The sequence below is a fragment of the Aegilops tauschii genome, chromosome 5 (genome assembly GCF_002575655.3).
Source record: "Aegilops tauschii subsp. strangulata cultivar AL8/78 chromosome 5, Aet v6.0, whole genome shotgun sequence".
In the NCBI taxonomy this organism is placed as follows: Eukaryota; Viridiplantae; Streptophyta; class Magnoliopsida; order Poales; family Poaceae; genus Aegilops; species Aegilops tauschii.
Genome location: NC_053039.3, coordinates 584,153,328 through 584,225,416, shown reverse-complemented (window position 1 = coordinate 584,225,416; position 72,089 = coordinate 584,153,328). Strand labels below are relative to the sequence as shown.

At 46.6% G+C, this 72,089-nt stretch overlaps 1 protein-coding gene across 1 annotated transcript; it reads right to left on the bottom strand.

The window, feature by feature from the left end:
- Positions 1–45,860: 45,860 nt before the first annotated feature.
- LOC109750195 (ABC transporter G family member 48) lies at positions 45,861–53,032 on the bottom strand. Its single transcript, XM_020309151.4, has 19 exons — positions 52,238–53,032; positions 51,661–51,743; positions 51,444–51,528; positions 51,057–51,347; positions 50,893–50,983; positions 49,874–50,774; positions 49,630–49,790; positions 49,442–49,545; positions 49,171–49,336; positions 48,946–49,014; positions 48,707–48,816; positions 48,283–48,615; positions 47,884–48,174; positions 47,643–47,726; positions 47,424–47,557; positions 47,068–47,295; positions 46,797–46,968; positions 46,442–46,696; positions 45,861–46,360 (listed from the first exon to the last, which is right to left on the bottom strand). The coding sequence occupies exons 1-19, from the start codon at positions 52,769–52,771 to the stop codon at positions 46,091–46,093; spliced, it is 4,362 nt and encodes a 1,453-aa protein (XP_020164740.1). The 5' UTR covers positions 52,772–53,032; the 3' UTR covers positions 45,861–46,090.
- Between the last annotated feature and the right edge of the window lie 19,057 nt (positions 53,033–72,089).

Here is a 72,089-nt window from a genome sequence, read left to right as displayed (position 1 = left end):
GCTTGTGGGCCAAATTCAGCCCGTTGTTACAGTCAGCCCGTTTGTGGTCCATTAATACGTTGGGCCGTTTTCATAGCGTCATCAAATACGGCCTATTAACGATGGCCCATTATGGTCAGCCCATGAACGGACGATTCCAACTCTAGCCCGTTTACGGCCATAATGCGGTCTGTTTGGCCCATGTTTGGCCAATCGATAATACGACCCGTATAAGGCCCATTGATGATACGGCCCGCGGAAGGCCCATTGTTTCTATGGCCCGTAGAAGGCCCATTGTTTCCACGGCCCGTAGAAGGCCCACTGTTTCTACGGCCAGTAGGAGGCCCAGTGTCACTACAGTAAATATTAGCCCATGGTTATTGTGGCCTAGTTTTAAAAAATAGGTTATTGCAGCCACTAGCTAACCGCGGAAAAAGAACTGCAATGACTACAAGCAAACAAATAAACAAGACAACAAGGAAATAAATAAGCAATCAACTAACGTTAGGCTATCACGGCTATTACACATATTACATCTACTGGGCATCAAAGTTCGCCACCAGTGCAAATATAGGGAACAAAGCAGCATATCATATACACTGGTTGTCAAAGTTGGCGACCAGCGCAAATAAACGCCGCAGCAAAACAAATCCAGAACTGAAACCACTTCAGAAGATCTCAAGAAACAATATCCTGGGTACCCATAATGCTGGCAAGATGCTTAGCAAGCTTATTAACTTTCTCTTGTTTGGCGCTTAAATCCTCCAGCGCTTGCTGTTGCACCAGAAAATATGCATCTGAATTCTGCAGGGACTTCCTTAGTTCTTCAGCTTCCTGTCGTAGCACATCTGATCGATGTCTTTCAACTTGAAGTTGAGACTCAAGAAGATGAACTGATTCAGGCAGCGAGTTCGTAGAGCTTGTGCCAGCAGTAGTGGCCAGTAACTCGAACACTACATCAAGACAGGACTTTTGGGTTCCCTCACTGTCGTCAAGATAGTTTTTATCAGCTTTCTTGGAGACCAACAGGGATGTCTCACTATCTTGAACCTTATCTGCATTACTTCCTTTACCATTGGATAACGCGGTACTGTTCTCCAATATTTTGTCCGCATTCTAAAAGAGAAACAAGCAGACACATCACATGTTTACCATGTTGTATATGAAACTCATTTTGGTAAATGAGTTCAGTAGTAAAGTGGATAGGATAACAACATGAAACAAACATATATCTATGTACCATGGTCATTTTATGGTCTATATCATTCTAGTTTTTGTTGCCAAATCAAGATAGAGACACAGTTCAAATAATATGTGTTCAAGACAAAGCAGAATAGACAGAATATAAGTGTGGGTAACTATAGAGCAATAACAACACTTGTAATGTGCATGACATGAGAACATAACTGTTTATTCAATTGAAACTGAAATCAACATAGAGCAGGTTACAACAGCAAACCAGTTAAAGAAACAGGTTTAAAACATACCTGTTGCGCATTGGAGTTTCAATTCCATCCTTCAAATTTGAAAATAGTTGGTATGAGTAAATACAGTAATGCAAGAGCAAAGGAGTATGAACCATAGCTACAGAACCTGACCTGAGAACAAATCTTCTTCTCCTTTAAGCGTTGAGTTGGGATTCGGAGTGGTGGTCCTCGTGCTTTGGGCACTGCAGTTCCCTTACTAACTGCTCATGTTTGGGTGCTCTGTGGTGGAGACGGTGCTGTGTCAACTGGAACTGGGTTACTATCTGCCGGGGTTGGGGTTAGAAGGGGTGTAGCTGGTTCTCTGTCCAACTGGGTAGGGATACAATCTGCGAGAGTCTGGGTTATGTGTGGTGGATCTGGTCCTTGGGCAAGTACAACCGTGGTTCTGTCTGCATCAACTGGTGGCACTATCTTTTCTGAAGACCGTGTTGTTACTCCCTTAGATACTGCCATCACGCTCTCCAATTCAAATGGCTGATAAACAAGAAAAGTAATTGAAAGTATAGACATTGTATGATAGACAGGTGCAATGGATAGTGGGGAATAAAAGAGGGCATGAAATAATTCATATTTATGTTGTCTAACCAAACAGGATAGCATGACACAATTTCACATATATGATGGCTAACTAAACAGGATAGCATGACACAATTTCACATTATGATGGCTAACTAAAAAAGATGGAAAGACATAGTTCAAAATATGAGACTATGTAAACAGGATGACATGACATAACTATATAATGTGTTTATTAAATAGATTGGCATGCCCTAATTCACATACATTCACGGATAGAATGCCATAATTCAAAATATGATGACTGTAAACACTAAACAGGATGAGATGATATAACTATATGATGTCTTTATTAAATGGGTTGCCATGCCATAATTCAGATAGATGATGTGTATGTACTATGTAAACATGATGGCATGATATAATTCAAATATATGATTTATATAGTAAGCAAGTAAGCAGATGGCAATCCATATATGATGTAAAAACTAAGCAATGCAAGACAACATGCATGACATGGGTAATATAACCCTGCCAAGTTTGAGCATAGACCTCAGGGGGGAAATAGGACTGGTCATCAGTCTCTGAATCCTCCCCTGAGGAGCTCTCTGTAACCAGCAAGATGTCTGCTTCAGCAGGTAGCATTGTCTGCTCTGAATACCTTGTTTTCACTCCAGATACTTCCATCACTGCTTCAAATGGCTGATGCACAATATACAAACGTTGTCGACAAATGGAACACGTAATACAAAAAAATGATAGCATGATATAATTCACATACATGATGATTGGCTAAAGAGCATGGCATTGCATAATTCACATATATAATGCCTTTGCAACAAGATAGCATTGTATAATTCACATATATAATATCTTGCAACAAGATGGCAATGCATAATTCACATATATGGTAATTAGACACTGAACAGGTGGCATTCACACAAAGCATGTCTAAACTAATCAAATGACATAGCAATGCGAGACACCATACGCACGATATGAGCAACATAACCCTGCCAAGTTAGAGCATACACCTCGGGGGGGGGGGGGGAATAGGACTGGTCATCTGTCTCTGAATCCTCCTCTGAGGAGCTATCCGTAACCAGCGAGATATGCGCTTCGTCAGATAGCATAGTCTGCTCTGAAGACCTTGTTTTCACTCCAGAATTTGCCATCACCGTGTCAAATGGCTGATGCACACGAAGAGCAGTTGAATGTACTAACATTGTTGACAAATGTAATATGTAACGGAAAAAAGGATGGCCTGATATAATTTACATATAAGATGACTGGCTAAGCAGGATGGCATTGCAAAATTCACATATATGATGCCTGGCTAAACAAGATGGCGTTGCATAATTCACATAAACGATGAATAAACTAAACAGATGGCATTCGCACAAAGGATGTCTAAACTAAGCAGATGACATATTTGATGTATAAAGTAAGCAATGCAAGACACCATATGCATGATATAACCAACATCAGCATGCCAAGTTAGAGCGAAGACCTCAGGGGGTAAATAGGAGTTGTCTTCTCCTTCTGAATCCCCCTCAGAACAGATATCTTCCTCTCGATTACAATCCGAAATGCGTGGAGGGGGGCTGCCTTTGCGCCTACCATGGAGCGACGTCTGCATGAAATTTTGCTCTACATGTTCAGTTCCATTGTTTACAATAACTGTCATGCATAGGAATAAAACATAGTGAGATTATGTAAGGAGTGCATGCAAAAATCCAGAGTGATGGTAGCAACCTGTGGATAGACCCAAAACCAATAATAGCAGGCAGATAATGGCTTTAGTTAAAAATACAGATAATGGCTTCTTTACTGTTTGTTTCCCACCCAACATGAAACTCATAGTAGACACCGGAGATTAACCAGATAATAGATAGATACTATTGATAGCGGCCCCGATATGTACCCCACAACCATTTAAAAACTCAAGTTTGACCATTAGTTTGCAGCTGACCCAGAGTCTAATCGGTGAACAGGATGATAAAGTAGCATGTATTATATTAAGCGATGCATAACATAAGCAGACACGAACGAGTGCGAGCTCTCTTGCGGACCCATGTAGTCCTCGAGGTCATCTGCTCGGTTGATGATGATAATGCAGTTTTCATGGCTGCCAGCGGCGGGGATGAAGATCTGAGGCGGCGAAAGACAGTCTCGAGGCTGGACCCTTCTGTAAGAGAAGTAATTCTGTAAGGGCTCGTTTGAATTGGAGGATTCCAACAATGCAGGGATAGGAAATAGACAGGAATAGGATAGGAATGCACGTGCAAAATAGAGAATTTAAAAACACAGGATTTCTGCCAATCTGGGTGTTTGATTCACAACAATTGGAAGATCACAGGATGCAAAGAAGCATGGTGAGATTAAGTCAAACCACAAGAAAATGTACGGTTATAATGCTATTATGCTACTATCTCTTAGTCTTGTGCTTCATGAATAGGAATTTGAAAAGGAGGACAAGTGAAAATTAAAATTCCTACGTTTTTTCTTTCAAGGAGACACTAAAGGAACAAATCCGTGTGCTCAGTGGACAATATATATAACATGTAGAGTAAAAAAGAGATGCAACAAGTGTACAACCTCTTTGGCGAAGCCATGTTGATCTCAGCGTGATTGGGTTGGCCGGTGAGGATGCTCCGGCTGACTTTGCTGTCGGAGGAGGGGAAGAAGATCTTAGGCGTCTGGAGATGGAGCCCGAGGTACTGCTCCACTGTGATGGAGGGTTTCATCGTTGGAGCAGCTCCGGTGAGTTGTACGACGCCGAGGCTGAAGCAGGACAAGAGAGACAACGAACAACGTTAACCTGAGTGGAATTCTAATAGCATCTCCAATACATGACATAAAATACATAACCACAAAGTGCTAGATGTAAAATACATCAGTCGCTCATCTCTGAACTTAACGGTCGAAACTGAACTTAACTGTCGAAACTGAACTTAACTGTCGCAACTGAATTTTGCTGTCGAAACTGAATTTTGCTGTCGAAACTGAACGCACTAGCAAGGTGAGGCTACACGTCGGTCGACTGACTTTTTCATCTCTAGTTAGTCGATTTTGCAGCCGTTGGATACGAAATCAAGGGCCTGCGGTTCATCTTCAACCTCCACCCCCTGAGCCGCCAGCCACCACCGGCCAAACAGCAGCCCCCCGCCGCCCGCGGCCGGTGGTGCGCAGCCCCGCCCGCCCCGAAAACACTCCCCACCGCCGGTCCGCCGCCGCCCCGGCCATCCCTCTAGGCCCCCCCGTGCCGAGCTTTTTCTCCGGCGATCCCCACGCCACCGCCCCGCCACCGTCAGAGACCACCGTCCCCATCCCGAACTCTAAGATAGATAGTGGGGTACCTCTCCGGCGAGCCCCCCTCCCCGCTGCGGCTGGTTCTTCCTTCACCCCGGCGAGCCCCCCCCCCACACCCTGAAAATCGACTGACCCAAAAGTCGATTCAGTCGACTGAAGTTTAGCTAAATCGGAGCAGCATCGCAAGCAAGACCAAGAGCGAGAGCATCAGCACGAGCAAGAGCAATAGCAAGAGCAGACAAGGCAGGGGACCGAGAGCAAGAGCAGAGCAGCAGCGCGAGCGAGAGCTAAAGCAGCAGCAGCTCCTACAGATGTGGACGTCGCTGCCGAGGGAGCGACGCCGTGGAGGAAGTGGCCGGCGACGCCACGGTGGATGGAGCCGCGCTGTGTCAGCTCGAGACCGAGCGTCGGCAGCACCGTGAGATCGAATCAAGAAGAAAATGCGGCGATTAGTGTACAACCTCTTTGGTGGCGCCGATTAGGCCGCAGCTTCATCCGAGGAAACGGTGATGATGATGCTCTTCCGGTGGTGCAGGTGAAGACGGCGGTGTGGGAATGGAGGTGGCGTGAAAGACGAGGGGAACGTCGGGGCAGCTCCTTGGAGGTGGAGGATGGGGTGGCTGAACCGGCAGGACGATGAGATCGACGACGGATCCTCATCCGGTACGGTGGATGAGGGATGTCGAGGTGTTGCTGTGGATGACATCGTCGGGGAAGAGGCTCCGGCTGGGTGGCGGACGGAGCAGGGTGTGGGGTTTCATCGCGGGTTTTCGCAGCCTCGGTGTACGAATGGGTGGGCGGATGGGATGGCAGTGGGGAACCATGGCTTAGAGACGCGCTTGTCCGAAATGTGGGGTAAGTTACGAAAGTACCCCCACCGATTTGAGGCGGTTCTTTCGGTTTAGGGGTACCATGGGCATTTCGCGTGTCGGGATTTCACAGGAGGTGGGAGTTTTCACGCGCGTTGTAATTTCGGAATAGCAAGGCACGGGTTGAGATGGAGGGAGTTGTCGGAGCACAACGAGACAAAGATATATCTTAAATATTTCGGGCTAATAAGGCGCGGGTTGAAATTTCCGGACAAGCCTAACGTGTACTGTACCAAATCAATGCGCACTACAAAGTCATTCAAAACTTTGAATTCATGTTATGTTCAATTAAAATATTTCGCTACGTGTATAATGCATGCAACCTACTACTCAAATGAATGTTTTAGTGCATTCCAAACGTATATACTACCGCTTCAATATGAACTATGTTTGAATTCGTTTCTCTATTTGAATAAGATCTACAGTAATGATTGTTGTGAAGTCAAAGCATTTGAATTCGTTTCTCTCTTTTAATAAGATCTACAATCATCATTATTGTCAAGTTAAACCATCATTTGTGTATTATCTTCACAGCACACCACATGATTAGTCTCGAGTTACATATGAACTATGTGTACTATATGAACTCGAACTAGATTTTTTGAATCCACTTTATTTTGATTTCAAATCACATTACATTTCTAGCTCTAGCTAGATCTTCATAATCTAAACCATGTCTCATATGTATAATGTGTTTATCACATTATGTATGGTGCCCCGCCCCCTACGCCTACAAGTATTTAGATGTGAGTTGCAAACACCACACATTACCACAAATTCAAATAAAATGTGAGAATGTTCGATATATAGTATTGTTTAGATTGTTCGATATTTAGCTGTAAGCTGCAAACGCCACACATTATCACAAATTCAAATAAAATGTGAGATTGTTTGATGTATAGTATGGTTTAGATTGTTCGGCATTTAGCTGTGAGTTGCAAACGCCATGCATTATCACATTATGGTATAACATGTGCACAGCACGTGTATCACCGCTATATTCACGCATGCAATGTTTAAAACACTATGATCTCCTATTCAAATATATGAATCCGCTTTCATATCAAATTATGATCTTTGTTAGTCTCTTACACCCACACAATCCTCTAACCTTTGTAGCTACCACTAACTTTCTCTCGTGCATGCACACGCCCTCCTCGCCCTCCCCCTCCCTCGACATTCTATCCACCGGGCACATTCATTTTTTTCTTTAGGTCGTTCTCCCAGAGTCTCCACAACTCCTTTCCGACACACACCAATCGATAAACTTCTCCAGCGATGCCTGCCTACAACATACACACACACCTTCAATCTCCTCCTTTATGTGTCCTTGCCTCGTGTCTCTCGTACGATCAGACACACGTGTAAACTCTCGCCCCTCTTTTCATCGATCTCACAACCGCACACTCCTCCCCCTATCTAGCTAGTAGTTGGGCCTCTCGCACCATCTCCTAGCTCCATTCTCTTTGTCTATCCGTCTCGCTGGGCCTTATTTGCCTCTAACAAATGGACGTACACCGACCGATCTCTCGCTATACATATAGCTAGCTAGGTCCTTATAACTCGTTTTTACCCACACGTCAATCGATCTACCTCATTAGTTGTGTCTCTCCCTTCCTCCGACAAACAACAATTGATCTACCGATCTAGTTAGGTTTGCTTACCAAACACATGGTTCCCCTTCATCATCCATCGATGCGTCCCGACAGATCTATCACGCACAGGCACACACAGAAACACATCCCCACTCTTATTGATAACATTGCAGTTCCACCCTCAGTTTGTCTAGTAGGCCTCTCCCACCATCTTCGAGAAGCAACTCCATCACCAATCCAGCACTCTACCCCTCTCCCTCCCTCTCCCTCCCTCCCTCTCTCCTCTCTCTCTCTCTGTCCCATCATATTTCCCGTCCTTCAGTTATGTATGGATGTCGACCGATCTCCCTCAAGACATAGTTGGGTCTCTCCTTCTCAACACATATACGGGTCGTTCTACCTCTATAGTTAGGCCTCTGCCTACCCCTCCCCCCACCCCCTCCCCCCCAGACACACCGATACATCGAGCGCTCTAGTCATGTCTCCCTGCCACACACAAACTTAACGTGTGCCCTCTAACGTTCTGGTAGGCCAGTCGCCCTATATCTTTGACTTGTACACACACAATTTCGATGGCTCTCTTCATCGATCTCGCACCCACCCACTTGATCCTCTCTTCGACTCTATCGATAGCTATGACCCCTCCCTCTCTTCTCGTGGATTGCCCGACCCTCTATGTATGATATGGATAGGCCTCCATTTCACACACATTGCATGCAAAATTTTGTTTGAGATGTCATCGACACATATTCCCACAAATAATTCACGAAATAAACCCCCACCCCACCCCCACCACAAAACAAAAAACACTCACGAACGCGGTTTGTATCTCTCACACACACCCACGTAGGTGGGGGACGTGCACGAAGAGAAGAGGTGCATGCACGGCGCACGTACTCCCGTCTCTTTCCCAACCACACCCATGCGGGTACACGGTGGAGCTCATTTCTGTACAAAAAAGGCAGCCCACATGGTAATTTGGCACGTGTACTGGTTGTCCACTTGGTGGAGGGAGGATCGTCTACCACGGGTGAACAAACAACTTGCGACTTGACGTGTTATGTTAAAAAAAGAGGCAAACCATGTGGGGCCTACCTTAGAGGCAAGGCTATATACACTGGAGTACTTTTGATGTGTCCCGTCAACTCGCAGAACGAGGAGAAGCTTGCTTAGTATGCCGTCTCCCCCGCCCACGGGCGCGGTGGCTCGCAGGATGAGGTGAAGCTTGCTCCGCCTTACGCCCGCTCCCTCGCCCATGCGCGCGGTGGCTCGCAGGACGAGGAGAAAAATTTACTACTCCCTCCGTTTACTCCTCGTCCCTACTACCTTGGTTATAGAGATTATATCATATTGTTTGGAATATATATGTCCTTTAGTAGATTTCAATATGAACTACTAGTACATACTCCAAACACTGATGTATATAGACGTATTTTAGAGTGTAGATTCACTCATTTTGCTCCGTATGTAGCACTCTCCCTTGCCCCTTGACCCTCGCCCACGTGGTGGACGTGCAGGAATTCATTCGGTCTCATATAGCCAGAACAATATATACTGCACTACCATTATTGCTCGACTTCCCGAAGAGGCGAAGAGCCAATCACAAGGTTAATATTTTGGAGATGCCAAGCGCAAGGTTATAGGAGAACGAGTAGTAGGTGCCGCGTCATTTATAAATAAAGTTTTTTTCTTCAGTGGCACGTACGCAATATGATAGGTTCATATGGAGAGAAAAGGAAACCGCTCCACTATATACATAGTCAGGACGGGCCAGCCTACACGGTTGCTTGCTGGGGTTGCTCTCTTCACACTCTCTCGCACAAAGCGACTGTGACCACATCTCTAACATCCCGGAGGATCACGTCCGCTTGGGGAAGGGGTGGATGCTTAGTCTAGATGCGGTGGCCGTCGCCGACGGCGAAAACCCACTGTCGGCACGTCCCGATCAGGGGTCCCCGCCGTTCTCTCTCACAAAGCCGGTGAGGTTGCCTTCGTCCGTTGCTCACTACCGCGACATGGGCAGTTGCCGCCTCCCGCCGCCCTCCTCAAGGTTGAGCTACGTCCCTCAGGTACAACTCCCTTTACAGCCGGCTTGCACCACTGCTCCAGCTGCCCACATCACTCCCTGTGGATATTTCTCTACTTCTTTGCCCCGCACATACCTCTACTGGCTTCCACGTACTGTATTTGTGATGAGTTTATGTCTCATCAACTAGTCCTAGTAATCTTATTCTAATCACGCTTCTTCAATTTCTTTGGCACAGGGATGCTCATCTCGATTTTGGTGAAACTGCACAAAATGATCCGATGGTCAAAAGGTTGCAAACTTCATTTATTAGGAAGCTCGAACGTTGCCAGCAAATTGAAGCCTGGTCAGGGTTCACGGTTCAAGGGCTAGGGAATGCATGGATCGTTTTTTTCTTTAGCTGCCTCTGTTCCAAAATAAGTGTCAACTTTAGTAGTAGTACAACTTTATACTAAAGTTTGCACAAAGTTGAGACACTTATTTTGGAACGGAGGGAGTACATATTTGCTATGATCTGTCAATCATTGAGATGCAATAGCATGCATGTTAGTCTCCTTTGTATTTGATGAAATGTTGCAACGGGCAACCTTGGACGCAAGATACATGTAACAGAAGCTGGAAGCTTCATAGCATTGTACAAATGCATCTCGCTGATAAATTGTAGTACGTACTATACTAGTACTTCCTCCGTTCCTAAATATAAGTCTTTGTAGAGATTTCACCATGAACCACATGCGGATGTATATAGATGCATTTTAAGTGTAGATTCATTCATTTTGTTCCGTATGTAGTGGAATCTCTACAAAGACTTATCTACTAGTAATAGCTAGCCCCCACTACTAGGAATTCTCTATCCTCTCCTTGAGCCACATCATCAAAATTGATGTAGCCGATAGATGAAGTAAATCAGTCCATAATAGCCGTCCGATCTAGATGTTGAGAGGCTCCGCACTAAGCCACATGCAAGCATGCAGAAATGCCGTGGCACATGCATGTGAGTGGGTTTTAAATCACATCAACATGTCTGCATGCAAGCATGCAGCGGTAGCATGCATGTAAGTGAGCTTTTAAGTCCCATTAACATGTCAAAAAGAAAAATATAATCCCATTATGCAGTAGGAGTTGGCTGATCTTTTTTCCTTACGTGGGATGATCTAAATGATGATGGGAGTTTATTTAGTTTGGCTACCACATTTGTCATGCGGTTATAGAGTTTTTTTTTAGTTCTATGAAATCAATAATTTTGCGCAGAGAGATATACCGCTGTTCCGCGGCAACGCGCGGGGACTCATCTAGTAATATTTAGGAACGGAGGGAGTACTATGTAAAGAGTTAGGTGCCGCACGATGATAGTGTGAGGTGGGCGATGTAATCACTGAGTCTGCGTGTTTTCACTGCTCTTGCACGCCTCCGCTGTAAGAATGGAGAAAATTGTAATCTAGTAGTAGTACCTCCTTTAGCCAAAAGCGTGGGACATCCAGCAGTCCTACCACCTCAGTAATAAAGACCAATGAGCCGTCAAATCACATAGACCCAGCAGTAAGTTGGACGGACGAAGCAACCATCACTCTTGCGCCAGTGAGAGGTCGCGTCCGCTCTGCCCGGGCATGAATGCGGCACCAATTCTTTGGAGCGGCGCTGACCGTTTCGGGTGGGAAGCGTGCGCGGGCGATGGAGGGGCTTTGGGTGGGCCAGGCTGGTCAGGAGCGGGCATGGCAGCTGTCCGCATGTCCCTACCGGACACGCCCAGAAACGAGAGGATGCACCAACTCTCGCGGCTAAAATCGTACACTACACAACATCTCTCTGTAGGAGTAGGTCGATCTGTCGCTCTCTCTAACACACACATGCTGTTAAACACACACACACACACGCACACGCACGCACCTTGGTCCCGTTGCATTTTCTAACGTGACTTATTACACCTAGACGGAGGGAGTAGTAAGTATACGAGATACGGTGGCACACTGACTTAAGTCGGATACAAGTGCCCAAAATTTGTGGGCATGTTATAATAAGGATTCACTTAAAATAGTACGTGAGCGAACAGAGGGATCAATTGGACAGTGTTTCCAAGCAGTAGCGAGATGTGTGAGGTAAGATACACCACTGGCGCTTTTAATTTTTCTTATTAATTTGTTTGTTTCACCCTCTAACTAGTGGGACCCAACGTACTACATGGAGAGAGGTAAGGTTACTAAGGCTGCATTATTTCTGCACCACTGTGGATAGTCTTACCACCAAAGCCACATGACACGATTATGATTGAAATCCCAATGACTCCCACACACACAAAAAAACACGGCATGCTTGTCACACGAATGCAGGAATGTATAAAAGGTTATTTCCCTCTCGTTGAACATAACGGGAGGGTTGTGTAGCTGGTTAGCCTGTTCGCTCATCAAACTTGAGGTCTCGGGTTTGATAACTACACTTGGGCATAATTTGTGCCAGGAGGATTCTTTGACTGGTCAAAATGTTTTCTAGGGTTTGCACGCTTCACACTCTCTCTCTCCAGTATATATATACACACTGGAGCCTCAACGCTTGTAGTTGCTCTCTTCACACTCTCTCGCCCTCTCCCGCTGGTGCCTCAGTGCTTGTAGTTGCTCTCTTCACACTCTCTCGCCCTCTCCAGATCTAAACAAGACTTCGTTGGCCTCTCTCTCCCCTCACTGCTGCTCAAAGAGCCGACAGGATCCGTCCGCCGGGAAGGGAAGGAGGCTTAACGCTGTCGCCGTCGGCGAGGGACTACCGGCGCAGCTGTTCACTTTCCACCCAGCGGCGGCGCGGGAGGGCCTCCGACCCCTTCTTCTTCGCCGTCGTCTCGTCGCCCACCGAACCACGCCCCAAGAACCTTAAGGTATAATTTACTTACTCCACATGCATTGCTCTAGCTGCATGTATACCATGAATCTAGGACGTGGTTCAAAGAGGAAATGAAGGGGGAAAGTTGTATAGCATGAATCTAGGACCTGGTTCAAAGAGGAAAGGAATGGGGGAAAGTAGTGGGGAAAGTTGTATCGCATAAATCTAGGACGTGGTTCAAAGAGGAAAGGAAGGGGCGAAAGTACTAGTTCAAAAAGGAAAGGAAGGGACAAGGCTGTAGAGTTTGAGCAGGACTAGATTTGCTGTGCTCACATAGGAAAAGGTGTCTAAAGATAACAAAACTGGGACCAACACAAATATGCTCCTTGGTTGTTTGTTCTTTGTTGCAACAGACTGTGCATGACCACAGTACATCGGTAGATGCACATGGTGCTGGTGCATCCACTATCCCGTGCAACTCATTAGCTGTTGTTAATCTAAGCCCGTGTTTGGTTAAAAACTCCCTAGTCCCTACCTGCTTGGTTCCAGGGACTAAACATGGACTGGAGGTTATTAAATGACATGCTAAAAGACCATGTTACCCCTAGTAATGAACTAATAGAGACAAGGTGCGATGCGTGGCAGGGGCAACTGTTGGAAAAAGTCCCAAAAGGACTCCCTCGGGGTCTTCTTTCTTTAGTCCCAAATGCCCACTTTTAGTCCCTAAAAGTCCCTCCTGATTGGTTTAGATGGGACTGACACGGAGTTTTTTTAGTCCCTACACCAAAATGTCCCTGTAAACAAACACCCTCTAATAATGCCACTGGAAAATTGATGCAATGCCACAGTTAAAAGCAAATTACATGTTTAACGAATTTTATTGTTAATATAATCTCTATGTTAATATTAATCAATGCCACCGTTTGAGAAATGCTACTGTCTTGCTTTCTTTCCCATTTAGATAAGGTAGATGCTTCTTTTTGTTGGCTTCTGTGTCATCCACCGTTATTGACCACTAATTGTTTCCTTTGCACCTCTGTGTAAATAGGGTTATCTACTTCACCTCGTTGCCATTGTGACCTTTTGTTGCACTGCACAAAACACTTTTGTTTTAAGAGTGTTTTGTGCAGTTCAACCAAAATGTCACACGGACAACGTTGCTTGATTGCTTGATCTTAGTGGAACTGCACAAGAGGAGATCTTACTTCCTATCCGTTATGGTGAATTTGGTTCAGATCTTCTTCTTGTGAGTTGTTTGAATTCCACATCATGAGAGGTCAGTACTAGCCTTCTTTCACATGATTCTGCAGTGTGCTTTCATATGTTGTGCTACTTGTATGATAATGTTGCTTGATTTTAGTAACTGCACAAATGGAGACAAGACTTCCAATCTGTATGTGCACCTTAATATCCCATTGAGGTAAGATAAGGATATTTCACAACTGCTGGCCCGTATTTTGCCACTTTCATCAGAAAATTAAGTTTAGTACTATACTTGTGCTCCCTAATTGACATGCCAAATCTTACATTGAAGGCGAATCTTGTCTGTTATTGAACCAAGTGATGAAGGGGAAGAACAAGCGAAAGAAAAACAAAAATCAACTCCCGGTGCTGTAATGAAGCACTGGAACTATGATGACACAAGTAATGATATAGTTTTGCATCTCAATTTATTGCATGGCTGGAACGAGCAATTGTTTTGCCACTGATTTGATGCCACTCTTAATGTAATATGTAATTATCTCTACTTGTGCAAACAGGGGATCTTCTTTGAAGATACCATATATTTTAGTGGAACTGTACAAGATGATGTTGGAAACATTAAACTAATCGAGGAGTATATAGTAAGCATGGCCACCACCGTAGATAGCAACAGATGGTTCCGGAGAAGTGCTTCATCTGTATCCTCTACACAATAAGCCTCCTGACAAAGGTTGGTACTCGCCCACTGATTTCATCCATATGATTGAGCTTTTTCATCTCTATTGGTGTTGTGCTACTGTTTAGATACTGTCATGAAAAAGTGGTATTGTCCTTGAGAAGTGCTTCATCTGTGCTGTTTTAAATATTTCCTTTCGTTTTTTTCGAGCAAACAGGGATGCTAGCATTTAGTAGTCCTCTTGTCTTTGCACAACAAGATCATCTTCCTCTGAAGAAGAATATGGAGTACGTGAAGTGACTAGTTCCGATTATGCCAGGATGAAGAAGCGTTGTCTATCTTCTCATCAGAAGGAGTAGTTGAAGGATGGTTACATTACTCCCCACAAGACCAAACTAACTTCAGCTCAGAAGGACTGACAAATCTCCATTTTTTTGCAGTGATGCACGAGTACAATGTTGTTCTAGGATTCTTTCTGGTGAGTTCCATTTTTCTAAAAGTGTTCTCTACATGGACCATGTATGTGCCTGTTGAAACTGTCAATTCATAGTATAGTTTTCTTTATACTAATCACTTTTTTGTATTTGTGCAAACAGGGGTGCTCAGCTTGATTTCAATGGGAACTGCACAAAATGTTCATGAATACATCGAATCATTCATTTCCACCACAAGAAAGGAGGTGCCAATAAGTTCAAGGCGTTGCAACATATAAGGGCGAAATCATACAAGCTACGCGCGAATTTGGTTGATTTTGGTGGAACTGCACAAAAAGAACAGCTGGTTTATTTAGCACGAGGTGCCATGTCAATGTCCGAACTGATGGCAAACCCTGCCCATTCCACAATCGTAGGCATTTGATATTTTGATATGGGACAACCTTGTCAAATTTTGCTCATTGATTTTAGCAAGACATGCGTTTGATATTTTCGAATGGGACGCCCTTTGCTGTCAGCAGCGTCGATCAATTTTTTCTTTATTCTTTAGTTGTGAAGTAAATATTGCCTCTGACATGTGAGCCGCTGAGATGCATAATCATCGATTGTTTTGAATGTTCTCTACGAATTGCCAGGCCTGTGTGTTTGATTGCAATGTACAGAAACGCTAAAAAGCTGCTCAAACTCTTTGTACTCCTTCTGTTCCTTTTTACTTCGCACATTGTGAAAGTGCATACTTTTTTGTATAAGATTGGTCAAAGTAGAGATACTTTGACTGCAGACAAAACTTGTATGCAGAGTAGAAAGGACTGGAGGGAGTACATGTGAAACTGCTGCAAACGAGGTGATCACCCTGGGAATAATGCTAGTACGTATTGTTTTGCATGTTCATCCAATGCCAGTGATACAGGAATTCGAACTAATCGAAATAAATTCATTCATACACGGTCAGATTTCATATAAACATGCCGGATTTCATTACATTTCATACATTCTTCAACTAAAAAGGGGTGCGCTGGAGGTATAATTAATTAACCGAAGCTACCCACCTGTGTTCCGCTGAGCCGAACAGAAGCTTCAGTGACTTAACTGCAGGTGCAGTTGCGTAACTGACATGTGGCCTGTTGGGCCCACGTGTCAGTCAGCCAACTGCACCAGCAGTTAAGTAGAAGCAGCGTTCTTCTCCAGCGCAGCTCTCCGACTCCACGTCGCCGCCAAGAAGCTAACCGGCCGTCAATAGTCAACCCGCCTAGCTTGGCTTCAACCGGAGGGTAGCAGCGGTGGCCTTACTTGGACCCGAGCGGCGGCGACCTACCGTGTTCTACTCTTCCTTGTTTTCTAATTGGCGCAGCCTCGTTGGCAGCGGGGCGGGGCCTCGGCGGAGCCGGCAATGTCCTCTGTCTCATTGCCGGCGGGCGGCGCCTCAGCGGAGTGGTGGAAATCCTCCCCCATGTTGCCGGCAGGGTGGGGCCTCGGCTGAGCCGGCGATGTCCTCTGCCTCATTGTTGGCAGGGCGGGGCCTCGGCGAAGCCGGCGGTGTCCTCTGCCTCGTTGTTGGCGCTGCGGGGCCTCGGCGGAGCAGGGCCTCATCGACGCCAGCGGAGCGGGGACTCGTCGGAGCCGGCATTGTCCTCTGCCCCTGTCCTCGGTCTCGCCAAATAGCGCCTCGCCCGCTTCATCGCCCTCTTTGCTAGCCTCTTTGTAGGCGGCCGCAGCCTCCGCCACCCGCATGCGGTACCGCCAGCGCTCGAGGCGGTACTTGCGGGCGGAGCGGTACGAGTCGAGCAGCGCCTCCTGCTCCGCCCGCTCCGCGGCGATCTGCTCCTCCGTCTGCAGGTGCTCCTAGAGGAGTTGGTGGTTGTAGGCGGCGTCGGCCTGCGCCTTCCGGAACTGCTTCTCACGCATCTGCCTCACCATGTCCATATATTGGGCACGGGCCTCGCCGATGGTCATGGTGCAATGCACCGGCGAGGATGGCGCGGAGGAGGGGGTTGGCGCCGGATCATCGACTACCATGTTCTCCATTGGGACGTCGTCGTCCTCCGGCTGCCTGCCGGCCAGCCGGTCGGCAGCAATGGCTGCCATCTCCTTGTGGTCCGTCGTCCGCCCGTCCCGAAGAGCGCTGGAGCACGAGGAAGCCATGGTGGGCACTAGTGGTGTGGACAGGAGAAAGGGAACGGATGCGGATGACTGCGGCTATGGCCGGCGCAGCAGTTTATATAGCAATGGTGGGTGGGCGGAGGGACGGACGTGTGGCGCCGGAGTAGCCGCCTCGGCAACCGTGTATCATTAATGTGGGCGGCAGATGGCCGGACGGACGGCACTTGTGTCGTTTGAAGGCGGAGCAATCACCTGCACCGGGAAGCGGGGCGGGCGGCGGTGACTGTTTCGGGCGAAAAGCGCGCGCGGGCGAGGAGATGACTTTACTTGGAGAGGATGACAATGGGGACCCACCAGGTCCATAGCCTCACGTACGCAAGTGCCTCCTTATTATATATATAACTATAATTTATTTTGCTTCATCCTGGTTTCCTGACATCACGGTCCAACACCATTGTCAACCTATGTAGTAGTCAATAAACGAGAGAAATTGCACAAGAAGCGGCCGACAGCTGGACCAAGCAGCTCGAGCAGTATTTGTGTTTTTGAGGTGTGAGCACTGCAGAGTTTTTCGATGTTTAGCCCAGATATTAATTTTTCTCCTCTGAACAACAACGAAAACATCGCTGCAGGTATTAACTGGGCGGGCTGTGGCCCGTCTAGCCCAGGCCAGATATCCAGCCCAGATATTAATTTTTTTCAAGCTGAAAATGGCTAGCCCAGCTATACTTTTTTTTAGGAATACCCAGGCAAGGTCAAGTTATTATTCTCCGCCCCGCTGGGCTGCAAATCTTTCCTAGGAGGGATGCATTAGGCTTAACAAGAAAATGGGCTTTAAGAAATAATAAATGGGATGTAATTATAAAAACTGGGCAGTAACTATAAAAAAATGCACCAAACACGTGATTACTTTATAAAATATTATTTTTGGATATTAAAAATTTTAATTTCATTAATTGTTGCGAGCACAATGTTTCATTGGATTTTTACGTAATATAAATTTATATTGAAATTGTATTTAATCTGACTAGCAATTTCGGGATAAAAATATTTCGGATCCCATCAAAATGTGGGAAATTTTATTGAATTCTGTTTTGAACGGTTGGTTGAAATGGGCTGTACTTTTAACAAACTGTAAATGGGCTGTAGTAAATTCCATTAGAATTCAAAAATGGGCTACACATTCTTACAAATCTCAAATGGGCTATAAGTTCTCTGCCACACACTTCTGGCCTTACTAAGTTGACGCGTCCCCTAAAAAAACAGAGTTGACACGTATGCAAGGCTTTGTCAACTTATAGTCAACACACGGTTCTAGCAGCAGTGGCCATTGGATGTCCATCCAATGGATGCCGTGCTTCTTCTTCAATCTCAGATATTCTAGCTTCATCCGCCCAAAAAATGATTCCTCCCCCTGACATCTGGGGCGCACCGTTTTGGAAGCTGACCTGTGGGCCTACTAAGTTGACGTACCAAGGGCTTTGTCAACTTAGTCAATATAAACGATTCTAGCTGCAGTGACCGTACGATGTCCATCCAACGGCCGTCGTGCTTCTTCAACCTCTGGTCTTCTTGCTCCAGCCGCCCAAAGCAGCACCGGTCGTGCCGCCTACTCCTGCCTCCCGTGGCCGGCTGTGCTGCCGCGGAGGCCTCACCGCCCCCTACTACTCCCACCGCTGGCCAGGCCATCCCTCCACTCACCCACACCCCCTGTTATTCTGCGGCGACGGTAGCCTCACACAGCAGCCGAACCAGTGAACCCTCGTACTCCTCTCCATGCGGGCTTCCACTACTGCATCCTCCCCGGCTCCGCGTCGTCCCCTTCCTAGGCCTCGTCGTCGTCCAGACCACCGCCCTGGTGCTCTCGGCGCGGTGTGGTCAACGTGGTCAACGACCGACTTCCATTGGAAGAGTACTGTACATGGAGAGGCTGATAGCTGGGTCCAGGCGGCCGCAAGGAAGTGCCTCCTTATTACGCGCAAAATAATTATTCCTCCACCTGACAGCAGGGACCCATCGGACGGGCCACCTTATTTCGCGAAAAAACGTTTCCCCCCTGACTGCTGGGACCCACCGGAAGGGCCAGCGTATTTCACGAAAAAAACGTTCCCCCCGCTGTCAGCTCGGACCCACCAGAAGTGCCTCCTTATTACGCACAAAAAATGAATACTCCCCCTGCTAGCTGAGACCCACCATGGTGGGAGGCTGACTTGTGGGCCTACTAAGTTGACTGGGACGGGGGCCTTTGTCAACTTTAGTCAACATGAACGATTCTACCTCCAGTGACCGTACGATGTCCATCCAACGGCCGTAGTGCTTCTTCAACCTCTGGTCTTCTTGCTCTAGCCGCCCAAAGCAGCGACGGTCGTGCCGCATGCTCCTGCCTCCCGTGGCCGGCTGTGCTGCCGCGGAGGCCTCACCGCCCCTACTATTCCCACCGCTGGCCAGGCCCTGCGGCGACGGCAGCCTCACACCGCAGCCGAACCAGTGAACCCTCGTACTCCTCTCCGCGAGGGCTTCCACTGCCGCGTCTTCCCCGGCTCCCCGTCGTCCCCTTCCTAGGCCTCGCCGTCGTCCACCGCCCTGGTGCTCTCGGCGCGGCGTGGTCAACGTGTTCAAGGAACGACTTCCATCGGACGTGGACTGTACATGGAGAGGCTGATAGCTGGGTCCATGGCCGCAGCAAGGAAGTGCCTCCTTATTACGCGGAAAATAATGATTCCTCCACCTGACAGCTGGGACCCACCGGACGGGCCACTGTATTTTGTGAAAAAAAACGTTTCCCCCTGACTGCTGGGACCCACCAGCTACATCTTCGCACGCAAGGAAGTGTGTCCGGGCAAAAAAAAACGATTCGCCCCCCTGACTGTTGGGACCCACCAGCTACATCTTCGCAGGCAAGGAAGTGCCTGACAGTCAGGACCCACCTGGTCGAAGCGTACGTAGCGTTGTCATTCTGGTCGCGAACATGTACGTACATATATACTGGTGGATGTAGAGGCGCGCATGTGTCGTAGTAGAGGCGCGTACGTGTCGTAGTAGAGGCGCGCATGTAGCATGTACAGCGGCCAGGGTGCAAGAAAGAAAATACGGCCACGTATGTGTACATACGGGCGGGGTCTCGAACGCCTACTCGCGCATACGTACGGCTAGGGCTCGTGTACATGGCTAGGTCGGAACGGAGAAACAGCGTCATCGTCGTGTTCATGGGGAGGCAACGGAATGCGTCGTGTTCATGTGGAGGCAACGAAATGCGTCGTGTTCATCGGGAGGCAACAGAACGCATGGGAGCCAACCGGCTGGGTCGGAACGGAATGCGTGGTCGTGTTCATCGGGAGGGCTTGGACGGAACAGGCGATGGAAACGAGGCCTGGCGTACCGCACAACGGAGGAAACGGACCTCCTACGTTCGGAACGGGGTCCTGTTGATCGGGAGGGGTCTGGCCTACCGCAAAACGGAGGAAACGGACCTCCTACAGTCGAAACGGGGGTCCTGTTGATCAGGAGGGGTGTGGCGTACCACAAAACGGACGAAACGGACCTCCTACGGTCGAAACGGGGGTCCTGTTGATCGGGAGGGGTGTGGCGTATCGCAAAACGGACGAAACAGACCTCCTATGGTCGAAACGGGGGTCCTGTTCATCAGGAGGGGTGTGGCGTACCGCAAAACGGGACTCCACGGGATACTGTTCATCTCCACCGTCGACCTCCTCCAGCCTCCACGGGCTCCTGTTCATCCATCCTCCACCGCGCGCTACTCCACCGGCTACTGTTCAACCACCCCTCCACGGGCACCCCTCCACGTCTACTGTTCATCCAGCCCTCCACACCACGGGGTCCTGTTCAACCACCCCTCCACGGGCACCCCTCCACCGTCTACTGTTCGTCTAGCCCTCCACCACACCACGGGGTCCTATTCATCCAGAGGCAACGCCACCGCTCACTGTTCATCCACCCCCCCCCCCGCAACACCCACTGTTCATCCAATCGATCGGCTTCAGTTAGCAGCAGTAGCGAAGGAATCGCTCGATCGGGTTCAGTTAACAGCCATCGATCGATCGCTCGGGTTCAGTAACCCGTAGCCTGCAGTGCAATCGCTCGGGTTCAGTTAGAGCCAACGCCTCGCACACACGCGCATACGTGTACGAGAGAAACGCGCATCGCTTGGCCCCGGACCTCCCACCGTAACCGGGAACTCCCCGAAATTTTCCTCCCCCTCGCTTCTACCACGGTTTTTTCTGTCATGGACGGCCCAAAGAATGTCATGCAGCTGCGTCTCCGGCCCGCCCAGGACGAAAAGCCCATTTTCTGTCATGATTTTTTGTCATAGAAGTAGGAGCCCACCACATCTATGATGATACCGGGTTTTGTCACAATTATCGTCATAGAAGTGTCATATGTATGACAGAAACATTTTTCGTTCGGCCCAAAATGTCACGGATGTGTCTTTTTTTGTAGTGTGGAGAGCTTGGCGAGGATGGCCCTCGGTAGGGCGCGTGGCCGAGGGAGGAGCGGCGCGGTCAGTCGAAGTCGGAGTCGGCATCCTGCCGCTCGACTCCCTCGTCGTCGCTGCCGCTGTCCTCCTCGTCACTCCCACTCGAGGAGGAACCTTCATCGTCGGAGGAGCTCTCTACGTAGCACTTCAGGCGAGTTCCAAGGTCTCCGAAGACCTTGACGGAGAGCAGGCCGCCCTCCATTAAGTTGAAGTAGAGGACGAGCCCCACCGTCAGGCTATGGATGCAAGCGAATGTCTTCCATCCGCAACGGAGATACATAATGTGAGGAGCGGGGAAGTCGATGTCGACCCGCGTGCCGCCGGTCCCGTAGCCCCTGATGTGCAATCTGAGGGTCTGGGGCAGATCGAGCTCCATCTCCTGAGCGAAGGGGGTGGGGAGACGGAGACGACGACGCGGTGGCCGGCGCAGCCTGGTGAAGAACTCGCGGGGCTGGTCCCCGACGTGACCTTCCATCACGGGGGCACCGCTGGCGGGGGCACGGCCGCCGCGCCATCTCGTCCCCCTCTCCCCCGACTGCCGCAGCGACCTCGGCCATGCCCCTCCCCCTTCCTCTCGTGGCCGGCTCCGCCGCCGCAGGCTCGTGGGAAGGGGGAACATGCTGATGAGCAGCGACCCTCACCGCCACCGTCGAAGGCTCAGCACCTCCTCTCGCCATGGCAGGTGGAAGAAAGGAGAGAAGGCGAAGGAGGATGAATACTGAAGGAATGTGGGATGACGCCCCCCACCCCCCTCCTTATAAAGGGGCGGGGTCGAGGATCGGCCGCCCCACTCAGCCAATCCAGCCATCGGAGGCGCGGGGAATCAGGACCGACCCGCTGCCCCAATCAGCGACGACCCGGTTTCCCGCCTCCACCACCTACCACTTGCATGAAGGACGCGTGGCGAGCGGGCAGGATCGAAAGGACAGGTGAGGCGACCGTTCCCCGCCCCGTGACCATGGGGCGTGGGCGCCTTGAAGACTGCGACCCGAGTCCACCCAGTAAATGAGCCACGCCTCCACGCCTTCCTCTTTTTATGGGGAAGGCGCGAGCCGCCTCTTTACCACGATGTGACGCATGTGTGCGGAAACCGCCCCACGCATGACCCCCCGCGTCGCGCGCAGGTCGTGGGGAAGCGCGGCGGACGAAAAATTACTGCGGTGAAATCCCGCCCCGACTGCCCACGCACCGTTTTGTCGTGCTTATGTGTGGCCCAGGCCCAGGGGCTCCTGTCAGTGTACAAAAGTAGGGGCACTCCTTTGTACCCCTTTACCTGTGCACGGACAGTCAAAGCCGCGCCCACGACCACATTTACCAGGGCAGGGGAGGGAAGCCGAAGAAAAGCCAGACGCACAAGACGATCAGGGGCAACACCGACCAGAAGCACAAGACAGCAAAGGGGCAAGGTGGACTCCCCCGGCAAGACCCTTGCCGGGGCGGCCTCCACGGCCCCAGCAAGGGCCTTGCCGGGGCAACTTGCCCAAACGCCAACAGAGCGAGCCACCCTTGAGCCCACTGGTTCCAACCCAACCAACTACATTGGGGCCAGTGCTCGGGAGGCACCTCCGTGGTGGCATGTAGATCTTTGTCAAGATCATAAACACACAAGATCAGATGAGGATCAGAAGACGACGGCCCTTGGCGAGACCCTCGCCAAGGAGACCCACGAGACCCCCGGCAAGCGTATTGCCGGGGACGACTGCGACACCGCGGAAAGACCCTTGCTGGGCTCCCCGGCATGGCCCTTGCCAAGGACGTCAGCGGGGCCACTGCCAGGCCCGCACCAGCCAAGTTTCCACCGCCGTTCGCATGCAGCTGCCAGCCCAACCAGCTGGGCAGGCACCTGCATGGCAACATGCAGCTTCCGGGCCAGATCAGCAAGCACCTGCGTGGTGGCATGCAGACCTTCGTGAAGACCCTACCACCGCGCCACCTCAGCTGCCTGCCTACCTACATGGCACTGCATGCACCGCTGGCCAGGGCATGTGTCGAAGCGAGGAGGAGCGGCGACGGACGGGACGGGCCTCGCTCCCGTCCCCGATAAAGCTAGGGGACACCTAAGCGATGCATTTAATGTGTCTTGTCCTGTAATACGTGCAATAAGCTCACACACTGTAGGCCTTTCCACCTCCTGTATGCCACTGTGGCAACCCCTTTTCCTATAAAAGGAGGCCCGAGGCGACCAGGAAGAGGATTCGGCTTTTTGGAACTACGCAGCCACCGTAGCTAGTTCAGAAGCTCAAGAACACTCAATACATACACCAAAGCAGGACTAGGGTTTTACGCATCCTCGCGGCCCGAACCTGGGTAAACGATCTGTGTGCTTCTTGTTAGACCCGCTCTTCTCACAACCCCGCGCCCGCCGACCGTAGAAGAGATTCCGGTGATCCCATAGGTGTCCTTCTCACCGACAGAGGCCGGCCAACAAGGGGCACGCCAGGGAGAGGGGAGTCCTACTAGGACTCCAGTCCTAGTAGGATTCGGCCCCACCCTTTTTTCCTTCTATCGGAGGGGGAAAAGGGGAAGGAGAGGGAGTAGGAGAAGGAAAGGGGGGTGGCGCCCCCTTCCCAAGTCCAATTCAGCCTCCTCCCTTGTGGGGGCGCACCAGCCCCTTGTGGACTGGTTAGCCTCCCTCCTATGGCCCATAAGGCCCATATCTTTCCCCGGGGGGTTCCGGTAACCCCTTCGGTACTCCGGTATGTATGCGATACACTCCAGAACCCTTCCGGTGTCCGAATACTACCTTCCAATATATCAATCTTTACCTCTCGAACATTTCGAGACTCCTTGTCATGTCCGTGATCTCATCCGAGACTCCAAAGAAACTTCGATCATCAAATCACATAACTCATAATACAAATCATCATCGAACGTTAAGCGTGCGGACCCTACGGGTTCGAGAACTATGTAGACATGACCGAGACACATCTCCGGTCAATAACCAATAGCGGAACCTGGATGCTCATATTGGTTCCTACATATTCTATGAAGATCTTTATCGGTCAAACTGCATAACAACATACGTTATTCCCTTTGTCATCGGTATGTTACTTGCCCGAGATTCGTTCATCGGTATCCTCATACCTAGTTCAATCTCGTTACCGGCAAGTCTCTTTACTCGTTCCATAATGCATCATCCCACAACTAAGTCATTAGCCACATTGCTTGCAAGGCTTATAGTGATGTGCACTACCGAGAGGGCCCAGAGATACCTCTCTGATACACGGAGTGACAAATCCTAATCTCGATCTATGCCAACTCAACAAACACCATCGGAGACACCTGTAGAGCATCATTATAATCACCCAGTTACGTTGTGACTTTTGATAGCACACAAGGTGTTCCTCCGGCATTCGGGAGTTGCATAATCTCATAGTCGGAGGAACATGTATAAGTCATGATGAAAGCAATAGCAATAAAACTAAACGATCATTATGCTATGCTAACGGATGGGTCTTGTCCATCACATCATTCTCTAATGATGTGATCCCGTTCATCAAATGACAACACATGTCTATGGTCAGGAAACATAACCATCTTTGATTAACGAGCTAGTCAAGTAGAGGCATACTAGGGACACTCTGTTTTGTCTATGTATTCACACATGTACTAAGTTTCCGGCTAATACATTTTACAATTCTAGCATGAATAATAAACATTTATCATGATATAAGGAAATATAAATAACAACTTTATTATTGCCTCTAGGGCATATTTCCTTCAAAAAGCGATGACCTGTTGGACGCGGAAATGACCCGAACTCAGTCCTTAATTGAAGACATTAAAAATCTTCATGGTAAGTACGAGGAACTTGAAAGTCGTCATGAAACGCTCTCAACTACTCATGAAAAGATCTCCTATGATTATGTTCAAAGGAAGCAAGAACTTGAGAACTTGAGATCGGCTCATGAAGATCTTCAAAAGGAGAGCGAGTCACTCCGCGCTCAACAGATCAGTTCCGCTCAGGAAGGATTTGAACCACCATGTCTAAAATGTCTTGAGCGTGAAAATGTTGTCTCTGTTGCTGAATGTTCTACTGCTGCTACTATTGCAATATCTTCAACTACTGATGTGGTAACTAACCCCTCTGCTGAGGATACCACTACTATTGCTGATGAGAATGCCAGGTTGAAGACATTGCTTGAGACAGGAATGTACAAAAGTCTCAAAGGGCATCATACACTATGTGATGTCCTCAAGAAACCAATTCTAAACCGAAACCCTAGGAAAGAGGGTGTTGGGTTCGAGAGGAAAATGAATGTTGATGGTTCTTACTGGAATCCTGAGCAGTACCCCAAAACCACATGGGTTGCTGCAAAGGGACCTTTAGTGGATCCATCTACCTTATCTGGCTTCACTTCTGCTAACCCGATTATCATTGATGAATCCTTTGATGCAAACTATAAACTGTTTAAGAATCAGAATGGTGAAGTGTTTGCGAGGTATATTGGTACTAAATACAGGAATGGACCCCCTTTGAAGAAGATCTGGGTTCCCAAGAGTTGTCTTAAGAATCTTCAGGTGAATGTCATCATGACACCACCTGGGAAGAAGACAAACCCGAGACCAAAGGCTTCATATGGTCCAAAGGCTTCATATAGACAGAGGACTCACCAGAGTCACCCTAATGCCAATGTTTTGCAGGGAAACCATACTCAGACTTATGAATATGAGCGTGTTTTGTCAAACCGCTATGTTCATAAGACAAAGAACTCTTCTGCTTATTCTTATGAGTATTATTCACCTCCTGCAAGGCTATTTGCTAGGGCTCCAAAGCCGAAGTTCTCAGATGCTGCACTTAGACTCATTGCTTCGAAGCCACCCCTGACAATGTGGGTGGTTAAGAAAAATTAACTCTCTTTTGCAGGGAAAGGTCTCCAGCTGGAAATCAAAGGCGTCTGATACTTATGCTGGGGACCTAAAACATCTTGTGGGACGCAAGAAAAAATGTCCAAATGGTCTTACTATGTATTTCGTCCTAGGATTTCTTGACAAACATCCTATCTACCCTAACCAGGATCTGAACTTTGATAATATGCTTGTTCGTCAAATGTTTATGCTTCACATTTCCCTTAGTGAAGCCTATCCCCCTAACTGCACTGTAGGGTACGACACCAAAGGCTTTTGAGTGGATTATGGACAGTGGATGCACTAACCACATGACTGGTGATTGAACTCTTCTCATGGACTCAACCTTACGTCCATCTGACAAGAGTCACATCACATTTGCTGACACTGGTGAAAGCAAGGTATTGGGTCTAGGTAGAGCTGCAATCTCAAAGGATCAGCACATGGATAAAGTGATGCTTGTTGAATCCCTTGGCTTCAACTTAATGTCTGTCTCAATGCTTTGTGATCTGAACATGATTGTGATATTCGAAAAATATCATTGCCTTATGCTTATGGAATCTGACAAATCTCTAGTCTTTGAAGGATATCGAAAAGACGATTTGTACATGGCAGATTTCTCGGCAGGACCACAGTTGGCAGTATGTCTTCTAGCAAAAGCTTCAGAGTGTTGGCTCTGGCATCGGAGGCTAGGGCATGCTGGCATGAGGAACTTGTACAATCTCGTGAAGAAGAAGCATGTCGCAGGCATCGAGGGCGTCAAGTTCAAGAAGGATCATCTGTGTGGTGCCTGTGAAGCTAGAAACATGACAAGGGCCAAGCATCCCTCGAAGACAATCATGACGACATCACGTCCCTTCGAGCTACTTCACATGGACGTATTCAGACCTACTCACTACTCTACTCTTACTACAACTGCTTGTCTCTATGCCTTCTTCATTGTTGATGATTACTCTAGATATACGTGGGTGCACATAATCCTCTACAAGAATGAAGTGCAGGATGTCTTCAGACAATTTGCCAACCGTGCCATGACGAACTATGGCATCAAGATCAAGCACATCAGAAGTGAGAATGGCACAGAATTCAAGAAAACCAGCCTCGACACTTATCTTGATACATTGAGCATCACTCATGAGTTCTCAGATCCTTACACACCTCAGCAGAATGGCCTCGTGGAGCATAAGAACAGAACCCTCATTGAGATGGCACGGACGATGCTCGATGAGTATAAGACTCCAAGGAAATTCTGGCCTAAAGACATTAACACTGCATGTCACATCATCAACTGTGTTTATCTTCACAAGCTTCTAAAGAAGCCATCATATGAGCCACTAACTAGTAAGAAGCCAAACGTTAGTCATTTCAGAGTATTTGGTGCTAGGTGCTGGATCAAGGATCCACATCACACTTCAAAATTTGCACCGAAAGCACATGAAGGTTTTATGCTTGGCTACGGAAAGGATTCGCACTCCTACAGAGTCTTCAACCTCTTTCACTATAAAGTGGTTGAAATTGTGGATGTGCGGTTCGATGAGACTAACGGCTCGCAAAGAGAGCACCTGCCTAGTGTGCTAAATGAAGCCTCACCAAGTGAATCTATCAAGCTTATGGGTACTGGAGAAATCATACCTTCAGAGACTCAGGCTGATAAAGAAATCATCATTTCCGCACCTAATCAACCCGAAGACAATACTCAGCCTGAAGTCAATGCTGAAGCTGAAGACAATGATCTGCAAGGGCAAAATCTTTGTCCAGTTCATCCTCATGTTGCAAATGAAGTACAGATTGAGAAGATAATTGATAGCATCAATGCACCTGGTCCGCTCACTCGTTCAAGAGCAACACAGCTAGCAAATTTCTGTGGGCACTTTGCATTTGTCTCTATATCTGAACCCAAGAAAGTTGATGAAGCCTTCATGGAACCTGAATGGATTCAAGCAATGCAAGAAGAGCTTCAACAGTTCGAGCTGAACAATGTGTGGGAATTGGTTAAGTGTCTTGACCCTCGCAAGCATAACATCATTGGCACAAAATGGATCTATCACAACAAACAAGATGAGCACGGTCAAGTTGTCAGAAACAAGGCTCGTCTCATTGCTCAAGGTTACACTCAAGTAGAAGGGATTGACTTCGATGAAACATCCGCTCCTGTGGCTAGGCTTGAAGCCATTCATATACTGCTAGCCTATGCCAACCATCAGACCATCCTTCTGTATCAAATGGATGTGAAGAGTGCCTTCCTCAATGACAAGATTGAAGAAGAAGTGTATGTTGCACAGCCACCTGGTTTTGAGGATTCAAAACATCCTGATATGGTATACAAGCTCAACAAGGCACTGTATGGCCTCAAACAAGCCCCTCGCGCTTGGTATGACACACTCAAAGACTTCCTGAAGAGCAAAGTCTTCAAACCTGGTTCTCTAGATCCTACACTCTTCACTAGGACATATGATGGAGAACTATTTGTGGGCCAAATATATGTGGATGACATTATCTTCGGCTGCACTGACAAGAGATACAGTGATGAATTTGGACATATGATGCAAGAGCAATACCAGATGTCCATGATGGGTGGGTTGAAGTTCTTCCTCGGTCTTCAAATTCGTCAGCGGAGCAACGACATCTTCATATCACAAGAGAAATACCTCAAAGATTGCCTGAAGAAGTTGGGAATGCAAGACTGCAAAGGATACACGACGCCAATGCCAACCAAAGGTCAATTGGGTCCCGACGACAATGGTAAAGAGTTCGATCAAAAGGTATACTGCTACCTCTTGAGCACTGCGTTGGTTTTCTCTTGAAGAGGAAAGGGTGATGCAGTAAAGCAGCGTAAGTATTTCCCTCAGTTTTTGAGAACCAAGGTATCAATCCAGTAGGAGGCCATGCACGAGTCCCTCGCACCTATACAAACAAATAAATCCTCGCAACCAATGCAATAAAGGGGTTGTCAATCCCTTCACGGTCACTTACGAGAGTGAGATCTGATAGATATGATAAGATAATAGTTTTGGTATTTTTATGATAAAGATGCAAAGTAAAGAAAAACAAAATAAAAACGGCGCCAGAAATAGCTTGTTGTCGGGAGATTAATATGAGGGAAGATAGACCCGGGGGCCATACGTTTCACTAGTGGCTTCTCTCAAGAGCATAAGTATTACGGTGGGTGAACAAATTACTATTGAGCAATTGATAGAATTGAGCATAGTTATGAGAATATCTAGGTATGATCGTGTATATAGGTATCACGTCCGAGACAAGTAGACCGACTCCTGCCTGCATCTACTACTATTACTCCACACATCGACCGCTATCCAGCATGCATCTAGAGTATTAAGTTCATAAGAACAGAGTAACACTTTAAGCAAGATGACATGATGTAGAGGGATAACTCATGCAATATGATATAAACCCTATCTTGTTATCCTCGATGGCAACAATACAATACGTGCCTTGCTGCCCCTACTGTCACTGGGAAAGGACACCGCAAGATTGAACCCAAAGCTAAGCACTTCTCCCATTCCAAGAAAGATCAATCTAGTAGGCCAAACCAAGCTAATAATTCAAAGAGACTTGCAAAGATAACCAATCATACATAAAAGAATTCAGAGAAGATTCAAATGTTGTTCGTAGATAAACTTGATCATAAACCCACAATTCATCGGTCTCAACAAACACACCGCAAAAGAAGATTACATCGAATAGATCTCCACGAGAGAGGGGGTGAACATTGTATTGAGATCCAAAAAGAGAGAAGAAGCCATCTAGCTAATAACTATGGACCCGAAGGTCTGAGGTAAACTACTCACACATCATCGGAGAGGCTACGGTGTTAATGTAGAAGCCCTCCGTGATCGATGCCCCCTCCGGTGGAGCTCCGGAAAAGGCCCCAAGATGGGATCTCACGGGTACAGAAGGTTGCGGCGGTGGAATTAGGTTTTGGCTCCGTATCTGGTAGTTTGGGGGTACGTAGGTATATATAGGGGGAGGAGTACGTCGGTGGAGCAACGTGGGGCCCACGAGGATGGAGGGCGTGCCTGGGGGGGGGGGTAGGCGCGCCCCCTACCTCGTGCACTCTTGGTTGATGTCTTGACGTAGGGTCCAAGTCCTCTGGATCACGTTCGTTCCAAAAATCACGTTCCCGAAGGTTTCATTCCGTTTGGACTCCGTTGGATATTCTTTTTCTGCGAAACTCTGAAATAGGCAAAAAATAGCAATTCTGGGCTGGGCCTCCGGTTAACAGGTTAGTCCCAAAAATAATATAAAAGTGTATAACAAAGCCCAATAATGTCCAAAACAGAATATAATATAGCATGGAACAATAAAAAATTATAGATACGTTGGAGACGTATCAAGCATCCCCAAGCTTAATTCCTGCTCGTCCTCGAGTAGGTAAATGATAAAAACAGAATTTTTGATGTGGAATGCTACTTGGCATAATTTCAATGTAATTCTTTTTAATTGTGGTATGAATATTCAGATCCGAAAGATTCAAGATAACAGTTCAATATTAACATAAAAATAATAATACTTCAAGCATACTAACTAAGCAATTATGACCTCTCAAAATAACATGGCCAAAGAAAGTTCATCCCTACAAAATCATATAGTTTAGTCATGCTCCATTTTCGTCACACAAGAATGCTCTCATCATGCACAACCCCGATGACAAGCCAAGCAATTGTTTCATACTTTAGTAATCTCAAACCTTTTCAACTTTCACGCAATACATGAGCGTGAGCCATGGGTATAGCACTATGGGTGGAATAGAATATAATGATGGGGGTTATGTGGAGAAGACAAAAAGGGAGAAAGTCTCACATCAACGAGGCTAATCAATGAGCTATGGAGATGCCCATCGATTGATGTTAATGCAAGGAGTAGGGATTGCCATGCAACGGATGCACTAGAGCTATAAATATATGAAAGCTCAACAAAAGAAACTAAGTGGGTGTGCATCCAACTTGCTTGCTCACAAAGACCTAGGGCACTTGAGGAAGCCCATTGTTGGAATATACAAGCCAAGTTCTATAATGAAAAATTCCCACTAGTATATGAAAGTGACAAAACAAGAGAATCTCTATCATGAAGATTATGGTGCTACTTTGAAGCACAAGTGTGGTAAAAAGGATAGTAACATTGTCCCTTCTCTCTTTTTCTCTCATTTTTTTGGGCCTTCTTCCTTTTTTTATGGCCGTTCTCTTTTTTTCCTCACTTGGGACAATGCTCTAGAAAATGATGATCATCACACTTCTATTTATTTACAACTCAATGATTACAACTCGATACTAGAACAAAGTATGACTCTATATGAATGCCTCCGACGGTGTACCGGGATATGCAATGAACCAAGAGTGACATGTATGAAAGAATTATGAATGGTGGCTTTGCCACAAATACTATGTCAACTACATGATCATGCAAAGCAATATGACAATGATGAACGTTTCATGATAAACGGATCGGTGGAAAGTTGCATGGCAATATATCTCGGAATGGCTATGGAAATGCCATAATAGGTAGGTATGGTGGCTGTTTTGAGGAAGATATAAGGAGGTTTATGTGTGAAAGAGCGTATCATATCATGGGGTTTGGATGTACTGGCGAAGTTTGCACCAACTCTCAATGTGAGAAAGGGCAATGCATGGTACCGAAGAGGCTAGCAATGAGGGAAAGGTGAGAGTGCGTATAATCCATGGACTCAACATTAGTCATAAAGAACTCACATACTTATTGCAAAAATCTACAAGTCATCAAAAACCAAGCACTACGCGCATGCTCCTAGGGGGATAGATTGGTAGGAAAAGACCATCGCTCGTCCCCGACCGCCACTCATAAGGAGGACAATCAAAGAACACCTCATGTTTCAAATTTGTTACATAACGTTTACCAAACGTGCATGCTACAGGACTTGCAAACTTCAACACAAGTATTTCTCAAATTCACAACTACTCAACTAGCACAACTTTGATATCACTACCTCCATGTCTCAAAACAATCATCAAGCATCAAACTTCTCTTAGTATTCAACACACTCATAAGAAAGTTTTTACTAGTCTTGAATACCTAGCATATTAGGATTATTTAAGAAAATTACCATGTTGTTTAAGACTTTCAAAATAATCTAAGTGAAGCATGAGATAATAACCACCACCGTGCTCTAAAAGATATAAGTGAAGTACTAGAGCAAAAACTATATAACTCAAAAGATATAAGTGAAGCACATAGAGTATTCTAATAATTTCCGAATCATGTGTGTCTCTCTCAAAAGGTGTGTACAGCAAGGATGATTGTGGTAAACTAAAAAGCTTAGACTCAAATCATACAAGATGCTCCAAGCAAACACATATCATGTGGTGAATAAAAATATAGCTCCAAGTAAAGTTACCGATGGAAGTAGACGAAAGAGGGGATGCCTTCCGGGGCATCCCGAAGCTTTGGCTTTTAGGTGTCCTTAGATTATCTTGGGCGTGCCATGGGCATCCCCAAGCTTCTCTTGCCACTCCTTATTCCATAATCCATCAAATCTTTCACCCAAAACTTGAAAACTTCACAACACAAAACTCAGCAGAAAATCTCGTGAGCTCCGTTAGCAAAAGAAAACAAAATACCACTTCAAGGTACTGTAATGAACTCATTCTTTATTTATATTTGTCTTAAACCTACTTTATTCCAACTTCTCTATGGTTTATAAATTCGTTTACTAGCCATAGATTCATCAAAATAAGCAAACAACACACGAAAAACAGAATCTGTCAAAAACAGAACAGTCTGTAGTAATCTGTAAGTAACGCAAACTTCTGGAACTCCAAAAATTCAGGAAAAATAGGACGACCTAGAAAATTTCTTTATTGATGCAGAAATTGGAATCAATATTTTATCACGTTCTGGTGATTTTTAACAATTATTTTCGTGAACAGAAAGTTTCTGCAATTTTCAGCAAGATCAAATAACTATCATCCAAGAAGATCCTATAGGTTAAACTTGGCACAAACACTAATTAAAACATAAAAACACATCTAACCAGATGCTAGATCAAATATTTATTCCTAAACAGAAGCAAAAAGCAAAAAAAACTAAAAATAAAATTGGGTTGCCTCCCAACAAGCGCTATCGTTTCACGCCCCTAGCTAGGCATTGAGATTTCAATGATGCTCACATCAAAGACAAGAATTAAAGCACAAAGAGAGCACCATAGAACACGTGATAAACACATCTAAGTCTAACATACTTCCTATGCATAGGAATCTTATAGGCAAAGAAATTATCAAAGCAAGCAAAACCTAGCATGTGCAAGGAAGAAGAAAGAGACGATAGCAATCTCAACATGACGAGAGGTAATTTAGTAAGATAAAAATTTCTACAACCATATTTTCCTCTCTCATAATAATTACATGTAGGATCATAAGCAAATTCAACAAAATAGCTATCACATAAAATATTTTCAACACGATCCACATGCATGCAAAGTTGACACTCCTCCAAAATAGTGGGATTAACATTAACTAAAGTCATGACCTCTCCAAACCCACTTTTATCAAAAATACCATAAGATTGAACATTCTCCAAATATGTGGGATCTAAAGTTGACGCTCTTCCAAACCCACTTTCAATATTATTGCAAAGACTATATCAATCTCATATTAATCATTGGGATTAAATACATTTTCAAGATCATAAGAAAAATCACCCCAATCATGATCATTGCAACAAATAGTGGACATAGCAAAACTAGCATCCCCAAGCTTAGGTTTTTGCATATTATTAGCACAATTGACATCAAGAGAATTTATAGTAAAATCATTGAAATCATGCTTTTCATCAAGGGAACTATCAAGCATGGGTGCAATAGCAACAATCTCATTTTTAACATAAGAAACTATAGCAAATTCGTCTTCATAAATATTGGCATCATGGCCACAAGAATAGCAAGCATCATGTTCATCAAGGGATATTTCAACCAAATCATCGGAATCATCATTATCTATAAATTCATGCATATCATTATTTTCTTCCAAAGCAACGGTCATTCTTTCAATAAATTCTTGGACATAAACATTCTGAGCAAAGTTTTCGTTGCAATATTTAAGTATGACGGAATTTTCAGATTTGTTGAGAGTAAAATCATACTTTTTAATCAAAGAAGCAACTTCATGAGCACCCTTAAAAATGACAAATTCTTCAATTTGTTCGATATCATAGTAGCTATAAACACCCTTTGCATAAGAAGATAAGATTTCATTATCATTGAACTCACATAGGTAGGGAAGGTACTTTTTAGGGTTCTTAGAGCAACAAGTAAAATCACAAATTTCACAAAGATTCCAAGCATAGCATAGCAAACTATTTATATGATACCATAAGAGCTTCCCTTTTTCAGACAAACGATGATGCACAAAATGAGCATGCTCATCTAAATATTTCCCATCAACTAGGCTAGTTGGGGTTTCAGCACGAGCGCATAAGGATCAAAGATGATCCAAGTAGAACACTTTAAGTGGATCCATATCAATAGATTTTCAGCAAGTGAAGATGCAAGCATATAGAAGGCAGAAGGAAACACAAACAAAGATACATACAGGAAGAAGGCGAACGAAAAAGAGAGGGCGAATAAAAAGGCAAGGGTGAAGTGGGGGAGAGGAAAACGAGAGGCAAATGGCAAATCATGTAATGCAGGAGATAATGGTTTGTGATGGGTACTTGGTGTGTTGACTTTTCCGTAGACTCCCCGGCAATGGCGCCAGAAATCCTTCTTGCTACCTCTTGAGCACTGCGTTGGTTTTCCCTTGAAGAGGAAAGGGTGATGTAGTAAAGCAACGTAAGTATTTCCCTCAGTTTTTGAGAACCACGGTATCAATCCAGTAGGAGGCCACGCACGAGTCCCTCGCACCTACACAAACAAATAAATCCTCGCAAGCAAAGCAATAAATGGGTTGTCAATCCCTTCACGATCACATACGAGAGTGAGATCTGATAGATATGATAAGATAATATTTTTGGTATTTTTATGATAAAGATGCAAAGTAAAGAAAAACAAAATAAAAATGGCGCCAGAAATAGCTTGTTGTCGGGAGATTAGTGTGATGGAAGATAGACCCGGGGGCCATAGGTTTCACTAGTGGCTTCTCTCAAGAGCATAAGTATTACGGTGGATGAACAAATTACTGTTGAGCAATTGATAGAATTGAGCATAGTTATGAGAATATCTAGGTATGATCATGTATATAGGCATCACGTCCAAGACAAGTAGACCGACTCCTGCCTGCATCTACTACTATTACTCCACACATCGACCGCTATCCAGCATGCATCTAGAGTATTAAGTTCATAAGAACAGAGTAACGCTTTAAGCAAGATGACATGATGTAGAGGGATAAACTCATGCAATATGATATAAACCCCATCTTGTTATCCTCGATGGCAACAATACAATACGTGCCTTGCTGCCCCTACTGTCACTAGGAAAGGACACCGCAAGATTGAACCCAAAGCTAAGCACTTCTCCCATTTCAAGAAAGATCAATCTAGTAGGACAAACCAAACTGATAATTCGAAGAGACTTGCAAAGATAACCAATCATACATAAAAGAATTCAGAGAAGATTCAAATGTTGTTCGTAGATAAACTTCATCATAAACCCAAAATTCATCGGTCTCAACAAACACACCGCAAAAGAAGATTACATCGAATAGATCTCCACGAGAGAGGGGGTGAACATTGTATTGAGATCCAAAAAGAGAGAAGAAGCCATCTAGCTAATAACTATGGACCCGAAGGTCTGAGGTAAACTACTCACACATCATCGGAGAGGCTATGGTGTTGATGTAGAAGCCCGCCGTGATCGATGCCCCCTCCGGCGGAGCTCCGAAAAAGGCCCCAAGATGGGATCTCATGGGTACAGAAGGTTGCAGCGGTGGAATTAGGTTTTTGGCTCCATATCTGGTAGTTTGGGGGTACGTAGGTATATATAGGAGGAAGGAGTATGTCGGTGGAGCAACGTGGGGCCACGAGGGTGGAGGGCGCGCCTGGCGAGGGAGGCGCGCCCCCCTACCTCGTGCCCTCCTGGTTGATGTCTTGACGTAGGGTCCAAGTCCTCTGGATCACGTTCGTTTCGAAAATCATGTTCCCGAAGGTTTCATTCCGTTTGGACTCCGTTTGATATTCTTCTTCTGCGAAACTCTGAAATAGGCAAAAAACAACAATTCTGGGCTGGGCCTCCGGTTAATAGGTTAGTCCCAAAAATAATATAAAATCGTATAATAAAGCCCAATAATGTCCAAAACAGAATATAATATAGCATGGAACAATAAAAAATTATAGATACGTTGGAGACGTATCATATACCGCTCCATGATTGGTTCTTTACTCTATTTATGTGCATCTAGGCCAGATATAATGCTTAGCGTTTGCATGTGTGCCCGATTCCAAGCGGCACCAAAGGAGTCGCATCACTTAGCTGTGAAGCGAATTCTTTGATATTTGGCTTACACCCCAACACTAGGATTATGGTATCCAAAGGGCTCAGAGTTTGATCTAGTTGGATTCTCAGATGCTGATTATGCTGGTGACAAGGTAGATCGCAAGTCCACATCAGGCACTGTCACTTTCTTGGACGATCTCTTGTATGTTGGTTTTCAAAGAAGCAGAACTGTGTATCCCTTTCGAACACATTGCTTCTGGATCTTCCTGCGCTCGGCTTCTATGGATGAAACAAACTCTCAAGGACTATGGCATCCACCTGAAGCATGTGCCACTCTACTGCGACAATGAAAGCGCCATCAAGATTGCCAACAACCCAGTTCAGCACTCGAAGACAAAGCACATTCAGATCCGTCATCAGTTTCTCAGAGATCATGTCATGAAGGAAGATATTGATATCATTCACGCCAACACTGAAGAGCAATTGGCAGATATCTTCACAAAGTCCTTGGATGAGAAAAGGTTTTGCAAGTTGCGGTGTGAGCTAAATATCTTATAATCCTCAAATGTCCTGTAATTGGACACCCATCCTAACGCTTATGCATGTTGATGACTTAGATGTGCAATACACGAAGAAACGTATATATTCAATCAATGAAGACATACACTCTAAGTGTGGATACATTAACGTGGAATTTGACTTCGGAGTGGCACGATAATTGTGCGCCGTGTCTGGATCTAATACTTCCTATACGGTGGGTAACGCCACCACCAAATTCTTATTGAAGTGTTTCGTTTGGCGTCATGATTGCTTAGTCTTCGCATTTGGTTTGTCTTCAACATTGATTTGTGTTCTGTCCTCTACAACATTCACTTATAGCTATGTCTTCATACTTGAATCTTTATTGATCTAAGTGAATGTGATCGGACCCTAATCTCTTCTGTGCTTCTTCCTCAAATTCTATCTATCCAAATCATATGCATTCTATTGAAACCTGTCGATTGTCTTCTCTGAGTCCTTGTCAGCAGAAGATAAAGAGACAAACATTTAAATATGTTTTTAATGCCATATCCTTTTTGCCTGAATACCGGAGAAGCCGGAACGACCACCCGACAATCCAGGTGTGCGTGGGAACGTGGAACAACTTCCAATAAGTTGCACGCAAGCCACGTGTCCTCCAGATGTGAACCGCCAGGGGCACCTACGTAATTACGCTGTGCTGCCCCCTTCCTTATAAATACACACTCACCGCGGTCAAATATTTTCTTCCACCTCGCCACCTCACACAAACCCTAGCGCCTCCGCTAGCTCGCGTCGACGCCAGAGACGAAGCGCTTAGCTACCGCGAGCTCTTCGATGCCGTCCTCACGCCGGCCACGAAACTCGTCCTCTCCACCGCCGCCGTAGGTGTCTTCCGTCGTCAAGTTAGGGCGCGGGAGATTGAACTGCTCGTCCTCTAACTCTGCCCCGTCTAGCAGTTCATCAGCGGTAATTAAATCTCACTTTTTACTGCCTTTTTGATCCGTCAAATCAATCCACTTCAACAAAAAGTGGTTTCTATAGATCCAAGTATGGATCTGTCCCTATCTCCATCTCATATCTAGCTAAGAATATTCACTTATGCTTCATAACTAGTTAGATTCCTCACTTGTACCTATTCATGGATTCGTACAAATCTGGAACCAACTCTCTTCAAATAAGTGAATATCTTCGCTCTATGAGGTCAATGTCTTCAAATCGATTTTTCTTCAAAATCTTCTGAGAATGCATATGACCTCTTCCCCTTCCCTCGCATCTCTAATGATGTCACTGGTACATGTCCATGGGAGAATCCCTTGGTTCTCATAGTCTGCATTCATTTGCAGAGTTCTTACAGCGTCATATACACTCTCCTGAAGCCAGCTCCTATCTGACCAATAGAAGGAAGCCATGCATTCACCGTTCTGAAGCCATTCAGTCTGAATACAATGGCAACTGAGAAATCAGCAAGAAAATGCGGCAAGCAGCGCCGTGGAGATACAACTAAGGATTTACCTCCAGATCTGTTTGAGCTGTACAAGTCAGATCCTGAGGAAAGCTACAACCAGTGCAAGACCCGAATCCAATGGATTCGAAGATATTGGGCAGAGCAATGGTTCAAGTACAACTTCGTCACTTCCGAATATGCAGACAAGAATGCTATCAAGCGCCCATGGGGAGATATTCTGTACCGAAATCTTCAGCCCAAGTCCAAGTCTGAAGCCATTGCTCAAGGCTTCTACCCATGCATGGTCCAAGGACCGAAGCCAGAGAATGCCGACCCATCATCTATGCTATGGTGTCGCGAAGACAATCTCTTCAAGCGCAACTATCAATTTGCCAAGGAGTCAGCTGTCAAAAACAAGGAGTTTGGCCTCGACTTCAACCCTGGTCCATCTGCGCCAAGGGCTGATGGCACACGCGATGCCAATCCAAATGTCATCGGCCCCTTCGACAACTTTGATGGGCTCCTCTCCCACATTGCTGCTCTGCGGGCTACTGTGGATCAATCTGCTGATGATGCTGACTCTGAAGAAGCACCAACACCCGCTGAAGAAGAAGAAGACCAAGGCTTCAAAGCCCTCTGCCTCACCAAAAGCTTCGCGTGTGAAGCCATTGGCCACTGCACCTCCTGAACCCAGTGTGCAGTCTGAAGATTTGTCTCGTGTCTCCAAGAAGACCGAGAAGACAAAGAAAACCAAGAAGCCCAAGAAGATTTATGGGCATGAACTGACTCCTGCTGCCGTTCTGCGCAATGAGGATGAAACCATTGATCTGTCCAGCGATGAAGATCTTGGTGATGATGCCCTTGAGTTGCTGATCAAGAGCAAGCAAGAGGCGGAGATATTCAACGATCTGCCCCTCTTTGATGTTGATATACTGAACAACTTCATTGATGAGTGGTTCGACGACCGGAGCATTAGCATTGATGATCTTCAGCTTCCTGTGGACATCAGTGTCACATTCCACGGAGCCTTTGCTAATGAGTCCTTGGCTCAGAAGATTGTCAAGCTCAAGAACAAGATTGACTATGAGAAGGCTCACTTCAAGAAGAACATGGCCAAGCTCAGCGTGGCAGATGTTCAGATCTTCAAGAAGATGTTGCATGATCTCAAGGAATGGTTTCACAAGAAGCGTGAAGAAGCCAAAGGTTCAAGAGAGCGCAAGAAGTACTTTGCACAGAAATGTGTTCAAGCACACAATGAAGCTGAAAAGCGAAAGGCTCTTGGGCGTCCTGGCATCGACCCCAAGATGGCTGCCAAACAAAAGAAGTCTGCCATGACACAAACTGAAACACCAAGGCAGGAAGCACCTCGCATTGTCTTCCCTGCCAGCATGACAGGCTCGAAGCCTAAGGTCACCTCAGCAGCTTCAGAGCTGAAGAAGACAAGGGCAGCTGAAGCCGAAGCCAAGAAATGCAAGCACAAGAATGCTTCTGATGATGCACCATCAAAGAAGAAATTGAAGCACAAGTCTTCAAAGAAAGAGCGTGATGCGGCCTCTGAGCCCCTTGTTGTTGAGCCCATTTCTGTTGCCCGTCCAGCCTCCACCAACCAAGAGTGTCGCCTTTTGATCCACGAGCCTGCTTTCGCAGAGGCTCCTGAAGATGAAGAAGTTCCAGCTATTGACCCCATCACAGCTGAAGACATTGGTCGTGAAGACAATGTTGAAGATGATGAAGTCCTTCCTCAACTTGAGCACCAAATGGTATCATCGCCTGTTCTTACGAACAATAAACTCATCAGCATTGGTTGTCCCTTGACGCCAATCACTCAGGACCTCAACAAGACACCCCCATTCATGATGAGACACCCAGAACTCCACCACCTCAAGACACCACTCCGGTGCTTGACGACGATAACTACATGGTACACACCACTCCATCACCGCAGGCTTCGCAAAGGCCCCAGGCCACAGGTCACCATGTCGAGCATTCCAGAAGGGGAAGTGCAACAAAGCTCAGTAGCACGTCAAGTGTTTCCTGAAGCCACCCCAACTGCGAATGTCTCTTGAGTCTGAAGCCAAAGCTGTTGAAGACATTCCGGCTGCATCAGCCGATGAAGATCAAGGAGAAAGAGAAGAAGAAAGAGTTGCCACACCCCCAGCTACAAATCAAGCCATTCTCGAGGAGAATGTAACTGTGCCCGGCCCTCCTATTACTGAACAAACGGAGGTTGAAACCACTTAGGCTGCCACAAACAATGATGCTGAAGCCAATGACATTGTCATGGCCGAAGACAATGTGGAGCCTAAAGCAGATGTGGTGCCTCAAGCTAATATGTAGCCTGAAGCCAATATAAATGCTGAAACCACTGTTCCATCTCCTAGGCCTCACACCATTGAACAGGCCTTTGATCATGGACAGCTGGTCACTGTGAAAGGGCCTATCTTGGTTCCTCCCACTGCTCTCACACCACAGTATGACTACCATGTGGAGCAGAGGCCTTAGGTTTAGAAGCCGAAGCCAAGGCTGCCAAGGCTTCCAGGTGCTGCTACATCGCCATGATCTTTCAGCGTCAACAGCTTCAGAGCACACAACACCTTCTTCGACAGCGCCAAGAATCCTTATTCAAAGCCAAAGATCTCTTCTGATCGATTTTGGAGCTATCGGCAGTGCAGCTACTACTCCTGCATTCTATGCAATCAAGAGCGAATCTTTCCACACATGCGTCTTGATTGTGAAGCTATTGCTAGGCTGCCCTGTCTTGAAGAAGCCCTTGACTGTTTCAGGGAAGTTGGTCTTCCGCAGTTCGTTACGGACAAAGAACACTGGAATGAAGAGCTTCTGCTACAGTTCTACGCTACACTTCATATTCGTGGCTACAACAGGGGTCCGAAGACATGGATCCTTGAGTGGATGACAGGAGATGTGCATCATGAAGCCAAAGCTCACGACATCATCGAGCTTACTTCCCTGCCACTCCAGGTGAGTTGTATGAGCCTGGTTGTCAGCTTCACCGGAATGAACTGCAGAGTATTTTTCAGAGGCCTGAACCCAATATGAACGAGATGCTCAGCATCATGAAGCCACTGCCCCAAGATGTTGAATACCCCAAAGAGTTCTTCATCAAAGACCTCGAATACTTGCCCCGCACAATTTACCATATTCTGAGGCGTACTCTATGGCCCATCAAGGGACACTCAGCTGAAGCCAAACTTGACGGAGCCATGAAGACTTTGGTATTCTATTTCGTCAATGGCATCAGATTCAACTCCCAGGATTTCTTCATCAGACAACTTGCTGCATCTGGGATTGATCTATTTGGCCTAAAGTTCTATGCTCCATGGGTGATGCGCCTGATCAAGCTCCACTCTTCTGTTGACTATCAGCCCTCAGCGCGCAACCATCTTGTCTTTCTGCCTGAGGTTGATCTGTCCGTTGAAGCCATCTACCCCGAGCTTGCCAAGGAGCCGCTATATCTTCATAATGCTGATCATCAAAGCTTTACACAGCCAATGGAGGGAATTCTTGTTCCAAATGCTGCAACTCCCGCTTATCCTCCGGCTGGCAATATGCGTGTGCTCCATCATGCAAACACCGAAGCCACTGATAGTACAACTGCTCAAAGGCCTCGGAAGCGTTCTCATGTAATCAATGACCGAGAGCTTCTTGTGGCCTTACATCAGAAGTAGGATAAGCATCATGACTGGCTCAAGCGTCAGATGCAGAGTATCTTGGTGGATGACGATCGCATTCAAAACTTGGCCACCAAGAACTCGTTTGTTGCCCATTAAGCCTGTCGGCGGTCCTGGAAGAGTCTCACATTGCTCTGTCCTGAAGCTGATCTTCGCGAAGATGGCTTCACTGAGGACTTCAAGTTTGATTCCATGCCTCCCCAGAATGCAAGCTGGCGTCGCACTCCCTTAATAGAAGATTCTGAGTATTCATCTTCGGCTGCAACTGTTGTTGCGAGAGTCGTCGATGAAGAAGACGATGCCACTTCACCAACCATGGCTTCACTGCATCTCGACACTGCACCAGGCCCCTCTGCACCACCGAACTCCAACGTCAACCCTGCACCTACATCTACTCCTGATGGGAACGAGTAGATACTCTATGTCTTCAAACCTTTTTGGTCATTACTGACAAAAGGGGGAGAAGCTTATGAGTTGATAGTCTTCAAGCGGGTCCTTATGGGTGGTTGCATTATTTTTGGCGAAGTTTTTACAACTCTCGTCTTTTGAAACACTTAGTTATCTGAGTTGTAACACTTAAACTCGATGGTCGTCTGCTACCTTTTCTGCCACTTTGTGATGCGATGATAAATCCTGCATGAAGCCATTCCGCAGACGTCCATTTTTCATTATGCATGTCATTATCTTTGTTATCTTTTTATATGCATGATGAATTGTCTTCATAAGTTGAAGAGGATCTCCACAAAGTAAAACCTGCCATGTGCATTTGCATTCAAAAGAAAACTACGTATATGCACATCTTCAGGGGGAGCCTTTTACTTCTTACGAAGACAATGCCTGAATCCTTAACTTTCCCATACTTTTATCCCCGTTAAAAACTTCAACCAGTTTGTCATCAATCACCAAAAGGGGGGAGATTGTAAGTGCATCTAGTGCCACCCCTAGTTGGTTTTGGAGTATTGACGACAAACTTGGTTGAGGGACTAATGTGTTTGTGAGAATTGCAGGATAACACAGGTAGTAGTCCCATATTGATTCGGTTTACCTACCAGAGATGACCCCTAAAAATGTGTGAAGACATTGAAGACAATGGTGGTTTGTGAAGATATTCACATTGAAGACTATGACATGAGAAGACATCGCATGAAGACTATGGAGTGCGAAGACATAGTTGTTTTGTAGTTTCCTTTTTTTCTTTGTTGAGTCATAGGAACCACCATACTGTTAAGTGGGGTCCAAGTGAACAAAGTCAGAGTGACTGATGTGATGCTCAACCAAATCCTGTGTCTTCTAGAGAAGACAATGAGAGCAAATCTTATCCAGAGCTGGATGAGTTAGCTTTACTTGTAGCCCAAGTCAAGCTGCCACGTGTGTTTGAAATCTGACCGTTGGACACGTGTCAGTTCCTTAGTGACCCAGGGTCATTTTGGAAAAATCAGGTCGGGTTGCCTCCTGGCTATAAATAGCCCACCCCCTACACCATAAATTGGTGGCTGCTCAGAGTCATTGCCTGATTGCTTGAACTGATTGGCTTCACTGTGTAAAGTCTGTTTGCTGATTGGCTTCATACTATCTTCCATCCTGATCCATGCTACCTAGCTGCTGATAGTCTTCGTGCTTTCACTTCATTGCTTACTTGAATAGATAGGAAAGACTTCATAGCTATCACAACCAAACGATATGTACTACCTATGTGCATAACAATTCTTCAAAAATAGGTGTCCAAGCAATAGGGAAATGACCAAAGCAACAGTAAATGGTCATATGAACTGTGCGAGATCAAGCCACATGAGGTAATCAATGCAACACTAGTTCATCAGATCAACACCAGGAACATGCAACAAGCACGGATCAGAGATCCTGATCAAACCAACCAATCACTATAGCCATCAAACCAGCAAGGCAAACAATCTTCTCAAAGCCACAATCTTTAGCCAACTGAAAGCCTACAACACTAGCTCCTTAGAAGAAAACCCCACGAGTTAGTAAAGAGGTTAGCATTCATATTAAGTCCATCTAACCTGTAAATTCAATAGTAATGCTAATTTTCAAAGCCAAGTCAACATACACATTTTTCTTAGAATTTAAGCAAGCCCTCGATATTCCAGCAAAAGGACAAGGCAATGATCCGTTTTAGAAAAATAAAAGATAAGCTCAAGTTCCAGTCCAAGGGGAACAAGTTCCAAGCAATTAGCCTACATAACTGCTTAAGTACATAAGCATCAAGAAAGAAGAGCGAGATAGCAAGTCACCCTTGCTGTATTGAACAAGCAATTAGCCACAGAACTGCTTAAGTTTTGCAAGCACTAGAGGCGCGGTATGACGCCGCGTCGTCAACAGCATCGACGATACCCGTGTCGCCGTGCTCGGCCTGGAGCAACTTGCCACTCTCCGCGAGCTAGCTTGGAGCGGCGAGTTGCTGAACCACGCGCCGATTGGGGCGGCAACTTGCTCCGCCGAGTTAGGCGAGGTAGGTGGAGCAGCAAGCTGCCTCGCTTGTATCCGCCGTGTTCGGCGGGTCACCCAGGCGACTTTTATGTCGGAGAACCACTCTTCCTGCTTGTTGGATGCCATCGAAAGGGTGGAAAAAATGGTGGAAGGAGGAGATGGGAAGCGACGGAGTCGTGCGATTCTTGCCAGGCGTTTGGCCTCGTTTAAATATAGGGCGGGCGGGAGGAGCTTGCCAGACGTTGCGTTTAATGCTGGCCCGCTCCTGCACGGACGTGTGGCCGGAGCAGGTTTGTCAGCTTCCACTTGTGTTCAATGGAGGCATTTGAATGTGGCGAGGAGGCGTGTTCAGTCGGGCGTGCAGTGGACGGCGCCCTGGGCCGGTGTGCCGCTTCAATGGCAGAGGCAGTGAGAGGTCAGTCTGTCCTGAGCCGCCTTCAATGTGGAGCGGCGCGCTCTACAGGGGCATGAATGCGGGCAGCTGGCGATAGGCGGGAAGCTCGCGCGGGAGGTGGGAGGGGTTTTGGTGAGTCAGGACGGTCAGAAGCGGGCGTGGGAGTGGTCACGCGAAGCCCCACACGTTTGTCTCCGGTTTGCGGGAGAAAGTATGCCCAGACCACACAGCGGAGCGATACGGACCCGCGTTGGATGGCTTCCGCTGTCCGGATAGGACGGTCCGAACGGATGCGGGAGGTTTGAGAGTCGGCGTTGGAGATGCCTTGAGAACAGAAACAGAGGAAATTGAGGCAGGGGACCTTCATCTTCAACTATTCTGGGTGACTTGCTGGATTCTCCACCCGGGCCCGACAACATGATATTGATAGAATAACATAACATGGGGGAGGCAAGTGATAAATCCACCTCTAGACTCTAGTCTAGTTCCAATGACCAAATCACAAAATCATCTTAACATTTTTGTTTAGGGTCTGCTCTGCTCCTTGCAGTAGTAGAGTTGAGGACCAAACTGCTTACACTATATCAATATCATGTTGCACCAAAAATGAACTTTTTCGTATTTAATATATCAATGTCAATGGTAAAACAAGAAATAGGCATCATGTCACCACCACCTCTTGTCTCATTCCTCTAATTTATACGTACCAGGTCTGGCCTATCTATGCAACAATTTCCCTTGTCAACTCTACTCTTTCTACTATACATTACATTCATTCATATACACACAAACACTATATATATAAATTAAAACAAAGAAGAAGGCCTAACGTTTCTGGAAGTTCAACACCTTGATGGAGTAGCCAAACACAAAGAAGAAGGCGATGATGAACGCAAAGTGCGCCAGCACCACATACCCAAGGAAATCGTGCTTGATGCCCAGATTGTCCTCCAAGAACTCCTTCACAAACGTGTCGCTCCCGCCAGGGACCTTGAGAGGACTCTTGTTGTCGCCAAACTGCGACGCCACCACGCCGTAGATGGTCCACGACACAGGGTTGGCCCAGTAGTACCACCTCCACCAGATCGGTATCAACTGCAACAACCAACCAATCATCAGTCTTGACCCAACCAACGAATAACGCCAAAATGCGTCGCTTAATTTTGCTTTGCTTACCGGTCTGACGACGAGGAACCCAGCAAACAGGTTCCAGAGAGGGAGTACAAAGGATATCAGTATGTTTGCGAGCATGGAAGAGGGAGTCAGTGACACCAGCATCATGCCAAACAATGTGAAGTAGTTGAAGCTTGAAACTATGAAGAAGAGGAAATAGAAGAACTTTGCCGCTTTCCACTCATATCCAATCATCGCATAGATGATCACCGTGTATTCAATCCCCTGCACGATGTTGTAGATCACCTCCACACATGTCTGCACCAATGCACAATCCTCAGACTTTGCTCCTTATATTATGAATGAATTAATTAATTAATTAATGGATTCTCAATCAAACTAAACAACAAAATATTACCTGAGCGAATGCATAGGATAACGGAGAGTACATCCCTGCCGCCTTTTCACGGTAGAAAACTGTTCGCTCGATTGACACAATAGGCTGAACCGTGATGCAGTTGGCGGCTCCAAGGAAGAAGACAGCAGCATAAGTGGCTCCAAGTAGATTGAACAGATCTTGTTGCGAGCCTCTGCAAACGAATCAAACATAAGAAAAGAAAAAAAGGGTCCATACAAGCTACTCCTATATGATTAATCATTCAAAACTACGTAGCAAAACAGGATCATACATTTTCGTCCCTTTCTGCCAAAACACCGTGCCAAATACAAGGCCATTGATCATGGTCATGAGAAAGCGCATGGCGTTGTGGGGCGGATTCTTCCAATATGATTTGTATTGCTTCCAGAAGTTTGCAATGCATTGGTTGTAGAAATTCTGAGAATACTTGGTAGGGAATGAGAGATCCTCGTAGCCTGGCGGAGGAACGCTTAATTCCTTAATAAGTTGTTGGTTTTTCCTGCTCATATTTAAGAAATAGGAACTCAATGTGCATATATAGAAAACAACTTATTAAGAATATGTCGTAGTTGTTTTTAACGGGAGCAACAATCAGCGGATAAGAATACTGAAAGGTTGGCTACTTACCTATAAAGTTGAGAATTAGCATAAATTTCAGCAAAGTTTACGTTCAGGCGAGCCTCGGCTAAAGGGGAGCTAACTTCCAGCATCCATGTTGCGGGATTATATCCTTGTGTGATCTTTTCAACACCTGGAATTGCCTGCAATGCAATGAAAATCTCATGGGTTAGTAAGCAAGTTATTTGCTGCCCCACCGATCGAAACATGTAAGCTAAGGAAACTCGCCTCAAAATATTCAACTAGTTTATAAGAGTGGCGACCAAGTTCACCAGCATAAATAACTTGTCCTCCTCTTTTCATAAGCAGAAGCTACAAAAGGAACGAATCGTGAGTTTGTTGCATTTCCAAAAACTTGTAACAAAATAATATGTCCTTTTCTAAAAACAAAATAATATGTAGAGAGAGATGCATAGAGAGAGAGAGAGAGAGAGAGAGAGAGAGAGAGAGAGAGAGAGAGAGAGAGTACCTCATCAAAAGACTCGAATATATCAATGCTGGGTTGATGGATAGTGCAAACCACAGTTCGCCCAGTGTTGACTGTATTTCTCACTGCCCGCATTACAATGGCTGCGGCTCTAGCATCAAGTCCAGAAGTTGGCTCATCCATGAATATGATTGAAGGATTTGCTACCAGCTCCACGGCAATTGTCAGTCTCTTTCTTTGTTCGGTCGATAACCCGTCCACTCCAGGGAGGCCAACCATAGCATTACGCAACACATCAAGCTCCACAAGAGTCATGACTTCCTCCACAAACAACTGTGAGGGACAAGGTTAATTTCATTTTCATTAGATTAAATCTTTAATAACACAAAGTTTCAAACATAAAGAGCCTGAAACGTACGTGGCTTGAAACATAAAGAGTACCTTTCTCGTTTTTTCGTCAACATCTGAGGAAAGACGCAGCCAGGCAGAGTAGAGAATGGATTCATATACAGTAACATTTGGTGAATGGATATCAGTCTGTTCACAGTAGCCACTGATGCGGGCAAAAGTTTCTTGCTTTTTAGGGTAACCAGACAGGGTGATGCTTCCTTCAATAGACCCACTGGTTTTCCTTCCTGCGAGGACATCCATTAGAGTGGTTTTCCCAGCTCCACTCACACCAACTAATGCTGTCAGAACACCTGGCCTAAAAGCACCACTGATATCAGAGAGCAACTGGAGACGACTTTCGGCGAATCCTTGCTCTCTCATTTCCTGAAACACAAGGTGACAAATTTTATGTTATCATGCATACATCATGTCCTAACAGTAACACGATATCTGTGAGTAGAGTAGAAAGACTTACTGCAGGCATGTCCACGTAATAGTTTACATGGTTGAAAGATAGTGCAAGAGGCTGGAAAGGCAAGGTGATTTGTGTCTGAGTTGCTCGGTTTGTGGCTTCATCATTAGTACCTAGAGATATTGTAAGTGAAGACAGTGACAGATTAGCATTATTGTTAGCGGCTTCAAGTGGCATCATAAATACGTAAAGTAGATGGTACAATGACTGTAATACGGACGGATACGTAAGAAAGAACTCACCCATCGGTGTTGAAGTGTTTGTCTCATTCTCATTCTCTTGGTCTGAAACTGTGTTTGAGCCGCTGGGAGCTGGAAAAAATAAAATCAGAGCATGTATACATACTGCAAGTACCTTGCTAATTAAGGCCTCAAACAATAATATCAACCAGAAGAAGAAGAAGAAGAAGAAGAAGAAGAAGAAGAAGAAGAAGAAGAAGAAGAAGAAGAAGAAGAAATGGCACTCACGGCTCAAGTGCGTAAGCGCCAGAATGTACAATATGTTGAACAAAATAGTGAACCCTAGGATGGCTCCCATGGAAACCCAAAATCCCCAATCTCCAGTAAACAAGCCTTTGGATTTAAGAATAGCCTCGCCCACTGTTGATGCTTCGATAGATGCTTCAGTGTTTGTCTGTAGTAAAAATGAAAAGATCCCTTCACTGTGCGACTTAGAAGAAACCAAAAGTATATGTATATATATACGTTAGAAGAAAGGTTGTAAGAAAGACAAACTTACGTTGGCCCACCTACTGGAAAGGAATTCATTGACTGATATTGCATTTTGACTGTACATCATAGGAGATGACCAGTAAGCCCAGATCCACCATGGCCGGATGTCACCTGTGCACGTTAAAATTAATTAACAGCAGACAAGGAAGGTTTACTACTTTGATCGTCCATGAAAATGCATGACAGGGTGCTTACCTCTAGGTATGACAAATCCTCCAAATATAAAAATAAGAAGGATCACAAACATGCCAAAGGTGTTGGCCACAACCATTGATTTCAAAACAGCACCAAGAAATCGGAACAAAGCCATTGCCATTTGGTGAGTACCGAAGAAAGCTAAAAGCTGACGAAAGAACCTGCGCGCAATGAGCAAATAGCTAGATCAAGTTAATTACAGATTCAAAACTTACTTAAGTGAAAAGGATGCATGTATACGTACCTTGCTGGAGCAGGTGCGAAGCCCATGACATAGTAGGTGAGGACGACCCATACCGCAGACTCCATAAGCGAAACAGGAATTCTTAAGATGATTGTTACCAGTGCAAAGGTCCACGGGGGAAAGAAGAGGAAATCCCTTTGCTTGTAGAAGGTAGGAAGCATTTTAATCGTCAGTTGTAGCTCAGCAAACCCATTGAACAAGACGGTGATCAAACTGAAAGTCAGAGCACCAAAGAATTTGCCGCCGTCGGAGATGTGCCCATATGGCATCTTTGTTCTGAGGAACACAGTCATCGCCATGAGCCCAAGGATGATCAGCTGGGTAACCTTGAAGATGTAGATGAAGGAGTTGCGCTTCATCAGCAGCTGCTCTCTCGACAGCACGGTCTTGATTGACTCCCAGCTGGACTGCCCATACTTGTTGGTGGTGAGCGCAGCAGGATGAGTTTTGGACTTGTCAAAAGGGATTTGCAGCTCCTTGAGCATCTGCTGCCCTACGTGGAATGACTTGAAACGTTGGGCAAACTCTGGGACAGACACATGACGATACTGCTGCTGCTCAAGGTACCAGTACTGCTGCTGGTCTTTCTTGGAAGTCACCTCTTGAAGAAAGTCGGCAACCCCTTTCCTTTCAGGGCACCGGAAACCAGCAGCTTCAAAGAAGTCCAAGATGTTGTCGCGTGGCCCATGGTACACTATGTACCCTTCTGACAGCAGAATAATGTCATCAAACAGGTTGTAGGTCTCTGGCGGTGGTTGTAGGAGGGAGATCATCACGGTCTCATTCATCACATGGACCAGCTGTCTTATGTATTTCACAATCTCAAATGTGCTAGAGCTGTCCAAACCAGTGGAAATTTCATCCATGAACAATGCCCTTGCAGGTCCCGTTAACATCTCCCCTGCCATGCCATCCACGACGACACAAGTAACAAAAAATCAGACATGATATGAATTAAGTAAGGAAATCCTTTTCTTTTAACAATGAATGAATGGAAGGAAGGGTTCCTGCATATATACCGGTTGTTACACGCTTCTTTTGCCCGCCAGAAATTCCTCTGATCATCTCGTCACCAATGGGCATATCGGCACAAATGTCAAGCCCAAGCACCTGAGATGAATTTCAAGTGTAAATGGGCGAGAGAATTTCAAGTGGGTGATTGAGAGAATAGAGAAAAACTCACCTTGAGGGTAAGATCGGTTACGATGTTACTCTGTTGCCCTTGCACGGCAGTAGCTTTCATGTAAGCATCGATCTCGGGGTCAGGCTTTATGCCAGCTTCGCGCTCCCTGGCAGCGAGCTCAGCGAGCATGTCATACCTGGCACCGACACCTAAGCAGCGCCTGGAGAAATCGAGCGTCTCTCTTACAGTCATCTCTGCATTGTGGAGATCGTACTGACTAACATACGCGCTGGTCCTCTCGGGGTAGAACTCCTCGAACGTATGACTACAGTAGGTGATGCTGCCAGATACCTGTTCATTCATGTGGCCATAACATAATGCATGCATGAGTAAAAAGAAATGAATGCTCGCATGAGTGTTGTTCAAGTTGAAAGAAAGAAAGCAGACCTTGAGGGTTTTGTCGAGCTTGCCAGTGAGGGCTCGCATGAGTGTGCTCTTTCCTGAAGATGGAGGTCCAAGCAGAAGGGTCATCCTGAAGATGAAAATAATTACTTACTACTAGTAGGCTTGAAAAGGTAGTCGCTGTGCTTGTGTGATAAAGAAGAAAAAGAAAAAGAAAAGGAAAGGAAGAAAAAAGAATTGATGACCACACCTACGTACGTACCTGGATGGTTTGAGGATGCCGTGGACGTTTCGGAGTATGTTGATGGTCTTCTTGTTGGAGGAAGCGAGGCGTCCCACAAGACTCTGCAGGCAGGCAGGCATGGAACATGTAATGTAATTAGCAAATACAGTAGGTAGTAAATGATGTTGATAGAGTACGTAGTATTGAATAAATCCATTCATTTCACTTTGATGCATGATGCGTGCGCTGCTGCCTACACATATATATGAATGAATTTCCTTGCGTGCGAATGAAAAGACGAAGACTGTTTGCTTTTATTCGCTATATATATATATATATATATATAGTACTTCCTCCTCCGTAAAGAAAGAAATACAAGAGTGTTTATAGATAACTAAAGTAGTGATGTAAATATTAGTTTACAGAGGTAGTAGCTAGAATATAAGATGATGGGAAATTTGTCCACAAAAGAAAAAAGAAAGAATATGCATGAAGATGATTTTTTGGCAAAAAGAAGAGTTCAGTTCAGTTGAGTTAGGAGCGGTGTGACCTGCAGAGCTTGTATAGTGTATAGTACTAGTAAAAGAAAAAGAAAAAGAGGAGATGAGCGACGGACCTGTAGGAAGTTTGTGGCCGAGTTCCAGAGCGTGGGGAGGGCGCTGGTGCCGACGAAGGCGTCCACCTCCACCGACAAGCCCTGGTACCTCACCTCGATCGCCGGCAGATCGATGCCCACCCGGTCCACCCGGTCACGGAGGCGTCGGAGGAAGCGCTCGCTGTCGTCCTGGAACACCCTCTCCAAGAGAGCCCGCCCGGCCTCGCCGCTGGCCAGCTGCTCGATGTCCACCAACCCCTGGAGCTCATGACCGTCGGCGCCTCCAGCTCCAGCGTGATTGAGGAGGACGGCGCGGCGCATGCGGTCGTAAGTGGGCAGCTTCTCCAGGGCTGCCCATCGGAGGTTCTCCTCGTCGTCATCGAGGCCCTGCTGCGAGGCGGCTCGGCCGAAGGGGTCGTCGGCGCCGGCAGGCTGGCGGAAGGAGTGGGAGATGGAGCCGGTGCCCCCGGAGCGGCGTGAGCCGTATGAGGAGCCCATGCTGCGGCGGCTGCCGGAGAGCGTGCCCAGCTGTATCCCCGGGCCAGGAGGATCCATGGCTGGCTCGATCGCTCGGCAGTGGTGGAGTAGCTAGCTAGCTCGCTCGCTCGCTCTCTCTCTCTCTCTCTCTCTCTCTCTCTCTCTCTCTCTCTCTCTCTCTCTCTCTCTCTCTCTCTGGTCTCTGGTCTCTGGTCTCTGGTCTCTGAAGAGACGAGAGAGTGGTGGAGGAAAGGAAGGAAGACGTTGGCGTTGGGAATGGGCGATCCTCACTCACTCCATGTGCACGCCCGATTTTGTTCCTTGCCCTGTGGTAGCGTAGCGTAGGTAGCAGATGAGATGCAAATATCATACATACATATATATATATATATATATAGATAGATAGAACATACAAGGCAAGGCAGGGAAGGGAAGGGAACTACTCCAGAAGAAGGCCGGTGCATGCATGCATGCATGCATGTGAAATCGATTCCATTCATGCTCAGCAGCCTGCCTGCCTGCCTCATTATCTTTATTATTATTATATTGTTTCTAGCATAACCAACCAACCAAAGGTAATTTGACTGACTCACGTTGATGGATTGATGGAGGGAAACTTCGTCGCTCCATCCCATCCATCCATTGCTCTACAGTCGCAAAGCTACATTGAAAATCCAAGGCGGGCCAGTCTATGCTTTAACTTGTACATAGGCCTTGTTTTTGCTCACTAAATAGCATGCATATTACTCATGAAATTGCTTTGGCTTGGGCGGGCCAAGGCATAGTGTAGCTTCGCCTGTATTGATCCACCGAGCAGTTCGAACGTGCTTTTTCCCGCAAGCCCATGACAAACTAGAGAGGCTTTTGCTTCCCGCCCGTATTCCTGCTGCTGTAGAGAGGCCACTCCACATTGCTGGCCCAGAGCAGACGCGACCTTTCACTAGCATCGGCTGAACACGCCTCCTCGCAGCACCCAAACGGATCAAGTCTACTTGCCTTCCCTCCTTTAAACCCGCGCGTGTGCCGAAAAACATACTCCGGTCACGCGTCCGTTCGTCAGCCGCCCGTCATTAAACAGAATGCCGGTTGACTCCTCGCATTCACCCGCTATTTAAACAATGCCAGACACCGAGCAAAAATCGAACCAACCATCGCTCCCATCTCCTCCTAGCATTATTTTCTCCATAATCTCGCTCCATGGTATCTAGGGAGCAAGCAGGAAGCGGAGTTCTCTATCATAAAAGCCGACTGGGTGGCCCGTCTAGCCCACCGGTTACGAGCCAAGCGACTGTCTGCTCCGCCTCCCTCGACGCTCCAGGCCGCTACCAACTAGCTCGTTGAGGCTGAAGCTCCAAGCCGACGCGTGGCTCAGCGTAACCGTGTCCTGCCGACAGAGAAAGAAGACGGCTATGTGGAGATCGAGGAGGCGGCGGCCAGCACGCCCGCGCCCTCCGCCATCATTGAGGAAAAGTAGAACATTGAAGGCTGTTGCCACTCAGGTCCCATGCTTGAAGGACACCATCGAGGCGACACAGCCGGTGTCTTGCCCTGTCGCAGGCTACCGCCGTCCTCCGCAGCCCCAAAAACCAACCATGACCTCCGATGAGCTACACTGCCGAACATGGGGAAGGAGCCACCCTTTGTGCTGAAGCATGCATATACCTTTAGGGCTCACGGTAGTCCGATGAGCGGGTTGCCAGACATGGAAAAGACAATGGAGATCTGCTGCGGCCGATCGTAGACTAGTCAAGGATGTCCGCCGGCGCGGTCGTAGACTAGTTTTACATTACTCCGGTATCATTTTAGTTAAAAAAAGTGTCTACAATGTAACGAATTTAGCCGTTTTATTATATAAAATCCGTCACGGTTGCATGAATTTTCATTCGGTTAGTTATGATTGAGATGTTTGTGTGTGCATGACTGGTCAAGGCCGCCATCTGTGTCTGTGTATGTGTGTATGACTAGTCGGCGGTCACATGATCCATGAAAAAAAGAGAAGAGCGAGGGAGTTTGGCAAGTCAAACTTTGCTTGCTTGCTTGCTTAGGATTTTCATTCCATTCCATGCAAGTTAATCACTGTCTCGGTAGCTTGGCGCCCGCTGCAAGTAACGCAGCATTTTACAATTAGTAATAATAACTTAACAATAATACTAGTACTAATCACACGCACGCACGGACGCAAGCCAGCGCTCCCTCGCTGGCTGTATAGTACTCCTATCCTACTAGTAGATGGAGATGGTGCACAATTAATAAATAATCCACTCCCGTCCGGCTCCGGCTCCGGCTCCTCTAGACAAGACACGGGAATGGACTGGAGTAGCAAACAAACGTACGTACGTAGCACCTCATATCATATATTCTCATCTCAGTAGACAACAAGGAGAAGAAGAAGAAGAAGAAGAAGAAGAAGAAGAGACAAAAGCTGGGCTCACTTGCGGAAATCAGAGCATATGCTGCTCCCAACTCTACATTTGATTTCATTTCATTTCAGTTCAGAGACGTCACTCACTCGCGCCCATCGTTAATTAACAACCCAACCCAAGCCCATCCAATCCAATCCAATCCAATCCATCCATCCATCCATAGAGGAGGATTGGATATGCAATTGATCCGGGCAGCTGAAAACGACAGATCCACTACCTTTTCCTCATAAATAACTAGTAGTAGGTAATATAAGAGGCTTGAACTAGCTACAACAGTTTGATCCCTTAATTAATTTTCTCCAACCTGCATATATATATGTCTGATCTTTCTGTGCAGGTTTGAGTCTTGCGGCCAGGATGTAGCTACACGATTGATTGATTACTTGTTTTGGTTTAGGGTTTATTTATTTATTTATTCTTTCTTTCTTTCTTTCTTTGTGCACAAGCACAGGAAACATTAATTAAATAGTGCGTACTATAGCCCGGCCTCTCTCCCCCGAGGCGGCGCGCCGCGCCGCCCCCGGGGAGTTCCCATCCACACCACCCTCAGCCCTCCCCTCCATCGCCTTCCACTACTGCCACCGTCGCTGAGGACGCCGCGGGGCGAAGTCCCTGTGGTGAGGCGGCAGCGTCCATCTCCTTCCTCCTCCAACGGCATTGCGCAGCGGGTTGGCGGTGGCCAGGAGATCTCCGGCGGCCGTTTGGCGGATGAGATTTTGGCTGCGATGAGATCTGATCTGGGCCCGAGGGGTTTAGATCGAGATCCACTGCGTCCGCGCCTCATCTCGACAACGGAAAGAGGAGATCCCCCTGGAGAATCTTCGCGGCACGAGGACGTCCGGATCTCTTGGCCCGAGCATGGTGGTGGTGGCTGCCTTCTCCACCGAGGGCGGTTGGCCAGGCTGGTAGTGACGGATCTTGGATCCCACTATTAGCACCGGCGGCGAGTTGGGGAGACATAGTCGCCGGTGAAATCCGAGCCGACTCCGGTCATGGCGGGCGATGGCGGCATCTACGTCGTTACCTTAATGAAGGCATCGTCAAGCAACTATTGTCAACCTGCTTGTGCCGCTCTAGGAGAAATCCTAAGATCACCGGATCGGACGATGGCGGCACTGCGGTGTCGTGTTCCCTACTGGGGGCATCGTTTGTGGAGTGGCGCCGGATGGAAGAGGCATGAGGTGGTGTGGCGTGCCTTCTCTCGCATCGACGACGGCGGGTCTCGGCGGCATGGAGCAGCGGGGTCTCGCCAGTGGGCGTGTGGTGATGGACAAGCGCAGAATTGTGGCGTTGTCTGGCGTCGTGGTGGCGTCGACGGCAGCTAGACCAGGCAAGGTAGATGCAGCAGTACATCACTGAAGATAGATTGATGGCAGGTGGCCGCGGCGGCCTCATATCCGGCAGGCGTCCTGGTTGAGGAGTGCGCCGGACTGGTGGGTGCCCCATACCCGGCAGGCGTCCTGGTTGAGGAGTGCGCCGGACTGGTGGGTGCCCCATACCCGGCAGGCGTCCTGGTTGGGACCTCAGGTCTTAGAGGTTAGGTTTGGCTGCGAGATCTGTTTGGTATTAGGCCTAGACTATCAGCATCCCTACATCAAATGGATAGGAGTAGCGACAGATATTGCCTAGACGGTGGCTTTAGTCTTACTGTTGTATGACTTTGTAAGGTCTTGTGTGAATAATTAATTAGGGATTTTATCATTGCATCGTCCAGATGCAGAGGCCGAGGGTTCTCCTCCTTTTCTAAAAAAAATGCATGAAGCATTCCGTTCCATTGAGTTGAATTGAAATTTCGGGAGGATCTGGCTAGCTAGCTAGGTCGTCTCGTCCGTATATATATATATATATATATATATATATATATATATATATATATATATATACACACAGGTAATATAAGGACGCACGCATCATGCCATACGTAGCTACTACAGTACTCCTTCTAGAAGATCCTAACTAATTACTAGTTAATCAAGGTTTAGCATACGCCATGCATGCATGTGCTTAGCTTGCTGGTTCCTTCCATGTGTCGGTCTGCCCTGCTGGACTGCTACGTACTGCTTACCCTGCCTGAAACAAACAACAAACGAGAACAGCTAGCACAAACAGTCCATTAATATTCTTACCCTGAAACCATCTACTCCTACTACTATTCAACCTTTTAATTAAATTCCATCGTGTTAATTGGTGTTCCCAAAGAAACATAAATAGTACAGTAGTAAAAATTCATTTTTCTTCCAAATTATATCTCCCATCCAACCAAGAAACGACCAGCCCCTTTGTTCCATTATTAAAAATTACGGAAAAACCAGCGGCTGACGCTCCATTCCTTCATACCATCTTGGTGACATGGAATAATCAATTCAACTTTATCTTCTATTTTTTGCGAATGAGATTCAACATCTCTTACTAGCTAATACGGTCCATTTCATTTTGCAACACAAGGAAAAACCGAGCGAGTGTGAGATTAATAATATGTACTACTGTGCTACACAATGTGCGTGCACGTGCGTACCGTGGATCGAATCCATTCAAATATTTTTTATCATAACATAGTGCCAGCTGCTGATGCGGCGTTGCATATTCATTTATTTATTTATTGTACAAACGTACTGGTTGTAGATTTGATTATACTAGTGTATAATATCATCAGTGTCAACTACTCCCTCCGTTCCAAATACTTGTCGTGGCTTTAACGGAGGGAGTACGTAATAACAAACCTATATATGTGATTGATGGACTCATGGGTGACAGCCAGTCGTATATACTGTATGTAGCAATTCGATTCTCTTGTTTGAAATCAACTCATTGATACGGACGGGATCTTGTGTACGTATGTACATGCCTTGGTGCGCACGGAGCAGATGAATCGAATGATGACGGTGGATGCGTGCATGATTGGGTTGGGCCGCTGCTTCTTCTTCTTCTTCGACTATACCATGTACTATTTATTTATTTACATACGACCGACTAGTTGATTGAACTGAAGAATTCCGTTACATGCATTGAGTTGAATTGAAATGTCGTCAAGTGCATTCTTCATATATCATGCATCATATCATATAGTAATATGTACTCATGCATCATGGCATACGTACGCACGCATATATATATATATATATATATATATATATATATATATATATATATATATATATATATATTCTTCTTCTTCTTGTACAACAAGGAGAGGAGAGGGATGAGATTATGAGAATGATGATGAGATGGACATGTTATTAGCAGCCAGCCGGGCGAAAATGCATCCATGTGCGTGCTTGTACAGGAGTATTACTGTTGAACGACGGACGGACACGTATGCTATGGATCCAATCCAGTACAGTACCTGCGTCACAAACTTGATCCATCGGTCTCACCAATTTAAATTTTCACTTTCTACGTACTACCTCCGTCCCATAATATAAGAGCGTGTGCTCTTATATTATATTTGTGGTCAACGATGGATGGATGGATGTAGTTGGATCAAATTCAAATTCAAATCGGCCAGACTGTGTAGTGTGCATGTGGACGACGTCCTAGCATGGATATACGTACGTCATACTCCCTAAGAAAGGTATATGCCATAAGTGCATCTCTAGCAGATCCTCTAAAACCTATATTTAAGAATCAAAGTGAGTTTTAGGGAGTTATAAGCATTAGCTAGCAGATCCCCTAGCTAGAACCAACTTTACTAAAAATTAAATGATACCCACTCCTTGAAAACTATCCCCAGATGACTATATTTGGTCCAGTCCTGGCCATTGGACCAAGATCCCAGCACAAGAGTAGGATGAGTATATACTACAAGCTAGTAGTAGGATATGGACTGCAGTGCATCCATCTAATTCTGAGTAAATTGCAGAAAACCACCACTTTGAGGGCTAGGTTTCAGAAAACACTAGGTTACAGTTTCTTGACAAATTGCACCATCTCTTGTGTAATCTTTTTGCAAAAACCACTGATTGGCGGATCTGACCCGGTTAAGTGTGTTTATGATAGATGGGGCCCCTATTTCGCTGATGTGGCATAGCGTTTTACCAAAGACAACATTAGATGGGTAAAAAAGCGAAAACACCCCCAACACTTTTGTTAAAAAGAGAAAACACCCTCCCCGATTCAGATCGGGATCTATCTCTCCCTTACACCATCGCCGTCCTCCTTCCAGCTCCTTGGATGCCCTGCCGGCCTGCTGCTACCTCTTGAGCACTGTGTTGGTTTTCCCTTGAAAAGAAAAGGGTGATGCAGTAAAGTAGCGTAAGTATTTCCCTCAGTTTTTGAGAACCAAGGTATCAATCCAGTAGGAGGCCACGCCCAAGTCCTTCGCACCTACACAAACAAATATAAACCTCGCAACCAACGCCATAAAGGGGTTGTCAATCCCTTCACAGTCACTTACGAAAGTGAGATCTGATAGATATGATAAGATAATATTTTTGGTATTTTTATAATAAAGATGCAAAGTAAAATAAAAGGCAATAAAAATAGCTAAGTGTTGGAAGATTAAGGCCATAGGTTTCACTAGTGGCTTCTCTCAAGAGCATAAGTATTACGGTGGGTGAACAAATTACGGTTGAGCAATTGATAGAATTGAGCATAGTTATGAGAATATCTAGGTATGATCATGTATATAGGAATCACGTCCGTGACAAGTAGACCGACTCCTGCCTGCATCTACTACTATTACTCCACACATCGACCGCTATCCAGCATGCATCTAGAGTATTAAGTTCAAAAGAACAGAGTAACGCTTTAAGTAAGATGACATGATGTAGAGGGATAAACTCATGCAATATGATATAAACCCCATCTTGTTATCCTCGATGGCAACAATACAATACGTGCCTTGCTGCCCCTGCTGTCACTGGGAAAGGACACCGCAAGATTGAACCCAAAGCTAAGCACTTCTCCCATTGCAAGAAAGATCAATCTAGTAGGCCAAACCAAACTGATAATTCGAAGAGACTTGCAAAGATAACCAATCATACGTAAAAGAATTCAGAGGAGATTCAAATATTGTTCATAGATAAACTTGATCATAAACCCACAATTCATCGGTCTCAACAAACACACCGCAAAAGAAGATTACATCGAATAGATCTCCACGAGAATCGTGGAGAACTTTGTATTGAGATCCAAAAAGGGAGAAGAAGCCATCTAGCTAATAACTATGGACCCGAAGGTCTGAGGTAAACTACTCACACATCATCGGAGAGGCTATGGTGTTGATGTAGAAGCCCTCCATGATCAATGCCCCCTCCGGCAGGATGCCGGAAAAGGCCCCAAGATGGGATCTCACGGGTACAGAAGGTTGCGGCGGTGGAATTAGGTTTTATGCCTCTGTTGGTTTGGGGGTACGTAGGTATATATATAGGAGGAAGAAGTACGTCGGTGGAGCAACATGGGCCCCACGAGGGTGGAGGACGCGCCCAGGGGGGTAGGCGCGCCCCCCTGCCTCGTGCTCTCCTGGTTGATGTCTTGACGTGGACTCCAAGTCCTCTGGGTCACGTTTGTTCCGAAAATCACGTTCCCGAAGGTTTCATTCCGTTTGGACTCCGTTTGATATTCTTTTTCTGCGAAACTCTGAAATAGACAAAAAAACAGCAATTTGGGTTGTGCCTCCGGTTAATAGGTTAGTCCCAAAAATAATATAAAAGTGTATAACAAAACCCATTAATCATCCAAAACAAAATATAATATAGCATGAAGCAATCAAAAATTATAGATACGTTGGAGACGTATCACCTACCTGGTGGATGCCCTTCTCCTTCTCTCTCTATCTTTCTCCCGGCGGATGCCCCGGCGTGCTCGCTGGCCTCGGACGCCGCGAAGAACGCAGCGGCGAGCCTGCCACCCTGACCCCGCCGCTGGTGCCCCTTCCCAGCATGAATCGTGTGCTCCGCGCGAGCTGCACGCCGCACTCGCCGTCGTGGTCGTCGGGACGGAGGACAGGAAGCCGCATCGGTCCAGCCACGTCGTCCGCTGTGGTGCTCGAGCAGGACATGTCCTTCCTTGTGGCCGAGAGTAAAAGCGGCATGGCATCGTGGTGCGGAGAGAGCATGCTAGAGCCAGCGGGCGACCAACCACCAGGCCGTCTCACCTTCCTCCGCCGATGCAGCCGTGCTGCTCGAGCAAGGACGGTGGCAGCGCAATGGCCGACCCGCCACGCGACCGCCGCTCTGCTCCGCCGGCACCATCGCCGCTTTGCTCGCTCGGCGCCGCCGCGCTCCGCGGAGGGAGGAGAGAGGAGCCCGCGCTCCGCGGCCACCGAGGACGGAGAAGGAGAGAGGAGGCTGCGGCATCTCAGGCGAGGGAGTGGCTGCCCGGCGCCGAGCGGAGGATCTGGCGGCGAAGGGAGAGATGGGGATCGAAGGGAGAGAAGGGATCGAAGGGAGTGGGGGCTAATTGCACTTTTTCGTTCCGATTTAGGGTGTCTGTGTAAAATGTAAGGACTAGTTTGTAAATTCAAATTAAAATTGATCTGGCACAAAATGTTACGCCATGTAGACAAAAAAGTCCCCACCTGTCATAACCGTGCTCAAACGAGGCTTATCCGCCGATCAGTGGTTTTGCAAAATGTTTACGAGAGACATGGTGCAATTTGTCGAGAAACTGTAACCTAGTGTTTTCTGAAAACCTAGCCCCCAAAATGGTGGTTTTGTGCAATTTACTCCATCTAATTCTAATCTACCCGTTGGTCTGGATGATGGATGATGGATGGAGTACACCATGGATCCAACATGCACGTAGTGAAACGTACGTACTACGTGCTTCTCACGTCTCACGCAGTGACTCACGGCGTGCACTTTCACTTGCACTTGCACTTGAGGAGGGATGTGACAAAACAAGAGTCGTGAATTCAAGTCAACATTAGTGGAACTACCATTCATTCATTCATTCATCCTCTTCTTCTTGTGGAAGAAATGCACGCACGAGGGAGCTGAGTGCTCTCCACAAGTCAAGTCGTCTCGTCGGACCAAAACGCACTCATGCACTCTCAGGCAGGCAGGCATCTTGACATGATGTAAGGCCATTCATTCATTCATTCATTCAATTCATGCACTAGCACTAGCACTAGCAGTCTTCAATATCAGCTCACTCCTAACTAAAATCTAATCCATTCATTTCTGATCCACCACTACCATAATACTGTATCACCACACAATCAGCTTCCTTCCTTCCTTCCTTCCTTCCTTCTAGATAGCACATGGCAAGACTTTCTTTGAATCAAGACTTTACAAACGTACGACTTTCTAGTATTAAACACCGGCTGCCCCTGACTGCTGACATGAACATGAGGATGATCGAGTCTACCTCAACAAGCACCTGCTGCATGAATTAACTGCTGCCCCTCAAACGCCTAGACGGATGGCCCGGTCAAAAAAAAATTCGACCTAGACAGGTGCCTCAAACGCCCGGATTGACCGGCACCCCTCATATCCAGTCTAAATGTAGGGCGGATGACATAATAAATGTACTTAAATATAGTCGAAAAGCGGATTTTTATCGGAGAATCAATCCATGTGTACAACGTGCGCACCGTCCAATCCATTTATTCCTCTACTACTATGCTTATATGTAAACTACTAACTAGTAATTAATTAATGCTGGCATTGTCAGGAGTTCGTACCGATCCGATTTGATTCCCGTCCTTAATGAAGCAGCAAGATTGATGGAGCAGCATCCATCATCGCATACGTAGGCACCTAGCTAGCATAAGTGTCCTACCTGTTTCTAGAAGACAATGAGATCCACAACTAATTACTTAATGCATCTACAGGTACTGCTAGTTTTTTTTTTCATTTGAAAAAGGACACGTTTATTAGTTTAAAATATAGCGTCGAGCGGGTTTGAGTCAAAATGAGAATGACGTCGTTGCATACTTAAAAGAGTTTTTTAGCTACAAAAATTAGATAACATCTAATCATCAGTTTAAAAGGCAAAATATCAGAATCAAAGGAAGGAGGACAAAATCCGGAATCTTTCTCTAGACCAGAAAAAAGAGTAGTAGCTTCTTGTGAAGACCAAGGAACGGATCGGATCGGGAAGACAACGGATTGGCAAGTACATGATGCTAGAAAAGCCGGAGGAAAATTTCCCCCGAAACTCAAATATTTTCATCCTCCTCCCTCATCTTCCCTCTTTTACTTTCGTTACAAATACCCATGGAAGATCCTTCCAGTCCCATCCCAAGCTCCAACTGACTCACCTCGCCGCCTAGTACTAGTACATCGCCGAGCCCCAATCCCGAGGGCGGCAGCTCTTCTTCGAGATGGCACTTGACCGCGCCGACAAGGAGAATTTGCCGCCACCGACCGCCGTCGCCCGTCCTCATGGCGTAGCTGTCAGGAGCTGCAAGCTGAAGCGGCTCGGGAGGTCGCGGAGACGGGTGCCGCTCAGGACCAGTTGCCACCTCTAGCTAGCTTCACATCAACCATCGTGAAAATGCATGATAAATGTGGCAACAGACAAAACATGAAGATAACTTGCGGAAAGAGAGGATATACCCCTCTTTGAATAATTTGATTTGATTTGATTTCAGAGACGTCAAACATCGATCGATTACTTGTTAATTACTAACTGACCAGCTAACAAAATATGGATGGATGGGTGACGACAGCAAGACTGACCTTCTCTCTCTCTCTTGTGTGTATTCTTTTTTTTTCTTTTTTTTTGAAAAGGGGACATGCCCCGGCCTCTGCATCCGAACGATGCATACGGTCATATTATTAATAATAATAATCAAAAAGGTTCCACAAAGGTCTTCCGCTCTGAAAAGCAGAAAAGCTCACAAAGAGCAAAAGTATCATAACATGAAAAGCCACAACCGACAGGCAAAAATAATATAAGATAGGAAACCTAAAACCGTATCCTATTACATGACCGTCATCCAAACCGGTTGAAGATATCCCGAGCTACCATCTCCCATCAGACAGATCCAGTAACCAAACGCTCCCTGGCCTCCGTCGGAGTGAGTAGCAACCACATACGGATCAGTGTGGTGGCTCGAAAGATAACCTGCAAGAAATGAATATTTGTTGTTCTGTTAAAAAGCAAATCGTTTCTGCAGTTCCATACAGCCCATAATAAAGCACATACTCCAACACGGATATGTCTCACAGTTTCGGAGCCTAACCCATCTAACCACATCCCAAATAACGTGTTGATGGTATTCGGAGGAGTAATAAAAGCTAAGTGCACCGTCCGCCACAAATTTTTTGCCAAGGGACATTCGAGAAAGAGGTGTTTGATGGACTCATCCTTATCACAGAAACTACATCTTGTAGATCCTGTCCAATTTCGTTTTACCAGATTATCCTTAGTTAGAATAACTTGTTTATGTAAAAACCACATAAACACTTTGATTTTTAGAGGCACTTTGACTTTCCACACATGTTTCAAGCGAGGAATAACAGTAGAGTTGAAAACATCCAAATACATGGATTTAACCGAAAACTCTCCATTCTTTGTGAGCTTCCAGTTCAACCGGTCAGGTTGTTGAGAAAGCTCGACATCCATTAGTCGTCGTACTAAGCGTAACAAAGCTTCCCAACGATTTCCCGCTAGCGTCCTTCTGAATTGGATGTTCAGAGGGTTGGACTGTAATACTGTTGCAACATAAGCTTTTCTTCGCCGCACAATATTATAGAAAGAGGGATATTGGAGTGCAAGGGGCGTCTCCCCAAGCCATGTGTCCTCCCAGAACCTCGTGGTAGTACCGTTTCCAACTACAAATTTTGTCCTGTTGAAAAAGGCTGATTTCACTCTCATCAGTCCTTTTCAAAAAGGCGAATCAGTTGGCCTCACTGTCACCTGGGACAATGTTTTGGACTTAAGGTACTTATTCCGCAATATTTGTGCCCACATGGCATCCGTCTCTACAGATAGCTTAAACAACCATTTGCTGAGTAAACATCTGTTCTTCACCTCTAAGTTTTCAATACCGAGACCCCCTTGGTCTTTCGGTCTGCAAATAATATCCCATTTCGCGAGTCTGTATTTTCGTTTTAATTCATCACTTTGCCAAAAGGATCGAGATCGATAGAAGTCTAGCCTTTTCCTAACACCGACTGGTATCTCAAAAAAGGACAAAAGAAACATCGGCATACTTGTAAGAACCGAATTAATGAGAATTAATCGGCCTCCGTATGACATAAGCTTGCCCTTCCAGCAACTTAGTTTCTTTTCAAATCGATCTTCAATGCACTTCCACTCTTTGTTAGAAAGCTTGCGATGGTGAATTGGTATACCCAAATATGTGAAGGGTAAAGATCCCAATTCGCATCCGATCAATTGTTTGTACGCATCTTGTTCATCTTTGGCTCTTCCAAAACAGAACAATTCACTTTTGTGGAAGTTAATCTTTAACCCTGATATTGCTTGAACAAACATAACACAAGCTTCATGTTTCTTGCATTAGCCAAATCATGCTCCATGAAGATGATAGTATCATCAGCGTAATGAAGGATTGACACCCCGCCATCCACTAGATGCGGAACTAGGCCACGTACTTGGCCGGTCTCCTTAGCCCTTCCTATTAAGGTTGTCAACATGTCAATCACTATGTTGAAAAGAATCGGTGACATCGGGTCCCCTTGCCTCAGACCTTTGTGCGTCTGGAAGTAGTGACCTACATCATCATTCCCTTTAATTCCAATACTCCCTTTTTGCGTGAAAGAATCAATCTGGTTCCTCCAGGCCTGCTCAAATCCCTTCATACACAAAGCCTGCTGAAGGAAGGGCCATTTAACTTTATTGTACGCTTTTTCAAAATCCACTTTAAAAATCACGCCATCTAGTTTTTCGTGTGGATCTCATGGAGCGTTTCATGCAGAACTACAACCCCTTCTAGGATGTTTCTATCTGGCATAAAAGCAGTTTGGGAAGGCTACACCACAGTGTGCGCAATCAGCGAGCCTATTCGTCCCCACCTTGGTGAAAATTTTGAAGCTGACATTAAGAAGACAGATTGGCCTGAATTGCTCGATCCGCACAACGTCTGTTTTCTTAGGTAGCAAAGTTATTGTTCCGTAATTTAAGTGAGACAATTGTAACTGCCCACAGAATAAATCATGGAACAACGGGATCAAGTCCCCTTTAATAATGTGCCAACACTTCTTATAAAACTCCACCGGAAAACCATCCGGGCCTGGAGCTTTATTATTCTTCATTTGTGATATAGCCTCAAACACCTCTTTCTCCGAAAATGGGGCGGTCAAGATTTCATTTTCCTCTGCAGCAAGCTGAGGCACATCCTCTAACCTCGACTCATCCAAGGACACGAAATTATCCTCTGGCGGCCCAAACAGCTGCTCATAATAGTTCGTGATATGTAGTTTTAAATTTTCCTGCCCTAAAATCGTCCCCTCGTCCTGCTCTAACTGAAAAATTCTCTTCTTTCGATGTTTGCCATTCGCAATCATGTGGAAAAATTGGGTATTATCGTCCCCTTGAACAATTTTGCGGACTTTCGCACGCAATGCCCATTTCAATTCCTCCTCTCGAAGAAGCTCTTTCAGTCATACTTCCGCCTCCATTTTAGTTTCTAGCTCTCTGGTATCTAAAATGGAGGATTTGGCCTTCAAATCTAGGGATTGAATAAGATCAAGGAGACGATCCTTTTCAATCTTATAAATCCCACTTAAATGTTTGGCCCATCCACGTAAGGATTGCCTTAGGTGTCTTATTTTGTTTTGCCATCTCTCAACATTCGACCTCCCACCCGAATCCTTAGCCCATTCTCTGGCTATCAGATCCATGAACCCATCTCTTTCAAACCACGCTAATTCGAAAGAGAAAGTGTTCTTGTTTCCCAGATGCGTTGCCTCCCCGCAGTCAACAAGCAATGGTGTATGGTCAGAAATGGCTCGGGATAACGCATGGACTGTTACCGGGGGGAATTTCTGTTCCCATTCGACGCTAGCGAGGACACGATCCATCTTCTCAAACGTCAGGGTTGGTAATGAATTGGCCCAAGTGAATTTTCTACCGGACAGCTCTATCTCTCTAAGATCCAAGCTTTCGATGATAGTATTAAACATGAACGACCATCTGCCGTCGAAGTTATCATTGTTTTTTTCATCCCGTCTACGGATAATATTGAAATCACCCCAACCAGAATTGGGAGCTGCTCGTTACCACAAATACGGACTAAATCCGCCAAGAAATCCGGTTTGAGTTCAGGTTGCGCGACATCATATACCGCCACCAAAGCCCACAGAAACCCATCAGTCTTTGATTTGACCCTAAACTTAACCGCAAAATCGCCCATAGCCACATTCCGGACTTCTAAAGAATCGTACTTAACCCCAAGTAAAATCCCACCGGATCTCCCCCTTGGAGGCAGACAATGCCAATCAAAGTCCATACCTCCCGACAGGGTACTAAGAAACTAGGGGGTAAAGTTTCCTCTACCAGTCTCAGAAAGGGCGATAAAATCCAACTTGTGTTCTATCGAAGCATCAGCTAGAAACCTTCTCTTAGCCAAGTCCTTAAGACCTCTGCTATTCCAAAAAATTCCTTTCATAGTTCATCATGGAATTTTTTAGTGGTCCGGATCCTAGCACTTCTACGCACAGCCGAAGCGGGATATATCTTGCGCTTCCATTTGCACTTAGGTTTGGTTTGATCCTCAACTCGGTCCTCATGACCAGGCTCAGAGGAGCTAACTACCTGAGAGTCATCAATAATGAAATCCCTCGTGAGACAGGACAATCCTCTTCCTCGGCATCGGGAAGAGAGGGTGCAAGATCAGCACAAAAGCTATCAAGGACCCAAACTCCCAACACATCTATGTTCAAGTCATTCATGGGCTTAACAGCCGATATGTTACGAATCATTTCTAAAGCACGCTCTGCTCAAGATCCAGGATATCATTAATGGATTTAGAAGTTTCTATATCATTTTTACCTAGTGACACACCCAACTGAGTTGCATTATGAATAATCTCATCACTAGAAAAATGCAGAATAGAATTGGATGTATTGACTGACATACCCGTAGTGACCTCAATATCACGGAGCTTGGCCGCCCGCATGGTGCACCGCAGCTGCATGTCATCAACTCCCTGCTGACCCTGGAGACGACCGCTCATCCGTCTACCAGCGGACACAGGATCCTGAATCCCTCCAAAAGTGATGATCTCATCCCGCGAGACCCCGTTCGGGGTAAGGCCACCTGCCGTACCTCCAACAGGGCTAGACGGAGCAGAGACAACCGGGGAGCTGCCCCGAGCAGTCGGTGGAACTCGCCAAGTCGCCACCGGCCCATGACAAAGCGTACCCAGGCCGGCCGACCCAGGTCCCGTTGACGTCACAGGGGCCACCCCCTCCAGGGGCAACACAGGGGAAGGTGGGGCGAAGGCCACCTGCCCGCGCCCTCCTCCCGATCCGGTGCTGGCCTCGACGCAAAACCCGGCCACGGCCACGCCAGGTGGCACGACCTCCGCCGCACGGGTAACCGCCAATCCCCGCGGCTCCGGTGAAGCCTCACACCGAGGGCTAGTAGCGGGAGAACTAGGAGCCACCTGCCCCACCGCCTCCCCTCCTGCACCAAGTCCGAGTACCGTCTCAATGGCCACAGAAGGAGGGGCCTCCGTCGCATAGGTCACCACTGCACCAGAGCCATCGGGACATCCACCAACAGCCGTATCAAGAACTTCAAAATCAAGGGGAGGGAGCGACTGTTCATCCTCACGCCCACCCTCTCGCTCCACAGTCTAGGAGGTGCCGAAGTAGGTTCAAACAATCCAAATCGCAGCGCATTCATAGGTGCCGAAGTCTGCATGGGAGTCCCTGTGGCACCCCGGCTCAGAGAAAACCGGAACGCCCCGTATTCCAGCCCAGAGATCAAGGAGAAGTCTTCTGGAATACGGCACTGCTTAGCATAGAACAAACCAGCTTTCTGTTATATCACGAATATGAATACAAGGTCTCCGATATTACAATGAATAACATCGGCATGGCGACACTACGCCATCCTCAGTTGCTCTATGCAAGCAGCAGAACAACTCGAAGTAGCGGAATAACTCTAGCAGCGGAACAACGACGACGGTGGTGAACTCCAATCCGCAGGGACTCTGGCTGGAACGCTTATCCTAGCTCGCAAACAAAGAATCCATGGCAAACAAGCATGCAATCCAGGCACGACCTGCAAGCTGGCATGACACCCAGGTCAGTACATTGAATGTACTTGCAAGCTCACAATTAACCAGAAGCATTCAAGACAAACAACAACATGGCAATTACAGGTTAAGCAGGAATTAACATGAGATCCTCATAACAACATGACCTGAACAACATGACACCCAAAGTAATACTCCCAAAATAATACCAGGTACCATCATGAAAATAATCATAATAGCCACTAATAATCCAAAGGCAACATGAACACGATACAGCTAGAACAACATGAGCATAGCATGAGCATATGAGTCTGACGATACTAGCATGCAACATGATGACACTATATGCACCATTAATTCTGCTCGGGTTATCTCGCAACCATCACACGCATCACTTACCAACCTCGGACATCACACGATTATCTCAGGATCAAATCAAGCTTGGTATAAACAATACCGTAGTAATCATTAAATGACCACAAGGAGCTTGATCTTTACCCATGATTCTCGCACAACATCACGAATATCCAACAACTCGGTATCCTCGATACCACAATGATCATTCCGGCGATCACAACCATGACCAACACTTGGTCTCAAACATTGATCTTTTCGGCGATCACAACCAACTTATCTCATCATCAAACCGGGGTTGTTATTAATCAAGTTATTATTAATACTGTTGACTCACGGCGGGACCGACACCAACTAGGCCCTTATCAGCGGGCGCGGCTATCGATAGATTTAATATACACTCTGCAGAGGTTAGCACACTGTACCCACACCACAGAACCCATGGCCTCGCACTCCCATTCGGGTGGACCAACGGCGTTCCAACAAAACCGATCTACTACCGTGACATTCTCCCAGCCACTCCGACCAAATCCCCAACGGGCTAGTCCTGGGTGGCCCCGTGTCTACCAAAGACACCCCGACCTCCGTCGTGGTCAAAACACTCCCACTCGGGGACCGGATCCATAAAACTAAAAACAACGAGCACACAAGGTTATGTCTGCCTACCTGATCAGGGTAAGCACGCCCATAACCTTCCCTCGTGAGAGGCACCGACGAGATGCACGACAATAGACCCAGTTAGGACCTCCCCATAAGGTAAGCGTGGTTGCACTGGTCAGTTTCGATATGGTGGCACCATGACTCAGCCAACAGTTGTTCAAGTTCAATTTAATCCGGTTAAACTTGAATGCAATATGCTGAGCCATGATAAAATAACATGATGCATATACAAAGCATGAGAATGATATCAACATAAGCACGGGATGCAACATAACTATCCACCATATCAACTATGAATAATTTCCAACTGAACATGGCATAATGACGAGCATAAATATTACAAGTGCAACACTACTCATAGCATAACATGACCACTAGCATCAACCATAAACATCATGCATGAACATAACAACAATGCAAGCATGCAAGCATTTAACCAACTGGATGCAATGGAACATGTATAACAACGGTACTCGGGACGGATGGTCGTCATGCACCGAAGACCATTACCAACATCAACATGTACTACTAGCAAGCATAAGCATATGAAAGGAATACTGGCAACTAGCAGGGCATGATAACCAGGTGCATAACAACATAGCAAACATGGAAGTACTAACCCAGAAGCATTACCGAAACAACGATAACCATATTTTAAACAAGCAAACATTTAATAAATATTCAAGTTGAAAACCATGGCTACTGCATGACTATCATGCAAGTGGGTAATGTGGCTTGCCTGGGGATGAAGAATACTCCGGGAAGAAGTGCGGTAAAGCCCCGGAAAGATTTGCCAGAAACAGTTCTCTCTCGGAGGGGCTGTTTACGTGCAAGGGCAAAAAGGTCATTTTCACAGTGTCAAACCATAGTGAAAGTGAAACCAACAGAACGGGTTCGATGAAACGAAGACGTGGGCTTTGGAATCACTTCATTTGGAGTTGTGGTTAAAACGATATGAAGGGTTGAAGTTCAGGGACTTTTCTGCAAAAATATCATCACACACAAGTCCCTGAGTGGATAAGGCAGAAGCGTAAAGTTAGAAATACGCTTTCTATTTAAGAAAACGCTTTCTGGGCTGAAACAGAGAGGAAATACGCTTTCAGTAAAGGAAAGCGTACTTTGAGCTGAAGCAGAAGAAAATGCGCTTTCCCGAGGATGAAAACGTGCTCGAGCGAGTACGCCTCCACTTAATCCAGTCAGCCGAGGCGGGAACGAGGCGTGTGACGCTGACGTGCGGGTCCCACGGGCGGTGCGGCCTGTCACTTATCCAGCTAGGCAGGCGGGTCAACGCCTACCCGCCGACAGGTGGGGCCGCTAGGAGATGGGGCCCGCCAGGCTCCTGTCTTCTTCCTCCTCCTCGCTGTGCCCCGATGGAAACAGAGGAGGGAGGCAGGGAGGAGACCGGCGACGGGGCGGGCAGCTCCGGCCGTCCCAGGCTCAGGCGAGAGCACCGGCCGGTTCGGGGTGGAGTGCCACGCCCACCCAGACGAGAAAAGGGCGCCGGGGAGGACCAGGGGCGACGGGGCTCACGGCAACAGGGAGGCGGCAGAGAGCGGCGGCCGTTCTCGGGGCACGACCCTAGGGGTGCTCCGGCGAGGTGGAGAGAGGGTAGGGAGGTTCGTTGGACTCCGGGGAAACCGAGGGTGGTGGCTAGGGGAAGAGTAGGGCTCTGGTGGCCGCGAATTTATGATGAGGAGGCCCGCGGCCATGGCGGTAATGGTGGAGCAGGAGAGCTCCAGAGGCTCGGGCGGATGGATGGGGAGGTTGCTGGGAGTGAGGGGGGGCTGGTGGTGAGGTCGAACGGCCTCGGGGTGGGCTTATATAGCCGAGGTGCTGTGCTGTC

What these genes read in the sequence shown, in the direction of transcription:
- LOC109750195 (XM_020309151.4), bottom strand. Translation starts at nt 52,771, where the DNA reads ATGGATCCTCCTGGCCCGGGGATACAGCTGGGCACGCTCTCCGGCAGC. An exon ending in TTCGCACCTGCTCCAGCAAG is followed by an intron (nt 49,791 to 49,873) that starts GTACGTATACAT and finishes CATTGCGCGCAG; the next exon opens with GTTCTTTCGTCAGCTTTTAG. An exon ending in TATCCTATGCATTCGCTCAG is followed by an intron (nt 46,697 to 46,796) that starts GTAATATTTTGT and finishes GCATTGGTGCAG; the next exon opens with ACATGTGTGGAGGTGATCTA.